The 72,089-nt window shown below is 44.4% G+C and overlaps 2 protein-coding genes across 4 annotated transcripts in view; one reads left to right on the forward strand and one right to left on the reverse strand.

Moving 5' to 3' along the window:
- Positions 1-17,218: 17,218 nt before the first annotated feature.
- Positions 17,219-53,603, reverse strand: LOC133135765 (ceramide kinase-like). Of its 2 annotated transcripts, none has more exons than XM_061253030.1 (13): positions 53,299-53,603; positions 41,228-41,362; positions 40,562-40,684; positions 38,457-38,582; positions 37,567-37,633; positions 35,781-35,926; positions 31,355-31,429; positions 30,436-30,588; positions 30,218-30,323; positions 29,739-29,821; positions 27,977-28,182; positions 25,704-25,939; positions 17,219-21,927 (listed from the first exon to the last, which is right to left on the reverse strand). In XM_061253030.1, the coding sequence occupies exons 1-13, from the start codon at positions 53,447-53,449 to the stop codon at positions 21,840-21,842; spliced, it is 1,695 nt and encodes a 564-aa protein (XP_061109014.1). In that variant the 5' UTR covers positions 53,450-53,603; the 3' UTR covers positions 17,219-21,839. The 2 variants fall into 2 exon arrangements, with proteins under 2 accessions (XP_061109014.1, XP_061109015.1); XM_061253031.1 differs by lacking the exon at positions 53,299-53,603 and adding an exon at positions 42,029-42,617.
- A 4,188-nt stretch (positions 53,604-57,791) lies between these two features.
- tbc1d22a (TBC1 domain family, member 22a) overlaps positions 57,792-72,089 on the forward strand; it is a 156,478-nt gene continuing 142,180 nt past the window's right edge. For both annotated transcript variants that reach the window (XM_061251433.1, XM_061251432.1), the window contains exons 1-4: positions 57,792-57,982; positions 59,314-59,370; positions 61,981-62,372; positions 63,850-64,029. In XM_061251433.1, coding sequence (XP_061107417.1) covers positions 57,921-57,982; positions 59,314-59,370; positions 61,981-62,372; positions 63,850-64,029 — 691 coding nt within the window. In that variant the 5' untranslated portion in view covers positions 57,792-57,920. The remainder of the gene's footprint in view (positions 57,983-59,313; positions 59,371-61,980; positions 62,373-63,849; positions 64,030-72,089) is intronic.

The following is a 72,089-nucleotide window of genomic DNA, read 5'->3' on the forward strand; positions in this document are numbered from 1 at the left end:
CACTTCACCTCCCATAAGGCCGTTCAGGGGGCCCTTCCCACAATGCTGCACAACATCCATCTGTTCAGCTCGGCCCTGCTGTTGCAGTTTACACATACAAAACACCTACATATGCGTTCCTATAGCATACATGTGTTCCTTACATGTATGCGATATTTTATGCTTTTGCTTTCTACCAACAGTACCACCTACATAGCAGTCTGGCATAAGTGCACCCCACATACATCTCTTTAAAAAGCTGAATTGTAAATTTTACTCATAAGTTGCGGGTGATTAATGAAGCGAGGCTCCCACAGGTGCAGTGTAACAAAGTTCACCCAGATAGCTCGAGTAGTGTGGGCGCAGCATCGCGGAGGAAAGGAATTTATTGCTCTGGGGGTGAACCCGCCTCAGTGCACCCTGGTGATTAGTTTACTGCAGGCAAACCAGGCCCTCCCACTAGGACACAGTAAACACAGGATGGAGAGTGAGCGGCGAGACTATCCCAGTTACTGCATTCTGGGATATCTTCTCTTCCAGGGCCTTTTACTGACTGGTGTGGAGTATCGGTGGATATTACCCTATAAGGACCTCTGAGACAGTTTTATTGCATTGTTATAGGGCATATGTTATTGTTACTCCGTACGCCAGAGGACTGACTGTGTGAAGTATATTGAGATATTTATTTGATAGTAATATCTGTTATATAGTAATATCAATAGGTCACTATTGTTTGACATAATGGGGGAGCTTGTTCCCCAGTCAGTACCTGCAAATGAGCTTTGTGGTGTAATGTGGTAAATTCCCCTGTCAGGACCTTTGAGTGAGAAATGTGGATTAGGGCAATATGTTGTCATGTAAGGACCTTGTAGTCTGGTCTTTTCCCTTGTCAGGTCCTTTGAGTGAGTAAAGTGGATTAGGGAATTATGTTACACTGTAAGGATCTGGTAGTCTGGTCTTTCCCCCTGTCAGGAGCTCTGTGTAAGTAATGTAGTTTTGGGAAACATGTTACATTCTAAGGACCTTCTAGCCTGGTCTTTTCCCCTGTAAGGACCTTTGAGTGAGTAATGTGGAGTAAGGAAATGTATTATACTGTAAGCACCTTGTAGTCTAGTCCGGTCTTTTCCCCTGTAAGGACCTTCAAGGAACAATAGTGATTAGGCAAACATGTTACGCTGTAAGCACCTTTGAGTGAGTGCACTGGGGGTCATCGCAGTGCCCTTGGAAGAGTGCAGCTGTGGGCAGATGCAGCTCAGGGGATACCTGCAGTCCCGGGGATCTCGGCCACGCTCGGATTGGCAGTCAGGCGCTCCCTGACGCCATGGCGATGGGGGCAGCGGAATGAAGATGAAAGGCTCATGGCTGCTGTAATCAGATTGTCTCCTGCAGTCTGGCTGAGTATTCATCTTCCTGGGTCACGTGACTTGGCCTCCACAGCCAACTCTCACTGTCATAAATCACAATCCAGCCCCAGTCAGCTCCCATTCCCTGGGAACAGCCAGAACCAGCACCGCCCGGCACCAGCCCGCTCCCCCCGGTCCAGGAGACGCTAACCAAGGCCCCTGCTCTTTGCTTCAAGACATGCTTTTTTAACACACAGCACACAAATGAAGATGGATTTTGGGCTAACAATATAATGATTTTGTTTATGACAAGGAAGGGGAACTCTTTTTTCTCCTCTTTCCTTTTTTTATTCTACTGGAAGATAATACTTCTCTCCCCCTCCCTCCCTCCCTCCCTCTCGCTCTTCTGTTTTGGCCGTATCCAGGCCACAGGGAGCAGCAGAATGCCTGGGCTGCCTGTCTGCCACAGTTGTCCTTCATAATTAGAGTGACTTTAGTAATTGGCCAGAAGCTAATGAGGTTGATTACTTATTCCGCCTGCAGCTATGGAGGGGACAGCTGGACTGCGGCCTCCTGTTGTCCTGAACTGTATGGCAGGAGAGTCCAGTCGCTCTAATGTGCCCAGTGAATTATTCTTCTGGGTCTTAAATATGTGATTGTAAGGGCCATTTGGCCCTGGTCCTAGAACAGGTTTTGTGTGGCACTCACCGAGACGGGCTAGAGGTCTTCCCCTGCATATCTGGAATCAGTCCCAAAAAGTCAGGACAATACTTAATGTGACCTGGATTGCAGGTAGGAAGTAAATGTTGAAAGTAAATGGATTGGTTTTTACTTCACAATCCAACTGCTTTTCATAAAGATGTTTTAAAAGAATATCCAGTTCTGGTTGGCCCAGACTCATACTCTGGCTCTTGTTCTTGGGTGAAACAGTCCTACTGTTGATTTTTGTGATTGATTAGACTTGACTCCTTTGTGCTTTCACGGTGTATTCTGGGAACCGGCTGCCTGTTGGGCAGGTGGAGCCTCCACAGTGTCTTTCATTTCCCAAGTTGGAAGGGACCATTTCCCCCCAGAAAGCACCTGCGGAGTTGAAGGGGATAAAAATGACAAGATTGTTTGATAGGAGCTACCTCAGGAGGTCTGCACTGGAAAAACTGTAAAAGGATTATTATATCACACATCAGCTGGATAGACCTCTGTGGAAACAGATGAAAGGGAGCCGGGGTTAAGGGTTCAATAGGTGGATGGGGGGCAAGAACAGTGAGCTCCCCCCTGATGTGTGGAAGACAGAGGAGGTATAAATATTTTGAGGTGTTGCTGTATTTCTCTTCTGAGTAAGTCCCTTGTGTTTTCACTACACTGCTCAGTAGGGACAGGTGGTTATATGACGCAACACAACCAGTTACTATTTCATGTGAATATTACGCAATTACGTACAGGTGTGAATATAATTGGAGATTGTGGTTGCATAACTGCGGTTTCATTCTTTTGAAAATCACCAACCTTTCTCTGTGCTTTTTCCAAGAGCTTCTATAATCAACTAAACAAATATCTTCATGAATGGTACCCAGAACTGGAAACAGCAAATATGGCATAAAATGTTGATTGTATAAAATTCTATGCTGCTTTTTTTGGACGATGTCTGGGAAATTCAGAGGTCAAATTGTCTGTTGACTTAAAAACTCTTAGCAACAGTCTAAAGACATACATGTTGGCTACTTGGGGGGAGGAGCGTTAACAGGGAGTAGCTGCAAAAGAGCATGCGCGCTCAGTCAACTTAACCTGTATGAATAAAGCTTAATAAATAAAATAAATAAACTTTTCAAGTTGCCTGAACCTTGGGGTGGAAGTGCAGTGCAATGATATGGGAACTTCGAACTTGACTTGTAATTTGGAGGTCACAGATTCGATTAGCTAGTGGGACTCTGCCAAGAACCCTTGAGTGAGGTACTTAAACCTAAATTGTTTATGTAAATATCCCGCTCCAGAGATGGAGAGTGTACAAAACAAAGGTGTGTAAGTCACTCTGGAGCAGCTGCTAAACAGCCAAATGCAAATGTCTCTGCACCTGTCTCCATGAGGCAAAAACTCAACCATCCTATCAGCTTGTCAGTGACAGGTTTCTGTAAATAAGCACACAAGGGTTCAGAAGACTGACTCTAATGCAGATTCATCCTCTTGTGCTTGTGTGTTAGAGCAAGTGTGTGTGTGTGTGTGTGTGTGAGACAGAGAGAGAGAGAGAGCGAGACCTTTGATTCCCTTCATTTTAGCACTTAAGAGAGATAATTTCTTATTCACACATCTAAAACCCACGCACATAAAAAATAAAAAAACGCCCCAAAAGAGAGAGAAAGAGAGAGAAAGTGAGAGTGGGAGAGAGTGAGTGTGTATGAGAGAGAGAGGGAGTCAGAGGTTGGCTCATAGAGAGCTACTTTTGTGTACCTCTAAGCCATTAGCAACCACAAAGATTCAAGTAGTGTTGACAGGCTCTTAATTAAGCTAGGCATTCATTGCAGGGAATAACTTTCAGAGGTCTTACTTCAAAGCGATTTATGATTATTTGCAATGCAACAGGGTTCATGTCCAGCCATTAGATTAAATCATTTTCATCCCGCGCTAAGATGTATAAAATTCCACGACTCTCTCCCTTTTCTCTGCAAACATAATCAAAATCAATCAAATGTTTAATCAAAACTAACAGGAACAACCATGCCTCCAGTGCCTTCTGTTGGCATTTCACTCTGCCTGTGATTAAACCGGGCCGGGTTTTGTTCAATTTCACCTTTTTATTTACCTCAGAGAAGACAGACCTGCAACACAACGGAGGATGAAATTGCTCCCAGCGCTCAGTTTGCATGAAAAGCCCAGCTGGTCCAGGCAAGGCCAACCCAAATGGATTCTGTGATTGTGGGCAGATACAATGGATTCATCTGTAATCCCTGAGTGTGAGAAACGACCCACAGGAGAGGCTTGTGTAACACTCCCCTTGTCCCAAAAAACAAACAGGAACCAAACAACTTATTCCCCATCGGGTGGGGACAAATGGACCTCATTACCACGGCAACCGCAGGAGGCTGGGTCACAAGTGCACTCATACAGCTTACGCTTGTGAAAATCTCACCGGAGACGTTGGCGGGTGATGGGGCCTCTTGACTGATTCGTTTCTATGTATTTAGGGTTTTTTTTCCGTTCGGTGTGGCAGAGGGAAATGCACCCACGCAGGTGTCCCAGGGCGTGTTTTGAATCAGTAAAGGAGAAAGGACGAGTAGGGTTTCTACAGCTGAAGGAGTGGGGATAGTGTCCTTCATCCAGTCTCTCTGAAGACATGGCAGCCACGCTTGGCTCCAGCTGAGGCTCTCGAGCAGGACAAGGGAGTGGGCTGCTTCTGATCACTGCCTCTGCGAGCCGCCAGAGACTGATAGTGTTCTTTTATTACACCTGTAGGTTGTGAAATATGAGATCAGTTTTATAACAACATCATGGACATCAACAACGCCCTCCTCCCTGCAAACAAACGTTTTAACTGTCAGTTTCTGAGTGCAGTTGAACATAAAACAAAGGGATCCACATTTTCTTTGTTAGGTTTCATTGTAGTGCATCATAGATTCTCCTGGCTGAGTGACTGAAAGTAAACACACACACACACACACACACACACACACAGCTGATGTCACATGTCTAGATCTCTCTTGATGAACCTGAGTGATGACATCTGCCTTTAAAACAACAAGATCAAATTTTCATGTTTTAAATGTTAATTTATAAACACATAAGAGCTGCACATCAGCTTTGGAGAGGCTGAAGATGTATTTCCATCACTTCTTTTCACAGAGCTAACATTGCTTCCATCAGCGTAAGTGATGACATTGGTATCAATCTTCTCATCTAAATATGGGCAATTTCCCTAAAGTTGGACTATTCTTTTAAGCTGAAATCCAACCATTCAAACATGAATTGAGAACCGACAATCATCAATCAGAATTAAACAAATTATCATTAATCTGACTGCCTTTAAAGGTCCCATCTCTCAGAAATGAGATTTTTTTTTTAAATTTATTGTATGATTAAAATAAATCACCAAGCTAAATTGTTTGAACATAAAGTGTAGGCCTGCTGGTTGATTTACAGGCGCCATTTTTGTTTATTTGCTTGTCCTGAGCAGGAGAATGTGGGCAGGAGATGGGAGAGACACTCGTGTCATTCCGTTAGTTAGCTAATCAACACACAGCATGTGAAAAAAGATCAGCGCCTACCCAAAATGACCTCTTCAGCTCAAAGGGTAAGACGCTCACTGGATTTATATTTCAATGCAATATTTTCCCTTAAAGCCTTATCAACTTGTTTGGTAGACCTTGCGGAATAATATAAAATTGTAAGCTATAATAGGGGACCTTTAACACCATGTAAAAAATGCCCACTTCATTAGCTTCAGTTGCAGATATAAAATTCACAGTGCAGGAGTACTCTCAGCGTCATGTGAATTTCAAGGGTTTTTATAACTACTTATGATTCTTGTGATGCCGCCATTGAAGCAACTAATGAAAACCAAGGTCAGGACATTGACCGTTCTTGAGTGGTAAGGAATTGTGAGGCTGTTGCCTTGAAACTAAACAGGCAGCATCTACGGTATTTCAGAAAGAAATTATATCATTGCAACACTTGTGAATTGAAGGGATAATGAAGAGCCTACCGTTACAGGAGATTATCACAAAGCGTGCGGCTGCTTTGATTGAATGTCCACCGCTGCAGGTGTCATCTCATGTGTAAATGTCACACGCTGAAGGGAGAAATAACAGGAGCCAGGGAAAACGGACGGGGAGGGCCCAGAGGTGCCGTTTAATCAGAAACACTCCGCTGCTAATGGCTGCTGGCCCTAGTCTCGGGAGTGCGCCTCCCAGATTGCCTGGCGCTTTGCGACTCTGGGAGGGACAGGCGGGAGAAACGTTATCTCCCAGTTTGCACAAGCCCTTCCCCGACCCCTGCGCTGGTGTGGGCGGACGGCGGGACGCGTTTGGGTTTCCTGCGGGGGGGCGGGGAAGCGGGAGAGCCCCGCGTACGGCTGGGAGCCCCTGCAGACCGCAGGCTGCTGAGCGTCTCCGAACGCAGGGTTTTAAGCATCCACACACGGGCCCATGGTTCTCCTTATGCGCTACTTATCCCACAATTATGTGAGAGAGCATTTCTATTCTGTGGCACGCATTGGTGTTTTAATGCAGAGCCATGCCTATTGGATATGGTGCACTTCTTGACACTATTGAAATATGAAAAAAATATATTATTGCTGAACATCACTACAAGATTGTGTGGCAGCAAAATAGTGAAACGGCACAGGCCACAGAGGAAACCCGCAAATTATTATTGGATATGTATATTTTTCGCCGCTGTTTGGGTATTACAATCGGACGGAGAGATTGGGTTATAGAGATATCTGACTTCTGATTGACAGGTGGAACAAAAAAGATACAGTAGAGTAGATGTGTTCTTTAATTACTTACTAGACTAATGAGTCAGTAATGAACTAATTAACGGGGATAACATGCTTTTCATTGAATGAAATATAAGAGGAGGGAGAGGGCATGTGTCTGAGAGGCAGGCCTGTGCCAGGGGATTCCGTATTAAATTGGTTTAATTCCTTATTCTGATAGAAAAACAGTGCCCTGTTGTACCTTCTGCATTATGATCTATTATTAGTGCTCAGGCTGGCTCCTTTTTTTAAACAGGTAAAAAACAGCCATGTAAGCTTGTTTGTTTATGGAGCTTTTTTATGATTATAAAAAACATATTCACAAACCCACAACGTACCAGTGTCCTCTTTATTGTGCCTACAAAAAAACAGTACTTTCTATTGATAACTGTAGATTTTATTTTATTTACACTTTCTCTGAGTTTCATAGCAAACCACTAGCTACATCAAAATGTCCATCATGCAGCATCCTAGGTTTACATCTCACTGAGCATAGTGACTGAGTCTAATCCTGTGCCAGGCAATAGAGTGGAATTGCATTGCTGCTATATGTGTGGAGTTTGGGACGGGTTGAGGAGATGAGCTTTTGATTATCTATGGGGTGAGGGGGCAGGGAAGATGGATCTTTGATGGGGATAGGGGGTGTGGGGTGCTGCACAAGGAGGGCCGTCCGTTCGGCCTTGAAGGCGCCTCACCCCGCCGGGGCCCGACATGATCAATGTGGCCATTACGGCCCCTCCTGGGCCCAGCCGAGCCGCTGCGTCGCCTCAAATTTATTGAATGAATTAGGGGGAAATGGACTATAAAGGCAGTAAGATGGTTAAGTAGCCGATGTAAATTCACCGGATGAAATATGCCACGTGCGCTTGTCCATTAGTCAGGCCCTCGAGCGCACAGACATCGGAGCTCAGGGGTGAAATATGGGCACAAACAAGGCTGGGCCTCCCAACCGCAGCTAAACATAGACACAAACCAGGGCCGCTATCAGCCCCACGCCATGCAGGCGTCAATGGACCGCCCAATTTAGCCTTTATGTAGCCAGGTAGGACACCTGAGAGCCCCATTGTCCTTCACAGCAGTAACCTGCGTGGGTACGGAAGGCGTGTGGTTCTATAGCCAGCCGTCTCGTTTCGGAGAGAGCTGTGTTTGTGGTGTCCTCTCCCTTTATCTCGGTGTGCAGCTGAACATGGACATTAGAGGCCCCAGCCGTGGCTGGTGCCTGCAGATGGCTGGACTCAGAGTCACCCACCTTAAAGCAGCTCCACACAATGCCTGACCACAGCCAACTGGCATAACGTAGCTGGCCGGTTTGAGACTTGGCTTTCCAAGCAGGACGCATTCTTGCCAATAGCTGGTTAAGGGTTTGGAGAGCTTTAGACTCACCAATTGGGTGCAGTTCTCATGTCCAGCATTATGAATGGTAAAAACTAAAATTTCGCTCAATTTTTGAATCCCAGTTTTTTTGTTGTCAGACACTTTTTTACTTACAGGAAACTTAATAATATCACATAAATGATATCTGTTTACTCCAGATTAGCTCCCAGCAGTCATGCTCAGGACACTGGACACTGTGGTACTGGAAGACTCTTCATGTGTCCTTTGTGCAGGCAGATTGCTAGTGTCACAGGGAAAGGAGGTGAACTTGATTACTGGTGCGCGATAAATTGGGGGCCTTCCACCAGAAAAAATCCCTCTCTCCCCAGGCAATGCTACAGCCAATTATCGACCACACTGAGGGGCTGCTGGCCGTTCAGATTCGACAACAGGCCATTAACACACTATAACAAGATGAACCACCCAGCATCAAGAGACTTCAGACATTTCCCCTTTGGTTTTTATAAAAGCTGGTCAGGTACAGCACCTTGATCAAAGCCGTATGCATACAAAGTGATGAAAAAAGAGTGATTCCACATTCGTTCAGGGAATACCCATCATGAATAATTATTCCTTGCAGATTCTACATTTTATGTCAGAAATGGGATCCCAAACCACAGCTCTTGCTCTATACTTTCCTCTGAATGAGGTCTTCAAGGCATGGCTGGCTGCTGGTCCTGTTAAGGCGCTGTACGAGCACATAGATAGGCCCCATTGAATCCAGACTATGCCAGTGCTGACTGTGTTTGGCAGCTCCAAAGGCAGAAGCACAACTGGCACTCGTGCCACTGAGAGACGGGAGCGTTTCAGTGGGCCAGGACCGTGGTGTCTCACTGCTCACTGCTGACTCACTGATTGGTTGATGGAGCCATAGAAAGTCTGCTTTTGAGCAGCACATAAAGTGTCTTCCTCCCGACTCGTGTTTGAGTGAGCCCAACTTGCAAACTTTGCTTTGCGTTAAGCAATGCTGTGGATATCACATGCTTCGAAGTTGAGGACAGTTTGTGCTCTCCCAAACCAATAGGGGAGGTTGCAGCAATGAATACTGATATGTGTACAACTGGTCATTCCAAACTGGGGAGACAAATGGAGAAGTATTTAAAACGCACTTCATAAAAATCACCCAACCATTGGAAACAGAAATGCAAAAAGCAGAAAGCAATTTAATTTTAAGCAATTTTTTCACATTTTTCTTTATCATTTCTTACTTTTGACTAAACAATCCTGTTCCCATTTTGCATTTGCTTTCCTGCTTTGTCTCCATTTCCATTTTATACCCCCCACCCCCTGCCATTTTCTGCTTCCCAATTTACATTGCTTATTTATTCTTTGAATAAATTACCCTCCATTTCCTGAGTATCCAGGAGAAATAAACAAACGCAGTGTGTTACTTATGTCCAGAGGGGGGCGTTGTAGGACAGAGCCAGCATCTGCCAGGTGAGACGAGCAACCAGCACACCCTGTACAGATGATTTAACAGAGGGACAGATAGCAGCCTGCAGTTGTGGACTCTCTCTCTCCTCTCCCTCTCTCTCTTTCTTTCTCTTCCTCTCTCTATCTCTCACTCACACACTCTCTCTCCCTCTCTCTATCTCTCTCACACACACACACTCTATCTCCCTCTCTCTCTCACACACACACACACTGTTTCTCTCTCTCTCACACACACTCTCTCTCCCTCTCTCACTCACACATACTCTCTCACCCTTCCTCTCTCTCTCTCACTCTCTCTTTCTCTCTGTCTCTCCCCTCCCTCTCTCCCTCTCCCTCTCTCCCTTTCTCTCTCTCCCTCTCTCTTTCTCTCTCTCCTCCCTCTCCCTCTCTCCCTCTCCCTCTCTCTCACTCTCTCACTCTCTCCCTCTCTCTCTCCCTCTCCCTCTCTCCCTCTCTCCTCCCTCTCCCTCTCCCCTCCTCGCTAGCGTAGGAGCAGTGGACGGCGGTTCACTGCGCAGTAAGAGGAATAGATTGTGGCAGCAGGCTCTGCGTGGACTCCTGAGCATCCCTGTTTGTTCTACATGTGATAAAACGTCTCTCTGCGCCACATCACTTTAGCCTCATAAGATAACGCCAATATTTATTTCTCCTTCTCCTTCGCGGCCCCGCTTCCTCATAACCGCCTGACTTTTCCGTCAGGGAAAACACGGCTGACTGTACCAATGGAGCTGGAGATGAAAACTGACTGCATTTTAAACACAGACCAATGCACATCAGTCTTCCTTCACCTTGTGTTAAAGGAAGTACGCTGATGGAAGATAAGAGCTGAACATATGTCTGTACAGATGAGGCCAAAACGCTTCAAAGATCTCACACATTCATCTGTGAAACGTGCATCTTTTAGCCTCAGCGTCACATGAGACGATGCTGAACGATGATCTTTGAGGAATGAGAAATTCATTTGATTGGCACACCTGTGCCTTTAAATTGCACTACATGAAGAGATGTTCACTTCCATTTCAAACATAGTGCTCAAACAAATACTCCACAGGCAGTGTTTTTTGCTGTGTGACATTGTGATTGTGTTTTGAGTCTCCATTATGCCAGGTTGTGTGTGATCAGTCTTGCTCAACAAACTGTGTTCTCCAAGCTAGTAATGATTGCATCTGGCCGGTGTGTATGTTCGAAAACAATTTCTGTGTGTCACTGCATGGCAAACATTTTACATGGAGGTGGAGCAGGAATGATTTATTTAGCCAATTAAAGTGAAGGATGATTGGATGGCCAGACTGAAAGAGCCAGATTGAGAATCTTTGCCCGAGCACCAGTGCTAACGGGCCTAATTTTATACAATAAGTGCCTTGGGATTGTAAACAACTGCTGTGAGTCAAGACCTCATCCAGGTCTCCATCTTGGAAACGAAGCATTGCAATGACTTGTGCCAGGGTGAAAGTACCCGTGATCCAACAACATCGTCTCCAGGAGCAGCCAAACTTCCCCTGGAGGTCTCCCATCCGAGTGCCAGCTAAGCCCAGTCTCACTCATCTTCAGCCCTTTGGCAGCGGAAAGGAAATGGGGTGTTAATACTGCCAGCTGTTGGAGCTTCCACTTGGTCTGACACATTGTGATGTAGTATATCAAATATTATTATTAATAGTGTTATTTGCATTTACCCTGCATGCACTTCAGCCAGTGGGCTCAAATGTGGGCTACTGTGATATTCATTCAAACATGACAGAAGTAGAAAATGGAGGGGGAGTGGGGGTACAATCACCCCCCCCCCCCCCCTCACCTCCCCCCTCAAGTGTTTGCCCACTGCCACTCCACCAATAGCGCTCATTAAAGCACTCGGGCTCCAGGAACAGATGGGCTGTGCGTACTCAGGTAATCAAATAATTACAGCAATTATGTAACACAGAGCTGAAGTGGGCCTGGATCTGCAGCTTGGGCTCCTCCAGGAACCCAGACCCGGCTTTGGCTCGCTCTGTTCGCACGCTTTTTTAACGATGGCGCGTGCGTCCGCGTAGCACCGCCCTTTTCGCCGTTTTCCGCCTCGGACGAGAGCCGGTGGGAGCCTGTTCTCTCGTCATGCCTCCACCTCCACCTCCGCCCAGATTAAAATCGAATAAATAAATGCAAACCCCAAACTCGTTTACAGTTGTTAGAGCTGGTTTCCAGATGCACGATTTTCAAATAAACCTTGTTTTCAGTCAATTAAACCCTCCGCGAAATGATTCTCATTTCGGTTGCCCACGAGTCAGCAAATGAGAGAGTGTTAATTGCGTCATTTAGCGGAGAATGGCACAGCGTGACCGGAACGCGAATCAGCCGCCATGGAGTCCCTTGGAGTGAGGAAACGGGGAAAAAAACGACATTACAAAGTGTAATTACTTTCAGCGTCATTAGGTGTGCAATAACACAACCGTTTAGAGGGAAACAAAGTTGTCGCTCTTTCTTTCTCAACCTGATATGGACACGGTAAACGCCTTGTGAACACCCAGGTTACTCTACCTGATATAAACACAATTCTTCGCCGAGACGTCGCCCACTTGTAATGTCGGCTGAGCGTTTCATAAAAAGCGTCAGCATCAGGTGCAGCAGTACTCTGAAGTGCATCGCCCCTGCCATTCGCTTTCAATGGAGCGAGAGAGACTCACTCAAATCCTGTCCTTCACAAGCCGTAAGCCAGATGTAAGCAGCCCCTAAATGCGACATGAAAAGGGTTAAGGGACCGTGGCGAAAGGCAGGGGCTTTTTTCAGTCTCCAGTACACAACGATTTGAAAGACCTTGATTGAACCATCTGTCTCACTGTCCTGCTGCATTATAGCCATCTGGGTGAGATCAGACATTGACATGGGCGGTGCCGGAGTCGCAGGGGAGAGTGAAACATCGAGGATAGCCGCTAAGTGCTCCTCGATGCGGCTATAGATTAGATATGGAGCCATCTGTGCAGTGGCAGGAGGGCCCTGTCCAGTGGGTTGGAGTAGAGGAAGAGATGTGGAGGAGAGGAGGAAAAGGAGGAGGAGGAGGAGGCTGGGAGCAGTGAGATGGAGTTGACAAGGGCAGCCTGCCAGTCCCGGACCAGCAATTTCAGAGACAGAGAAGATGACTGTTTTTTGGGGGAGGTGGCGGGGGTGGCAGCAGGGGGGCTAAGCGGTCCTGTTTTATCACTCTAACTCCCTCCGAATTTATTCTCACTCTTGATTTGCCTCACGCTGGCTGCGCTCTCTGCAGATACGGAAATTATGCATGCCTCTCGTTAATGGACAGTCATCATCGCCGGGGTGTCAGCCGGCGCGACTCAAATCTTTCAGCAACGGGGCTCTGAGAGGGCGGGAATCCTGCAGGTTTCTCAAGGTCTCTGAGTAATGAACTACCGCACGCGAGAGCAACCGCGTTTCATTTCGCCCGTTACGTGTGCCAGTCACATAATGGATGGTTTGGATGCCACGAGAAGCAGAAGCATCCGGACCTGGCAGAGCCTGTATTTATACATTTACTGTATCTGAGTGCATCAGAGTAAGTCAAATGGCATTGCCTTTTCCTCTATCTATCCAACTGGCACAGGTTATATTTTTACATTAATATGGAACGGAAACTTAATGACCTTCTGGTTATGAGGCACATTCCTTCATCACAATGTCAGACGGCCACCTGTGATAATTATTTCTGTGTTAAAGATCATTTGGATAGTCGCCAGGACAGTGCTGGTACATGCCCCAACACCTCATGCTCACACATAGGTGGTCGCAGTACTGTATGATACTTGTCTAGTAATGCGCAGCGTCACACTTGAAATTTGTGCAGATCTCTTTGAGTGCATTGCCATGATCAGCCAATGTTACAGTCAAAATGGCAGAGCATGCCAAGAGCTGCAGTAGGGGAATGCTATGCCGTGCTTTGAAACTTTAAATCAATTTACTATTTGCCAGAACATAGTTTTTCTCCAAAATGACACTAGGAAAATAGTTTGTCACAAAATGGTGGAAAGCGAAAGGAACATAAACATTAACATTTCATTGATTGCTATCATTACTGACTTGTAATTCCGTGCACATAATAAACAGATTTCATAATCCCACAACTGCTTTTTCCAGTTGACTTTTACAACAACACAATAGTATGACAGCCAACAGAAATATTTGTTGACAAGGCCTTTGTCTTCACCTGTCTGAGGCACGAGGGATCCTCAGTTTTTCAGCCTACAACAACAGCTAAAGTGGTGTAACGGCAGCAGTGAGTGAGTAAGTATGCGTCTCTCTCTCCCAGGGAAAGAACAAGGCACAGCGGTACCTGGTGTTTACCCCGCTCACTTCCTGTTGGGAAGAGGAGCAGGTGTGAGCTCTTAACAGCAGATGATACGTTTCTATCGATCCCCTCCAAGGACTTGTGCGGCTGTAGTGGGATGAAGTGCCCGTAGTGATCTGTTGCCATGGTGCAGCTGTCACACACAGGTAAGAGTGTGAGGATGATTTCCCTCTGAAGCTTCACCCCCAACCCCCCGTCTCTCTTGGCCAAACTCCCAGATTCAGGTGAGTTTATGACAAAAGCTGATTTTCTACAAAAGCTGTGATAATTGGCTAAGGTGAGTATGTTTACGCACCTGGAAGATTTGCCCAAAGGATGATGGAAATTGATGAAGGAAACAGAAATATTTTCAATGTTTTACTATATTTTAATACCCTGTTCTTCTATATGCTATCCAATTGAAATAGTATTGAGTACTGTATATGTTTTTTTTTAATGGAACTTAAGAAGGTCAAGGTTTTGTTTCCCCAATTCCTTTACTCTTGCAAGTAGAGTATTCGCACTCCCGACTAGCTATTTGTTGTAAATTCCTTTGGGTTTGAGAAAAGTGCTATATAGAAAAGGCAGCAGTATCATTATTGACTGCATGCTCTTTGCTGCTTGGATAAGTGACACCCGTGCTCCTCGGCTGTGAGATCTGAGACCACAGAGGATCAGATGGAACCTAATCTCCTGTTCCAGTCGCCCAGTGTACCCGAACTCCGGCTCATCCCACGCTCCTAAACGCAGCGCCATCGCTTCGCTGTCAGAATGAGCGGTAAGTAAGAGCCGTCCTGGGACCGTCTGGAACCAGCTGAAGCAGGATGACATCGTCAGTGCGAGACACAGCTGTAATTATGCTCGGAATTTATTGCGTCTCAGATCAAGCATTTGAAGGCTGGTAGCAGGTGTTTGTTAGTTTCGTTTTTTTTTGGGGGGGGGGGGGGTTTGTTTTATTTTTTATTTTACTAATGTCCCCCGGGACGTGGGTGAAAATGAGACGGTGGCCCTCGGCAAGATTCTACCTGCGAGCCGCTGAATAAATCAATAAACAAACGGAGGAGTGTGCGCGAGAGGGAGGAAATGGAATTTACTTCGCGGACGGGGAGATTGGAGAATTACCGGGCTTCATTGTCATGCCAGCCCAGATAGCAGCATAATGTATGGCCCGTATCACAACAGTGAGCGAAAACGCTGGCCAACACGGAGCAAAATATCTCTCCATTGTACCGGGGAGGGGAGAAAAGGGGGCTGGGTGGAATTTATTTTTCTCCTGTAGTCATTTTTATGTAATAAACCCATTAAACCGTGTGGCATCTCATTCCTCTGTTTTCCAGCCACGTAGATTCGTCAACAAAATGGCTTCTCCGTGTGCATTCTGTATTATTGCAGGTCCTTAAAGATAACAAGATAACGTATATTGGCTCTATGTAGTGTTTTTATATTTACGCCCCTGTAAGGATCACTTGGAGCAGACGGGCTGTTCCCTGCTCGCTCGGGATTGCCCTGCGCTATATTAGCTCTCTGTGCACCCAACCTTCTGCATTTTGCTACGCCACACAGCATTTACACAAAATAATGGTTTTGCGGGCGAGGCCACAGTACATCACGGAGCAGGTTGGAATGCTTGCGCGCAAACACAAACACCAACCGCTACTAAGAGAACTAGGACACACAGCAGTTTTTTCACCGTCCCAACGCAGACTGACGACTAATTTTGCTGACCGAGGCTTATGCTATATGTATTACCAAAATATTAAATCTCATTCCTATTGCTGTTAGCAACATTTTTTGTGGTTTACAGGCTAGAGTAGCTACTCTCACTCAGCGTTGGGGAAATGCAGGCTCTCCTTAATCCATCAACCACTCTCAAAGCTGGGGAGGGAAGATAAATTGATTCAATGCAGACAATAATTGTTTGAATTGGGTGGTTAAAAGTGCCTTATTCGCTTCAGCGACCTGACATCGCAGTCCCCAAAAAGCACGGTTGAGGAGTGGTGAGGCATGACTGGTCTTTAGGACCGGGATTTTCTCAAGCCAGTAAGGGGAATCCAGGACAGTACATTAGCTGATTTGTTTTATCGAGAGTTCCCGAGGTTATCGGACCCAGAGCACCTCCCCCTTGCCTGGACTTTTTTTTTTTTCTCAGTCCGAACCCCAAGGGAGAAACGGCGGCAGAGCCGATTGCAGCTCAAAGGCCCGGAAGGTTCTGAACCCTTTCAGGCAAAATTTGCCCTGATTGGCAGACTGGGTGGTTTTGATGGAGGGCAGTTTGTGAACTCCTAACTCCATTTCCCAGGGGCTGATGTCGGGACCCTCTGACCACCCCCACCTCCCACCAAACTTTATCAGGTTAGATGCTCATTTCATTCAAGTCTCCGCTGTTCACCAAGGTCTTCCACTGTTCCCTTACCTGTCCCAGGCACTTTCTGCACTCACCTTGTCAGTCACCTCAAAGTTAATCAAGTCCAACCACATCCACTTTGGCCTGAGGGCTTTTCCAGACACAAAAAAAAGGGAATTGCTGTCAAACAGCCACATTTCATATAAAAGCCGATGGAGAGATGAACAGTTCTCGTACAGAGGGGACCGTGCCCCTCCCGCGATACTTTCTAGTTGTTTATATCCACATAACAAAATGGATATAGGGCTTTCCTGTTGGGATTGAAAGGTTGTTTGCAATTGAAATGTCTCGCCCCATTCCGCAGGCCAAATGGATTTTGGTTTCATTGCTGGGAACATTTCAGCTCCATCACCGTTCCTATTTCTACTTCTATTCCATCAGGATTTTGTGTTCAGCAAAGAGTCAGAACAGTATTTTCAGATGGAAGGAATTTGATGTGGGAATCACTCAGATTTAGTATAGTATCTCTGTGTGTGTGTGTGTATACATTTCTCTCAGAATCTGTCAGATTTTACAGCCAGACCGACTATGGCAGCCATTTCCTGTCATTCTGCGGTTTCTCATAACTTTGTTGGGCTGACAAGCGCAGCTCATCCGGCGAGCCACGGAGCACAGATGTTGGACACGCAAACAGGAGTCTCTGCGTGTGGGAGGCAGCTAGGGCCAGCGACGCAGCAAGACAGGGCCCTCCGGGGCCGTTTTGGGCCGAGGCTCCTTGTCCGTCCGACTCTTTAATGGCGGCCAGCAGGGCTGGAAATGACCGAACCCGGGAGCCTCGCTGCGCTCTGTCACTCAGCCCTCCAGCTCTGTGTAATAACCGCTTCCTCCCTTAACGACCCGGCTCACCCCTGCGGCTCGAACCCGCATCCAGGGCCCCGGTCTGGGACGGGAGAGCAAAGATCGAGAGGGTCAAAAATCAACAAGCGCTAATGTTACGTTTCAAATGTCCTTTATTATTCACTACCAAATATTCATACCCACAATCATAAACCAGAGGTTACACTTTCACTGTCTTGAAACCTGCAAGATCAAGAATTTCTTGCTTTTCTGGTTTTTTTTAATTGTGTCACATTATGAATACTAATTGTTTTACATTTTCATTCATCGTTGATTAAAATGACTCTCTCCAATGGTGATTGATGTTCCTGTCACTGCTGACTGAGGCAGCACAGTGGTATCGGTCTGCTAGCATACACAGCTGCTGCGACTAGATTTTGAACAAGAAAAAAGAAACTTTTCAGGTGACTCAACTATTGCATTTACGCAGCAACGTACAGTACTGTCAGTAAGCTCCAATCCCATGAGCCCACAAATGAGACCCTCATAACATACAACTGGTCCTCTGGGCGTTTGACGGGATAAAGTCAGCAGACGCTCATGTTATCACAGTGCAGATTAGTGCTACAGCTCCCTCTAGCCTTCAGAGTGTGAGTTAAAACAAAACGGAGAAAACCCCCCCCCCACCATATCCTGAATATTTCAAACGAGCTTCTAATGGGCCTGGACAGAAATCAAATATCCAACTGTGACGCCATGGTTCAAGAGTTTAGGTCGGCCATGCGAAGAGCGGTTGTCAGGATGGCTGATGTATAGCCGCAATTTTGCCGAGCAACAGGATCTTGGCCGTGGAGAGGAGCAGCTGTCGGATGGCCGCCTGGTGTACCATTCAGAACAACCGCACAAGCAGGCGAGGTTCCCGACGAACCAGACCACCCCTGCCCCTTCTAAACGGAGGCGTCGCAATCCCCCGGCCTGTTTTACACCGTGTCCTTGCGCCCCCGTGCCCCCTCTTTCGCTCGGAGGGCTAGTTTCTGCCTCTCTCTCGCTACACAGGCGGTGGCTGATGCAATTCCCTCCCCATACCTTTCACTGCACGGCGCTTCGAGATCCGAGCCGCTGTATAAATGTAATCAGTTTTATTACTGCTCGCCCATCCTCTCAGCCTCTCTGTGTGACACTTGTCCATCTAGTGACCTTGTGGTGGTGCGACATCCGGAGGCTCGGTCTGGATTCGCTTTCGCACTGCAAGCCTGCACATTTTCACAAAAGCAAATGGATGAGATATCTAAAAAGCCTCTTCTGAAAATGGCAAATCATAAAAGTGTATCGGAGTGCTTTAACACATTAAGTACGTGTTGGCTCACATACAACCTCTGCGCTGTACTAGTGATCTGATTTGGGCGAATTCCCACCTGCTTAAAAACCAAAAATACTTTGTCACAAACTGTAGTCTCTAAAAACAATGCAGGCCAAAGAATGCCAAAGAATAGGATTTAGTTATTTGATAAACAATACTCCTTAAAGCCTAAAATGAGTGAGGAAAACTAATTTTCTGAGAAACTGAATTAGTCACACAAATTAACCTACAATTACCACATTGTTCAGTTACTGTAACTGTTACTGTTAAAGACTTCATAGACAATGTAGAGGTGAGTCCAAAATACAACATGAAAGCAAACTAAAATATTCAGTGTGAATATGTACACCTAAAAGCCTACTCAATATTCACACACAGACTACTCATGCACTCAAAGCCAGCTAAATGCTCATGAACTATTCAGTGCTGGTACACATAGATCATTCTAGACTCATACCCACAGTTAACTCAGCAGTCATACAAACAGCCTACTCAAGGCTCTAACTCAAACCCACATCGACACTTGTACAGAAGCCATACTCAATATTCAGGGCTACCTGGCCCAGGTGCTGGAAGGTCACAGTCCAGCAGGTTTTCCAGATCCCTTTAAATCAGTTAAAACCTCACAGCCAAGAAGACCCCTTCAATAACTTACAGATCTTTAGCCCGATGGCAGGGCTAAGGATACAGACCAACCTGACCCGATCAGAGCACATTACAGCATATATTTGGATTTGATAATGCTGGATATCAATTACAAATAATGAGGTGTCTTGTATTAACTGAGAAATGAAATTGGTTATGAGGCAGCACATTTGCAGAATATCCATAGAAGCACAAGAATGATAAGACATGATTATGCCTTGCTGTATGGAATTTCAGCATCCAAAGCTAGTATCCACATACTCAAATGGTTACATCATTTTAACACATTTGTGAGAAAACAAACTCTGAATACACATTATCCCTCTGGATAGTAGTCACATAAAACATTTTGTTTGAATTTGAGATGTTTTCTTTTAAAACTGATGATGTGAAAAACAAATGTTGGTTTATGCACAAAACTTTAATGTTGCATCTGTACACTGCTACCACTGGCAAAGCCCCTCTTCAAAAGAACTCAAGTGTTGGAAAGGCAATAATACTCCATCACTTAGGTTTAGGAGAGTGGAACAGCTACAGTTCTCTCTACAGCACTTCAGCTCACTTCATCTCCACAGTGAAATGCTACAATATTTTCGACCGTTAACAGCAAAAACATAATTAACATCTATCACAAATTTATTTCTAAACACATTTCTGCTGTAGCAGCAGTAAGCTACATCCTTAAAAGAGCAATAGGTATTCTCTCCACAAAAAAAAGTAAAAGAAAAAAAAAAAAAAATCAGGTGAATTCATGAATTTACATGATTTTAATGAGTTTGTTTAGCCAGTGTCTAGACACTGGTTAAACACACTGACAGAAAAGGTCCAGACCGAGGCCTGCTCTACCGGAGCTCTACTGTACGCCTCTGGGGTGGAAGGAGATTTAACATAACAGTTTAAAAGTGCTAAGGTGCGTCGCACTGCTAGTGCCGCACCGCATCAACATTACCTGGGGCTGCTCCTGAGAAGGAAACACCTCTGTCCAGTTAAAAACGCGATCTCTTCTGCCATATACAGCATGAAGATTCATCATCTAAAATACATTACGACTGGTTCAAGTATGAAGCAGGTAGACAGCATGCAATAATCACTGTACATTTTGGTCAATGCATATGTCCTTGGTCTCCTTTCCATTTCCTAATACAGGGCACTACGCTAACATCTTCCCAGGATGTTTCCCCCCCCCAAGATTTAGAGGTTTAGGAACTTTAGCGGCACATTAATGCCTCCCAATTAGTAGAGTATAGTGCTCCTAAACTATTTTTCAACAGACTTCCCGCAAGTATGTAATTGTGCCTAAAATGGGAGCACTGTACAGCCCTGTACAGTCAGAGGACTTAGGAGTTTAAAAAGCCAATTTGTTATATGTTTGAGTATCATGAAAGACTGTAGTTACAGTATATTCTCATTCTCAGGACCACCCCATGGTATACTTTACAGAATGAACCCCCCACTCCCTCCCTACCCTTGACATCACCCTAAAACCAGTGCTGACTTCCCTTAGCCATGGCAAGACTACAGGAAGATACAGACATCACAAAAGTATTGTCTGTACAAAGGATAATACCAGATAAGATTTTAAGACAAGCAGTGCAACACTAAAACATTAACTTCATAATTCTTGATTACCCTCCCTGGGCGTTTTTTAAATAACCTTTCAAACTGGTGCTACAGTTGAATTACATTGACATCTAGCAGACTCACTATTAAGATCATATCTAATTTTTCAGAGCAGGAAAAATAAATGTACGTATCAACACTGCACTGCTAGAGCTACAAACTGCTACAATGCCAGTTAGAAAACTGGCTCCGCTGTTAACTGCTAGCTGGGTGTTGGGTTTTGTCAAAGCATTAACAATACACAGGCATGGCATGTTTCCACACAGTGGTGACAGTTTAAAATATGTTATGTGTCAGGTACACTGCATTGAGAGATGTAAAACCCACTAAAAACCTACGTACAATGAATGGAGATGGAATGTATGCAAGGCCAATTAAATAAGTTGTGCATTCAACATGGTATTATAAGATAACAGCATGCAGAATTATTGCTTTTCTGGTAGTTTTGGACCATTTCCCCCGAGCACATCATTGGCTCTGAATAATTTGCAGCAAGTTTGTAGTATGAATAATTCACATTTTCTATAGTGCGGGGCAAGGCAGCGGTGCTTAAATAAATGTTTTTAAATAAACCGATAAATGCTTGTTTTCTGAATCAGAAAGGCTTACATAATACAAACACAACCAAGATTACATTAAATTACTTGATATTGTAACAGTCAAGCAAATAAAGTGGCCAGTCTAGCAGGGGGAAAGGGAATACTACGACAGAATACAGAGTGGCTTTGCCGAAGATACTTATGTCCAGTAACCCTGACCTGACTCTGTCTCAGTCACTGTACTTCAGACCAGGGGACCTGCAACTCGGTGTGAGGGGGTTAATGAAAGAGGCAACAGCTAAATGTGCTCGGCCAACAGTTTTCAGAGCTTCCTCTGCAGAACGACCTGATGCCTCTAAACCCAAACAACCAATCACAGCCACTGAAACAACGGGGGAATATGGGTAATGCAGGAGTGTCATGTGTGGAGGAATGTAACATCATGAAAGCCGTGCAGCTACCACTAGTGTGACCTCTATGGTATGTCTGAGCCCTGCACACCAGTGTGACCTCTATGGTATCTCTGAGCCCTGCACAGCAGTGTGACCTCTATGGTATCCCTGAGCCCTGTGCAGTCCAGCAGGGCTCTGCTTCGGATGTCTCCTTGGAAGACTATACTACGGAGGGGGCGCAGAAGTCCTCGAACAGGGGCTGGTCCTCGATCCCTCTTGCAAAAAGGCGAATGAGCTGGCAATGCACCCTGGGAAAACAAAAGGGGGTTCCATTTCAGTTTAGTGTTCTGGAATTCATATTGTGAAACAATACTGCATGCCTCACAATGCAACATAATGATGTTCTAACTGTAATCAGTTTGTTATCTGTTCTACATCTTTCACTCACTTACTGTGATTACATAGCTTAACTATGAATGCTGCTGTGCCATTTTTCAATGAAGTGGTCTCTGGACGCAAATTGATATTTAAAATTAATACTGTAACAAAAATGCAACTACACTCAGATGTTACTACCATTTTAATATACTCCCAGCACACTTAATCTGAATATGGAATCAGTCATGGTCTATGAATAATACGTAGAAAGATCGCGGCATGAATAATTCACGTTTTCGATAACGTGCGGCAAGAGAACATGGTCTCCTCCCCACGTGCTCTTCCCCACGTGCACTCCTCTTCTGCGCTCCCTCCACGTGCTTTCCACACACTGTAACCGGAGAACAGGGTTGTACAGTGTCACCGACGGCAGCTACCAGCCTGCGGGTGGATGGCACGTCATTGAGAGAAGAGAATCCAGTGGTAACCGGAGAAAGCCTGGCAGGCTGATATCCACCCTTTTGCTGGCAGACTCATGTCTGCCCTCCTCTTGGCAGGCTAATATCCAGCCTACTCCTGGGCAGGTTAGTGGTAATGCTATCCCACTACAGTGGAGACCTGATAAAGTGCATAGCCAGGCTGAGACCTGCAGTGTCATTGCTACAGTGACCTTCAGTACAGAGAGTAGTCATAGTGAGTGCCTTTCCTCACACCTACGACTATCTTTATTATTTAAGACCATCCAACTGTAGCTAAATTCCCACCACCCCTGTTATCATCAGAAAAACTGGGTGTTCACTTATGGCAGGGGTGTCCAATTTTATCCGGCGTGGGTGCAGGTCTGTGTGTTAGCCCCTTCCTGTGACACCCAATTCAACTAATTACCTAACTCATGGTCTTCAAACGAGAACCTGATAAGTAGAATCGAGTGTTGCAGCGCTGGGCTGAAACAAAACGAGCACCCCCATCGGCCCGTTTCAGATAAGATTGGATACGCCTGATTTCTGCCGCATTCAATTTCACAGATTCATCATGGATTTAATAAAAATGTAAGAAAGCAGATCATCTTGTGCAAGTCTGAAGTTGAAGCCACTCTTCCTGGTAAAAGCATGTGCATTATGTAGTGAACCATAGGCAGCACAGCCTTAACGTGTTGAAGACACTGCCGACGGTGTGGTAACTGTGGCAGAAGGCTCAGGGGATTCTCTGAGATACCCCTGAACCCTCCTCACCCCCCCCATCACGCGTGCTGCCCGTTTCGGTCCTCTTGACCACCAGGTCCTCATCGGTTATCTGCACAACCAGGTTCATTCACTGACTCGTTCAAGAACAATTACCGGAGAGGAAAAATGCGATGAGTGAATGGATTTCAATTTAATTAAAAGGGAGTGCGCTTTTAACGGAGGGAAGGCTATTAAATTAAGGACATTACACAGTCATGCATCATTGGCAGAGTACAATTCGCTGATTGGTTACAACGGTGCATTAAACGAGTGATGAATTCGGGAGCGAGCAGTCATGCTACTAGGAGAGATTTCTTCTCTGATTCTGGGCTAAATCTCTGTTGTTACCACGGCCTCGCCTCCAGGTAAGACCTCGTGGTGCGGGGAATGGGGGGGAAGTCACAGCGTACCGTGTGGTGAAGACTACCAGCCAATCAGCCAAGCTCTGTGGGTGAAAGGTCAAGGGTCATTGCAGCAGCGATGGATCTGGATTTGTGCACGGGGCAAATTGCTGGCCGTGGCAAGAGGTTGTGTGCATCTGTGACCACCTGCCACCACCCAACCCTCGCACACCAACTCGTCATCTGAATGAGGCCACTCCTATGTTGCCCTGCTGGGGTGCTGCATGTTAAATCTAATGGAGACAAATATGCAGCCCACTTGGCAATGTTACATCCTGTTCCAAATGGGGAGTGTCCCATTTCAGAATGGTGTTTCCCCTTTATTGGACTAGAACGTATTGCTTGGGAGCATATTGTCCCATCTGGGAACGAGTAGTATATTGTGAGCTTTCCTGAGTACACTTTTAAATGGCTGTATCAGACTCACACTCATAATTTCTTGCTATGCTTTATATTGGATCTGTTGCATTAAGGGATTTAGGCTTTATGTGAGTATGATGGCTTTGTTGGCTCAGTGGTGGTCATATACTCTGAGCTGTGTTGTGCCTGCCTATTTTGTTTTGCGCTTGTAGAATGCTCTGTCATTCATCCAACGCAAGGACAAGAGCCAAATAAAAACAGCAGCCAAAATATGGCAGTGTTCCATTATCTTGACTGCATTTGTTGAAAATAACTGTCACAGTCTGGACGCTATCCATTCTGCGAGGGCAATACAAGCGCAACACCCTGGGTTGGGATCAATGATAATGGGTAATGGACTGGAGTTATACGCCGCCTTTATCATCTGAAAATGGCAGCGCAGTGAAGGGGGAGCTCTACTTAACTGGCAGCATTGTGTAACACCTACACGGGTGTACAGTCATCAACACCTGCTTCCACTCCAGTCCTGAGGCCAAGGCTGAATGATGCTAACCGCCAACGCGCTATTAATCCACACGCACCGTGTGTTTATCCTCCATCGCGTGCTGCTGCTCTCAAGCCAAGTGGAGATTGATGTGTTCTTCACATGAGATGTTTGTTTAATTATTCATTAACTTTGAACTCATATTTCCGATTGTGCGCCGTTCACGTTATCGTTAAGGCGAGATTAAAACATTCCTAGCAAATGGTGTTTATTTAATTGGTCGTTCATTAACTTTTTTTGGAAAAAACCTGACCCCTGAAAAGTGCTCAACTACATTTAACTAAAGTGTCACCGGTCAGAGTAGTGTACAACCTTCCGGAATTCATTTGAACTTTGAGTATGAATTAAACTGGATCTCTTGGATCACATTAGCTGCTGAAGATTACTTTTCACTTTTGTGTTTGCGCGCGGGACATTTCTGGCATTGCTTTCCGGTAATAAGGCTAATGTAAGAATCTAAAGCAGCCTTATCTGCAGCTGTGCCCCAGTGAGGCCGTCTCACCTGGAACAATTACAGGACCCGGCGCCGCGGAACACTTCACAAATCAGCCCCGCTGTCCCAGGTGCGCTCCCCTCCGACGGCGGAAATGAACAATGTCGTCGTGATTAGAAAACAAATCGTGGCTTAAAGCACCGGAGACCGCTAAAAGCGCTGGAAATTAGGGGGATTAGACCGTGTACAAGTCTCAATGCGCCGGCACGCTCGCTCGAGGCCCGCTGTGGCAGAATGCACCGTCACCGCACTAATGCATTCTAAGTGCCTCTCTGTCTCAGATCATCCATTAGAGCCTGTACACAAACGTGATTGACAACACACACACACACACACACCTGTACACCCACACACACACACACACACACACACAAATACAAACACAAAGGTAGGCCTGCACACACAGACACACACATACCTGTACAAACAAACACAAACAACCAAACAAACACACACACACACACACACAAACAAACAAGCAAGCACACCCACCCAAACACTCCCACAGACTGTCACTCCCAGACTCCAGATGAAAGCAACACATTGGCTGAGAGGTTGCCAGCAGTTGGCAGGATTGTGGCAGCAACGCTCATTAACAGCGCCCGAAAGCTGGGCTGAAACTCAGTGGCTCACTCACACGTGCACACAGGTGAGTAAAAGGCTAAGCGCTTTAGCGCAGGCGTACCCCACTTCGATGGCGGCGTGGGGGAGGATCTCCCCGTCGCAGTTCCAGCTGCTGTTGACGGGGGTGCAGCCGCAGGCGGGGTGGTCTCTGCAGATCTGGCGGAAGAGCCTCTTCCCCCCCTCCGCCACGCCGCCCGCTCCGCGCTCTCTCAGGTCCAGCTCCAGGTCGCTCTCGCACTGCTTGGGCGTGAAGCGGAACTTGCGCACTCGATGCACCTCCACGAAGGCCAGGTCGAACTGCGGGGGAGGAGAAGGTCGAGTTTAGGATGATGAGTATCGCAAAGGTGGCCCCAGCACACGCAACATAACCCCACAATTTATTCACAATCTCTTTATAAACCAGCTTCTCAGTATTCATGCAAGTCGTTGAAGGTCTTTTCTTAAAGAGTTGTGGCAACGTTTATACGATTTATTTACTGGCCTGGTAGACCTACAGTGCGGGCGGCTGCAGTCATTATTGCCCGCTGATAGCCTGCCTCATTTCCCCTCTCGTTCTCAGCCGTTTGGAAACGACATTCTCCGCGAGAGGCCCTGAGGAAACAATGACCCGGCGCTTTTAGCGGGACACAGATATTGATGAGAATTGCACGGGCAGCACGCGGGACCTGAGCTGAACCCAGATTAGGCAAGGCCAAATGGCGGCCGCAGCATAATTCCTTCTCCTCCGCTCTCTTTCCCCCTACCGCCCACTCTTTACAATTCCCTTTCCCTCTATCGCGGTCAACACACCGTCCCAGAACCTTCCACACTGACCTCACACTGTCCTCCACACTGCAGTGCCCGGAACCTTCCGCACTGGCCTCAGAACAGTCAGGAATAGCAAGTCCAACTTTCCCTGTACTCCAGACATTAATCCTTAACGTCTCATTTACAGTTTAGAGGGAACTATCGACTCTCCGGTAAGGACCACGCTCAGGGATGCAATGAAGCTTGAGAATGTGTGGGCCATTTTCCTCTGTCTGTCTGCCTGTTAGTCCGTCAGGCAGCCAGCCAGCCAGTCAATCAGTACTACTCTACATCCTGCCATTAACATTCAGGTCTTCACACTGTGCTACACAATGGACATCTTGCCCAGCGGGACTCCAGAAGTATAACAACCCCTGTAAAAGGCAATCAAGCTGACCTCCTGGAAAACGGTGGGACGCACAGAAGAGTGGTGAATGAAGACACTGAACAGAAATAGAGAGGGAAACTGGGTCAACGATTTTAAGAGCGATGGTACAGTACAGCTCACGTCCCGTAATATATAGAGTTCAGATGGAACGCTGATCCTTTGCTTAGGGGAATGGCACATCTGGACACTTCTGCAGGAGACACTGAAGTCTGCGGAGCCCAGTTATCTTTACAAGACATTGAGAAGCCATTAAGAACATTTGCCGCCTGTTTAATGGCCGACACGTATGAGATTATATCACACCTGGATACACAGGAGGGAGAGCGGACGTTCAGTGCCAGGAAGACCGTGACACACCAAGGCGGGACTCCAGAGGGGACGGCTAATGAAGCCTGATGAGCCAATGTAAAAGGGTAATTGGAGCCAATGGGAAATCAAGGGACTCGTCTGCCAAGATTTTACATGTACAATCCCAAAGATTCATCTGAAGCCTTACTGAAAACGGAAAGCCTTTCTGAGTAAAATGAATATTCATGGCACCGATGATGCAGTTCCTGGGGATGGAGGGCTACCAGGGTAATCTCTTTTCTGGGAGATAAACAGGGCACAACACAATGGTGTAATCAACTGTAGTCATGCATTCACTAAAATTAAGTGATTAGTTTGTGAAAGAAGGAAACATTTGAATGGATGACAAGAAAGAAGAGTTCGGCACTGGTGCTTAGCTGGCAATAGTTAGTGTTTACCTAATTGCTTTTGTCCCTGCATCCTATTAAAACCAGATGATAAACAGGCTGTGTCAACGGGTGTCACTGTCCTCACATTTTTGTGGCTAACTGTACTCATATCTCTGCTGATTTAGCACAGGGAGTCTATGCATTCAGAGTGACCATACTAGGACTTCTTTGATGGTACACACACTCTTTGATAGTGGAGACTGTATGATTGACCGTACCTGGTCCTCTTTGATAGTGGAGACCATATGATTGACCGTACCTGGTCCTGTTTGATAGTGGAGACCGTATGATTGACCGTACCTGGTCCTGTTTGATAGTGGAGACTGTATGAGTGACCATACGTGGTCCGGTTTGATAGTGGAGACTGTATGAGTGACCATACGTGGTCCGGTTTGATAGTGGAGACCGTATGATTGACCGTACCTGGTCGTCCTTGTTGGTGTGGCGCAGGAGGTGCCGTAGGAAGCTGACTCTGGAGCACTTGCGGATGAGGATGAGGTCGGAGGTGCCGTCGGCCAGGTGAGCGGCGGGGGACAGGCCCTTTGGGCTCCGGGGGCAGGCACAGCTCATGCACGCAGCATTTATGGCCAGGAACTTCCCACGGACCACCCGCCAATCACCCTCCATCTCTGCAGCACCCAATCAGACGGGAAACCATCAACTCAACTCAACACTCAACTCCACTCATACTGTTACTCAACACTCAGCTCCTCTCATACTGTTACTCAACACTCACCTCCTCTCATACCGTTACTCAACACACAACACGCCCATGAGGAAGATATACAATGCAACCTCTTACAGCACATTTCAGCATAAGCAAGAATTTCCACAGCAAAGTAAACTACTCAAACTTCCAAGACCTTCAAGAGATTAATACAGCATTTTATATCAACAAAGACTGATGTTAACACCAGCTCCTGAGAACAAAGATTGAAATAGTGTCTGAAGACTTTACAAAAATCTCACCCCTACCACAACATCTATTTTTTTGAAAGGTTTCAGTCATAATATGCACTTATTTTCACATTTAGTAATCATAAAATCTTCTCAAAGTCTCAAGAGAGCAAGAGCACAATAATGGAGTTAAAAGCAGCGAACTGGGGAACAGAATGTGCCAGCTATGTTTAGCATTTTCTCCTTAATGGAACACTACTTTAAAATGACATTTCAAAGGAACGAAAACAGAATCTGGACCCACTGCCTGCACCACCGCTCTGCCTTTCAAGTGTCACCGTTGCATTCTGGGAATCTCATTTGCAGGCAGCCTGCATTCGTCCCACGCCGCCATGGTTTTTTGTAGTGGCGGCGATATTTCCACTCCAAAAGGAGCGGTAATGATGTGGCTGCTCACTCAGACGGAGAGACTGCAGTGGGGTTTGGCAGGGGACGCTATCGCTCTGATTAAGAGGGTAGCCCCTCACTCCCACATCCCCGCACGGCCCCATGGGAGCCCCTTCCCCCCCCCCCCCCCCCGCCCCCCGACCGGCACCGAGGAAACGCTCCGGAGATCAACATGCAAAAACTGCCAATTAGGGAGCGGGAGCGCGGTGTGTTGTTTTCCAGTAAACACAGCTTATCTGTCGCTCCGCATAAGCAAACACAAATCATGTTTACCGCGCGCGGGCCACACTTTCCCAGAAGTCCCTGCCGGGCGCGCGCCGAACGCTGAGCGACAGAGATAATGTGTGGCGGGTGATGAAAGTACGCTCTCCCCCGGCGCTGATCTACCCGGCTCGCTCTCGCCATTTGGCTCGGTGCTGTGATAGATGGGAAGGCCAGACTCCGGGACGGATCTGCAGGGGAGGACTGCAGTCTTGCTTGGAAGACGTGCGGCTTTGCTGGGAGACGCAGTAACAGGGATACCCACAGGCCGGCTGGATGCTAACGCTATTGTTTTTCCCCTTTGATTCACACACTGGAGATGCCGTGATCTATCTCTCTCTCTTTCTCACTCTCGCACTCTCTATCTCACACACACGCACACGCACACACACACACACACACACACACACAGATGGACACTCACTCACACACACTCACACTCACACACACACACACACACACACACACACACAGACGGACACACACACAGACACACACCCACACTCACGCACAGTCACACACACACAGACACACACACACACACACACAGAAGAGGAATGGGTGCGTGCCAGCTCCTCACCGCTGCAGGACAGCTCCTCCTCCATCTTGTAGAGCAGTGGGTCCTCTGAGAGGAGCTTGCCGTTATGCTGGCAGATGTAGCACCTGCAGGGGACCCAGGAGAGACGGGCTGTCACTGAACACGGCACACATGCAGTATGTGGGTCTTCCTGAGGACCACATAGGACTGAGTGCATTTCCTAGGTGCAATGACCATACTATTTTAACCAGAACAAAGGTCAGCCTTTATTTTTTGAGGTGCCACAATCATGTGACCTGAAAGTTCAAAATCCCAAGTGCAAAAATACCACTGTAACCTTCAGCAAGATGCGTACTGTAAACCAAACGGCTTCAATTCTGCCTGCATTAATGGATAACATTAAAAAAACATGTAAGCAAGGCCATTTGTACTTCAACTAAATCATTTAATATAACACAGCAATATACAGTATGTGAACAGTGTAACTGCAGGTAAAGCTAATTGACTCATGGCTTATTTACCCAGCTCTGCACTTGCTCTTGTCCCTAGGAGTCCCCAAGATGTCTGTAGCTGGTAGAAACGATACGGTTCCTTCATAGTAATGATGTGTCAGAAACGTCTTCAAACCTGCAGTGTGAAAACATCATGAGACTCGTGACTGCAGAGATCCCACATCAGATGGAGGCACGTGACCATAATAGACTGTGTGGCGTCTCCTTCATTAATGCAAGTCACTCACCTGAGAAGTCGTACCTGGCCGGGCCCATCCAGCGTTTCCGCTCGCTGTCGGCGAGCACGTCCCCGTAGAAACCGTACCCCAGCAGGGAGACCGAGTACCTGAGGAACGTGTTGTTGTGGTGGACCGAGCAGACGTCCAGAGGCTGGGAGTCCCCTGTGGAGGACAGCCCCAGAACCACACCCTGTGAGTGAGGAGCTGTGAGCAGCCTTACCCCCCCCCCTCTTCAATCCAAAATGGAGCCTATTCTTTCAGTTAGCCCAGTAAGTAAGTAGGGCAGGGCTTCTCTACGGGCTAGCGGTGTGGCACTAGAGTTAATGACATTGGCTTTCTACCAGGGGGATATAGGCTACAGTCCCCAGTGGGGCGACAGCTGCACCTGTGATCTTGACTACTAAATGGATGTGTGGCTTAGTGGTTAACAGACTGCGATGGTGACCAGAACTTTGCAAGCTCTATTCCCAGTGGGGTAAACAGTGCTGTACCCTTCAGCAAAATAAGCTGACTTGCTTCAGTGAAATATCCATCTAGATAAAAGTGTAAATGAAGCTATACATCTTATCCTGCAAAGGACTTCTAAGATTTATAAGCCAAGCTAAATAATATATATATGTATGTACTGTATGTATGCATGTACGTACGCATGTATTATTGTTTTTGTTATTATTACTACTACTACCAGTTCTACTAACTACTAATAGCAATAATGATTATAAATATTAAATTAACACTGTTCTAGTCTTTCTAGATGTCTGCCAATCTAATATAGTAGCAGGAGAAAGATTGAAAGGATGGTTGGCAGGAAATATCCTTCTCCCTGACCCACTTGTTCATAGACAGCACGGCAGGGAGACCCTGAACACAGATAACACGCATATATCTGTCTATCGCAGACCTTGTTCACGGAGAGATATCTACTCACCCACGATGATGTGTAAGGCCGAGGTCACGGGGTCATTCGCGCCCACCGTCGCATAGCAGATGCAGTCGGTTGAACCTGGATCAAAAAGAGATTCAGCGCTGGTGCTTGGGCGGCACACTGAGTCTAACATGAAAGTGACACACGGTTCAGAAAGTGGTTTACTCTCAAGGTTAAAGAGAGCCATTAATATCTGCTAATGGCTCAGGCACAGCGCCTCAAAGTGCTACGACAGAAAATAAAAGAACCCGCTAAAAATCAAAAGCGTCAGCGAGGATTACGGAAAGCACTTTATACTGCGAACATGAGTCATCAAAGGCTAACAACACTGACGTGAGTCTTACAAATGTACCTACTGCACCTCCTAAAAGCCAATCTGCCATTCTGCTCAAAATGGAGGGAGGAGGGGGAAAGTATCTAAACAGCACTCAGCGTACAGATCAGCACGTTTATCACCGGAGCCTGATATTCGCTCGATCAGCAAGAGATTAGCGTGTACAGGGAGCGGTGTCAATCCCGTCGATTAGACTTATGATAAAATAAATACATAAATAAGGAATAACGCTAAATTACACCGAGGACTCCTTGTACTGTTTGAATAATAAACAGGCATATAATTAGCCATATAATTACAGCGGGTGGGGGAGTTATGGAGTTCAGAGTTGAGTTTGGCTAAGGTAAACAATGCGCCGGCTACGCTGCTGCCAGTTAAAGCTTTATTGAGCTCACAGGAGACTACAGTGCAATGACCACTTGGCACCCTTTCCTCTTCTTTACAATGATCACTCTGTGATCACATCGCAGTATACTAGTAATATACTTTTATTTGCCCAAGATAAAGGCAGCTTTCTATCTGATCCAAACACGCATAGTTCACATTTAATTTTCCATCATTTTGACAGGTAGAAATAAAGTAAGTGAAATTACCCACGTAGTTTTTTTAAATCAATGTTATGGGATTTATTGATTTTGTTACATTGCTAATAAATGAAAAAAAGAAACGACAGAATGTTTGCTGTCGATCATGTCTTTTGGCATCAAATAATCGTGTGATTTCAAACAAAAGGGCAGGAAAGTAGCTAATGTGGGTCTTTCAGTAAAATTAGAAGGGTAATCACTATGTGTGCATGTACACAGTATCCTGAATAATGGTACTTATCCTGGTCAAATTCCAAAGAAGTTTTGCATAATTCAAAACCGCCGCTGATATTCCTGTATATAGTATATGCTAATCAGAGTATTCCGTGTGAACCTTAGCGGATATGCATGATTTACCCCCTGTAATGTGTATTATTTGGGAAAAATGTCTGCTTCTGCTCCACCTTGCAAAAAAGCATATTTCCATGATAATTCTCATCAATACCCAGAACAATTTTCTCAGCAATATTTTTAAAAGCATCACATTTTGCGTTCGCTCATCCAGATACTGAATTATGTTCATGTGCTTAGGGACACAAATTTGCTTGCAGAAGTTTGGAGATGTGAGATATTTGGCTGCAAACTTGATGGTAAGCTAGGGAGTGAATTAAGAAAGATTCCTTTTGCAAATGTAGGCTTATTTCCAGGTAGGAGGTATATTTCAAATAGTATGATTACCCAACTCAATATTCAGTTTTCACTTCAGTCAAGATATCTGAATATTCATGTTGAATAAGTGTTCGTCGGTGAACTTCATCGGCATAATCAGTTACTAAGAAATAAATATTATGGGATGTTGAGGTTCCATAAGTACAGAATGCAGATAAAGATGATGCTCTGGTATGGATATTTCTACAGGGGTTAGGAAGATAAAAACATCCATCAACGCTTTAGAGGTTTACGGAGTGACATGGCCTGAACCACACAGGCCCAGGCCCCAAGGTGGGCAGCCCGTTCATGGCCAGTGTAAAAATACAGTTTAAAGACAAACACCTGTCACTCGCTGAATATTTCATGCGGAGGGAGACGTTATTCTTCACTCAGGATTATGCATTTACGTTAATCATTCTGGACAGCCCAAGGCCCTGGGGAGGCTCCTGCTAACAGAAGACATAATGGAAGCGTTTTATACGTACAGCAGATTATCCACAGCACTTAGGCCCGAGACAAAGCCATGGGGGAAGACCTGTGCTAGACTGACAAAGGGGTCTGGCATTAAAACTTGTCTGTTTGGTCTTAGCAGAGTATGAGCTTTCACAGTGTACAGCCTTTGTCATAAACCGGGATGTGGTTTTATGTTTGGGTCATGTTTGAGAGTGGGAAAGGAGAGGACCGGAACACACACGCACAGGCACACACAGACACACACACATGCACACGCACACACAGACACACAAGAAAGGGAATAAAGACTCAGAGATACTGCATACTACTCCAGCAGCATTCAGAATATTGGACAAGTGGGCACAACCACTCCCTCTTCCTGAAAACGAAAACCCAGCAAAGCAAAAGCGAGTGTTTGGTAATATCCCTGAGGGTCCGGAGCAGAGCGGTGGCAGGGGTGCTGACCCTAGAACCGCTTTAATGCCCAGCTTTGATTCTCAGGTGGAAGACCGCTATTTATCCATGGCAACTGAATAATACTATAGCAAAACACAATACAAATATGATTTATAGCAATCACAACAAAGATTACAGCTTTACATGATTTACAATGGGAAAGAATAAAGTAACACTGATGTGTGGGTACTCAAGATCTAGAGAACAATGAAAGCAAAATAACTCCGGGAAAAACCACAAGGAATTAGCAGCAGGACTTAAAAAGCAAGTTTTCAATTCAAACTTAAAGCGGAAGCCTGAGGGAGCACAGCTAATTGGATGAGTCAGTTCATTCCATAATCAAAGGCTGCAGAAACTCAAGGTGGGAAAATACATAAGTGAATTTTGTGTTGTTATTATTATTATTGCCAGCGTGGTCTAGTGATGGGAATAAATCAGACGTTATCCAGAGAGCGATGGGCGAAGTTTCGTAATTTACACCCACTTTCATCAATTTAAAAGGCTGGCATGGACCCTGTAATAGACTTTTGAAAGATGGACCTATGCCTTTCCCCCCCAAATACATTACCGCTGTGGTGCCGAGCGGTTGCTATGCAACTCTCCGCTGTCCCTTAGCAACATGATATTCATTCAAAATTCTGAAGGTGACTCACACAGCTGTTGTCGCACTGCCGCCTCACCCAGCGTACAGCGGCGCCGCGGCCCCTGAATGAGCAATCACTTCAGAGCCCCCACCGCACGCGACCACACGCCTGCTCGTGCGTGAAGTCAGACGCAATAACACGCACACACCGGCCGCGCACAGCGCTAACTCGGACACGGGATAGGATGGTTTTTAGTAGCATTCACGTCAAGTCACGCTATCCTCCGGCGCAAGCGGTCACGTCCACAACAAACTTCAAATACTGAGCAAACAAATATGGGAACATAAGTTACACATCAGCATGACTGAATATCGACTGAAGCAAAATACTGCAGATCATAACCTAGAAACTATTAATCAGGTTCCTGGTCATGACTTTATATTCCTAATAAATACATCAACAGCACCAATTTATGGTGAACGATACTGGTAATATTACGATTTGTAACATAATAAGTTCCAGAACATTCCACTGTCTGCAGCACAGTCCAAGATTCAATATCCAGTAACTGTAATGTGACTTGTCCCTGGCTTTGAGCCACACACAGGCCTTTTCCCTTCTGGTCTCGGGAATTCAGTGGAATTCATTAAAACTGATAAGGGAAATTTGAAAAAAAAAAAAAAAAAAAAAAAAAAGGAAAAAATCTCTGCTGAAACTTTGCACTTAAAAAGTTTGAAACACTACGTGGCGTGGTGGGGCTGAATGTGGTGTTGTGGTCAGTGAAGCAGGAAGTGAAGCAAGACCCAGCTCTGTGAATAATAGCCAGGCTCCCAACGGATCCTGATATTGGCTCATACAGCCAGGAACCCAATACTGTAACACGTGCTCACTGCTCACACTGTTGCCAGGTAACCCTCTCTAAATGCCAAATGGATTGGCTTCAGCTGCGATACAAGAATGTTCCCAACAACTTAAATGTGTTGTTAATTCAGTATGGCAGGGTTCTTGCTCTCCAAAGCCCTAATTAATCCGAACCAGGGATTGGGGGAAACCATTTTATTGTACTATCATATTATTTACAACCACAGTACCCACATTGCATCTCAACGTTTTTTCGAAAAACAGGTGCTGGTTTTTGCTCCATCCAGTTTATAACTACACAAATGGATTAATTTTAATTAATCAGGTTTAATTTAAAGGCACTCAGTGATTCACCATTAAGAATATTCAGGCTCAGACCTTTAATCCATCAATAATTGTGTGAACCTCGGATGGAACAAAAACCAGAAACGTCACTGGCACTCCAGGACCAGGGTTGCCTGCCCTGGTTTCGGTTTTAAACTGAAAATGAGAAATGAGTGGAGTACCTGCTGGAATGATGCCGATCCGGATTGTGCAGGGCACGAGCTTCTCTTCTGCGCAGTCCTGGTCCACCCCGCAGTCCGCCTGCGTCCGCGAGACCAGCCCGTGAACGATCTCGCTGAACATGCCATCGCCCCCGACGCAGACCACCCTGCCGACAACAAAACAATACGTTCAGATTTACCCTTACATTAGCACAATGTAAACCTTACATTACACTGTGTTAGCACTAATGCCTATAGCACCCCACTCCCTCTCATTACACTGTGTTAGCGCTAACGCCTATAGCACCCCACTCCCTCTCATTACACTGTGTTAGCGCTAATGCCTATAGCACCCCACTCCCTCTCATTACACTGTGTTAGCGCTAACGCCTATAGCACCCCACTCCCTCTCATTACACTGTGTTAGCGCTAACGCCTATAGCACCCCACTCCCTCTCATTACACTGTGTTAGCGCTAACGCCCATAGCACCCCACTCCCTCTCATTACACTGTGTTAGCGCTAACGCCTATAGCACCCCACTCCCTCTCATTACACTGTGTTAACGCTAACGCCTATAGTACCCCACTCCCTCTCATTACACTGTGTTAGTGCTAACGCCTATAGCACTCCACTCCCTCTCATTACACTGTATTAGTGCTAACGCCTATAGCACCCCACTCCCTCTCCCATTACAACACACTGACTCCACTTGTGACTTCTGAAATAACATTGAAACTTTGTAGTAAATACAGCCCTTTAAAATCCCCTTGATTTGGGATTTTATATTGTGGCGATATAGTATTTGTTACTAACAAAAGCTATACTGTTATTAAAACAAGACAAAAAGGTATGCAAACCACAAAAAAATGCAGGCAATGGGAATAATCTGTTTAATCCCTTTAGCTTCAGGGGCATGATAAATAAGCTGTTATCTGACCCTCAGAGCTGATGAATACTGTGGGTCAGCTGCCAGGTCCGTTTAGCCGAACAGCGGTTAAGATCTTCCCCCTTGAGACGGACAGGGTGTGACTCTGCTCAACAGGAGCACATGAGTCACAGGGGCCCGTTTTAGACCGGTTCTGTTTAAGGTCACAGCTGATACCACAGTGCACCCCACAGCTCTCCCTTTCAAACACTTAGCTCAGAGGAAAGTGTCGCTTCAGGAAAAATAAGAAACAGAGCTTTGCCATGATAGCCCTGCAAGTGACAGTGGATGAGAACACGTCACGGCCAGGATTTGGCATTTTGGTATTTTTAGCATTTCTTCCTTATCATTTTCAGTGATGGCAGTTCCCAGCCAAGTGCTCTTTCCTGTCAGTTGCGGCTCCAGTCTCAAACTATCAGCATAGTCTTCTTGGCAGCTGTGGTCATTTTTGCTGAATAACACAGCAAATATGCACTGGGTGAGCACTTTAGTAGGTAGACCTGTACACCAGCTTGTTGATGCAAATATTTAATCAGCCAAACATGTGACAGCAACTAAATGCATAAAAGCAGCAAGAGAAGAGGAAGAAATGTGATCTAAGTGACTTTGACCGTGGAATGATTCTTGGTGTCAGACAGTGTGGTTTGACTATCTCAGAAACTACTGATTTCCTGGGATTTTCACGCACAACAATCTCTAGATTTTGCAGAGAATGGTATAATAAGTAATGGTATAATATACAGTAAAGAACAGCTACTTTTCTACCACATTTGTGCTCTAAAACAGGGGTCAACTCTTGGTGGCCACACAAAGAGAACAGGAACATGCTGACCATTCTAATATAAGGCATTTTACTGTCATGCATAGCAGTTTCACTTACCCATCATATTTCTTTAGGTCTGCATCCATCTTCAAGTGGTCCCTGGCATGATTCGCATATTCAGTAACTACAAAATCAATAGACAACCATTAATTTAAATAATGAACTAATTCCACCACAGACACACACAAACACAGACAGACATAAACCCCCACACACAATACAATATGAAACATAATCCATTTTTTCCTCCACCAATGAGGCTGTTGTGAAAGTGTGAAAGGGACTATGGCTCTGTGTAACTGAAGCTATGGTTTATTTTCGATCAAGGCAAATAGATTTTTACCAGTTGCTATGGTCATTTACTCAGACGTGACATTTAGAGGGCAGGACCCAGACAGAAAGAAGTCACAATAGCCTTTATATCGAAGATAAAAACAAACAAACAAAATCCCCAGAGGGCCTGGTTCATTTTCAACAGGCTGTGGCCCATTTACTGAAAGACGGGGCCCAATAAGGCTGTTTGGCTGGGGGTGCTGTGGGCCGTCTGTATCGACGGGGTCATTAGATCAGACATTACTTCTGCGTCCGCTGTGAGGACACGCGCCTTCTCGTTTGTGAAATACAAACACGACCGTAAAATTCACTCACGCTGTTGCAGAATAGTCCATCGGTCACGTGGCGGTTATATACGGTTGTGAGGTGCCAATATCTAGTATGGACCACAGCCTCCTTAAAGACTCCGATAAATAATTGATGCCTTTGGATTCCCATGTTTATCGACCATCAGAGCTTCCATTATAGTATTTTAGTGATGGATGGGGCAATAAATAAAATCATATTCCGAGCCATGTTCAGAACCTGGCTATTTGCCTGCAGAGATCAATTTGCCGGCCACAGAGGCTCGCTTTTTATTTAAATGTTAATGCTGGCTGCTGACAGCTACTCACCAATCACGTCGGTGGATATTGAGGCACGCGAAAAGAGTGGGGCCACTTTTTCCTCGTAGATCAGTTTCCCCTGTTGTTTCCCTCCATAGGGATTAATGTACACCAGCAAATGCTTTGGTCTGCTGGCTGCAAAACAACAAGAGTCGTGTTCATTAAAATGGAAGTCAGGTAATTTGCCTAGCCACAGCAACACGGCTGACAATAACACCATCATTTTCAGCAGCCGAAAAACTCTCCAGGAACGATGCGAGAAGTGCGCGGTGCATTACCCCCAACTCCAGAAACAAAAGTGAAGAGCCTCCTGTCATTACCCTACAGATCAATTTCATCTATTCTTTCAAGATGGGAGCCTGGGATTACACAAATAAACAATATAGAAGAATTCATTATGAAACCAAGTTATACACAAACTGATTTCTGAACAAAACAGTAGGGAACAGAACACAGAAGTATTGAATGCAAAGTTGAATGCAATTTTTCTGGGAGAGAAAAACATTTATAATAAAGTTTTCCTTCATGAAACATAAAGGCCTGGACTCAATCACCATCATAAAATAAACTCATGACATTGACTTGACTTTAAATGCTTTAAATGATTGTGGTCTTGTGGTGCTGACTGTAGCGTAGTGGTTAAGATAAATGACTGGGACACACAAGGTCACACAAGGTCAGTGGTTCTAATCCCGGAGTAGCCACAATAAGATCAGCACAGCCGTTGGGCCCTTGAGCAAGGCCCTTAACCCTGCATTGCTCCAGGGGAGGATTGTCTCCTGCTTAGTCTAATCAACTGTACGTTGCTCTGGATAAGAGCGTCTGCCAAATGCCAATAATGTAATGACTGTAGTGTTGATGGTGCGGTATTGATTGTGTGGTGTTGATGGTGCGGTGTTGATGGTGTAGTGTTGATTGTGTGGTGTTGATTGTGTGGTGTTGTGTGGTGTTGATTGTGTGGTGCTGAGTGTGTGGTGTTGATTGTGGGGTGTCGATTGTGTGGTGTTGATGGTGTGGTGTTGATGGTGTGGTGTTGATGGCGTTCATTGTGCGGTGTTGATTGTGCGGTGTTGATGGTGTGGTGTTGATGGTGTGGTATTGATTGTGCGGTGTTGATCATGCAGTATTGATTGTGTGGTGTTGATTGTGCCGTGTTGACTGTGTAGGGTGTTGATTGTGCGTGTTGACTGTGCAGGGCGTTGATTGTGTGGTGTTGACTGTGTAGGGCGTTGACTGTGTAGGGAGTTGATTATGTGGTGTTGATTGTGTAGGGTGTTGATTGTGCGGTGTTGATTGTGTGGTGTTGACTGTGTAGGGTGCTGATTGTGCGGTGTTGATTCTGTGGTGTTGACTGTGTAGGGTGTTGATTGTGTGGTGTTGACTGTAGGGTGTTGACCTTGTAGCGGTGGCCTGTAGTGTAGTGGTTAAGGTCACGCAAGGTCGGCGGTTCTAATCCCGGGGTAGCCACTATAAGATCTGCACAGCGGTTGAGCCCTTGAGCAAGGCCCTTAACCCTGCATTGCTCCAGGAGAGGATTGTCTCCTGCTTAGTCTAATCAACTGTACGTTGCTCTGGATAAGAGCGTCTGCCAAATGCCAATAATGTAATGTAATGTAATGTGTAGGGTGTTGATTGTGTGGTGTTGACTGTGTAGGGAGTTGACTGTGCAGTGTTGATTGTGCGGTGTTGTTTGTGCGGTGTTTGTTTGTGTGGTGTTGATTGTGCAGTGTTGATTGTGTGGTGTTGATTGTGTAGGGCAGGGGTGGCCAACCTGGTCCTGGTGAGCCACAGGGACTGCTGGTTTTTGTTGTTTCCCAGCACTAATCGATCCGTTAAAGCAGTCCATTGCACAGTTAACTCGGCTCACCTGGTTTCTTGGGGCTAAAGTGTTTTTTGTTGTTCAGGTGAAAACAAAAACCAGCAGCCCCTGCGGCTCCCCAGGACCAGTGTTGGCCACCTCTGGTGTAGGGTGTTGATTGTGTGGTGTTGATTGTGTAGGGTGTTGATTGTGTGGTTTTGATTGTGTGGTGTTGATTGTGTAGGGTGTTGATTGTGTGGTGTTGATTGTGTGGGGTGCTGCAGACGCCGATGTAAAGGTAACAGAGGGGACATACTCTGCAGTAGCAGCTGCTCCCTGATGCTCTGGGCCCACTGCTGACACAGCGTCCAATCAGAGCAGTGGAAGGTGACATCACTACACCGCCAGCGGTGCTGCCTGCCCCTCTCCACGTAGGACACTGAGAGAGGGAGGAGAGAGAGCAAAACAGAGGAGGATAACACATTAGAGAAAGGAAATACAAAGAGAGGAGCAAGATACAGAGAGAAAAAGCAAGGAGAGATAAGGATAGAGAGGCATACAGAAAGACAAAACAGAAACACAGCGAGCAAGAAATAAAGAGAGAGACAGAGAGTGAGAGAGACAGAAAAAGAGATAGAGACAGAGAGCGAGAGATGGGGGGGGGGGGTACAAAGACCAGTGGCTTACATAAAGGCAGAAGAACCGTGAGAAATAGCAGGGTGATTACGATCTTGCAGCTGCCTGTGGAATTCTCATCTGGATAACTACAACACGCTCTCTCAGATGGAGGCATATGGGCATGACTGATGCAATACCTGTGAAAGAGGCAACAGGCCCCCTCCCTGTGAAAGAGCACACAGGTCCCCCTACCTGTGAAAGACAACACAGGTCACCCTACCTGTGAAAGAGAACACAGGTCCCCCTACCTGTGAAAGAGAACACAGGTCCCCCTATCTGTGAAAGAGAACACAGGTCCCCCTACCTGTGAAAGCATATGGACACCCTTCAGTAGGCTTCTGCGACATTTTCTGCCACCTTCCTTCGTCTTTGGTCCGACTGTCCACCTCCGTCTCCCGAACAGCTACGATTTCAGCCACAGGAACACAGTAGCTGCCTGCTGAAATATACAATACACATCCACCACATTTTAGAGACCCATCAAATTTTATAGAAATGTAAGGATCTGTAAATCTAAGCTGTACACTATTGTAATGCTGTTGACTACAGACTACCTGTATATACCAGAGCTGGGTCAATTATGTACTTGTTTTTGACTCAAATACTTTTATGTGCTCCACTGATCTTGTCAGGTGGAGCAAATAAACCAAGAGGAACACAAGGCAGGGTTTGCACTTTTTGATATTTGATTACATATGATTACATATTTGATCCAGGTCTGAAAAGCAGCATGCATCTATATGCATAGATACTAATGACATCAAATGTGAGTGTCTGAATTCCTGTGGAAACAAAACCGTTGACCATTTCATAATGCGCTTAAAAGTATTTGGATCCAAAACAATTATGTAATTCATCCAGGTCTGGTATATACTGCACTGTGTGCATAAACTAATAGGTGGTCTGAGATAAAACTCATTCAGAAACCTAAGATATAACTACACAGGAAGGGAAAGCATGGGGGTGGACATTACTGCTTAAAATGTTTGTCTATAATGATACAGAGACTGCTTATATAACATAAAGGCAATGATTTACTGTGCATAGCAAAAAACTAAAACAGTGCTCAAACAGCAATATACAAAAGGATGAATAATGCACAAACCACGGCTTCAGTGTCTAAGATCCATATGCGTAGCGCAGACGCGTGTCTTCTGAGGGCACTTTTCATCGTTTGTCAGTTCATACAGGAGGCTACTTTCAGACTGCATGCTAATGAGATCCTCGGTATCTGGAGCACAATTTGTCTTTGCTGCATAGCCCTTGCTTTCCCATATCCTAATGCACTTGTACATATGTGGCATTCTAAGGACAACCAATACACTGAAAAAAGAAAGTTCTAAGATCATCCGTGCATCTTTCTGAAGATGGGTACAGTGAAATTCGGTGAAGATGAAGATTATTCGTCCAGTGAAACTAGTGCCACATGTGAAACTAGCCCATTACGGCTCCCCCGGGCCGGACAAACTGAGCTCTTTGTATCAATTAGGGCTCAGATTACTTCATGCCAATAAAGTTTAATGTGGGGAGATGTGAGTATAAAGGGGTAATTAGGGCTGGGTTCCAGGCTCAGGGTGGGCTGGCTCGGCTCTCACCGCCGATTCGGGGAGGTGAGACGCCGTCGGGCTAATTACGGGCCTGGAGACCGCTCTGTGAAACACTGACGGAGATAAGAACTGGAGGTAAAATCACGACATTCCCGTGACCAGCGACCCCCTTGCCCCAATAGCCACTGTGCATACTTACGCTGGTCTCTGATCTGACACGAGCCCCTGTGGACATCGACCTTTCCCATTAGTAGCTCACACGACCCTGAATCGCACTTTCCGTATCGATCCACTTTATATAGTCGCTGTGGGGGAAACCCGAATACTCTATAACAGGAGGGAGAGGACGCTCTTCATTTCGGTTAAAGGCGAGGGACTGCCCAGCGCCACTGCAGGACACAGACAAGGTGAGGACAGGTAGTGCACAGTTCTCAGTGCAGGTATCTGTCTATCTATACAGGATCTTAGTGGTCCTACCAGTCCATGGAATCCTGCGTTTTCAAACACGGGACATTTCAAAATCTACCTTTCTATGAATTCACTTGGGTGCTGATAAAAAATAATGAAAAGAATTCCATAATATGCCAGCTCACAATAACACAACAAATATATAAATAATTTTATTATGAAAAACAAAACAAAATGTGTTGTGGTTCAAGTCTGGGTCGTCACCCACTGTAGACCTCAGATTATTTGCCGTTAGAGAATGTACTTTTTGGCTTTTTTTTCTGCGGAAAAAGAAATGCTGAATCCTGCATTAATGCAACCACTGAATCAGTATGAGTCAGTATGAACAAACAGGGAGACAAGTTCAATGGGTTTGTGTGCAGCTCACATTTAATCTCATGACAGTATCCATTACCTCTGCTCGCTCAGACGCATACACTAGTGTGGCTTTATGCACTGTTATGATGTTAGTGTTTGGCAAACAGAGCTCAGAGAAAGAGAACAGCTGCAACTGGGGAATGAAATGAGGGCCGTGGGGAGAGAGGGAGAGAGAGAGAGAGAAAGGGAGAGAGAGAGCAGGAGAGAGAGAGAAAGAGGGGGAGAGAGAGAGAGATGCTGAGAGTGTTGATGAGATGAAACTGAGTCGGTAGATCACTCATCAACAGGCAATGCCTAATGCCGTACAATCCCTATAGTATAACTGACAAACCGTCATCAGTGGTGCTAGACTTTTTAATAATCAAACAGCTTATTCAATAGGTGTTGAACAAAAATAAAGACTTGATTTGTCATATCAAGCAGTCATTGAATTAATCTGTAAACGCCACTTATTCTGGTTGGAGAGCTTGCTCTGGGTACGCAACCCAACAGACTGGAACACTAAGGGACACATGAGATCACATCTCACTGTGCTGAAAGCTCCAGACCACCGGTGCAGTAGCCTAGCCCACTAATGAAGTCAGTAAAAAATGTAAATCCCAGGATGGCTTGTGCTGCAATTAGATGAGGATTAAAGTGGAGAGAACCTGACTTCCCCCCTCTTCCCATTTCACATGCCGGCCTTGTTGCGGAGCCGCATTGCACTGCAGTAATCCGCTCAGCACAGACACAGAGGCTGAGCCTCGCGCTTCGCCATGTGAGGGGTCCACACAGAACCGCTCCGCAGGGCTACAGGGACCAAGGGCCGGAGGTCAGGGTCCACCAGAGAAGCCCCAGGCCTCAGCCCGCGCCCACGGACCGGAGGCATCGGTCACGCACAAGGTGAGAGTGCCGCGTCCGGAGACAACGGCATGGACCCTACCTGAATAAAAACAACATAACATTGTGGCGTGCCGTGGTGGTGCACGCATGGCATCAGTTCCGTGCAGTTGAACACCCAGGAGTTTCGCCAGCACACGAGGGAGTGGCATAATTGGCTCGCCGCTCTGAGGGTGGGGGGAGGTACTCAGAAGGGTCTGTAGGATCGCTGCAACAGCGCCCTGATCGCCTCGGAGCCACGGTCGTGGGACTATGAGACGATGCGGCTTGTAGAAGGAGCAATATCTCTCACTAGATCTCTCCTGGGCTGCTGGGGGATGGGGTCGTAGCGGTGTATCCTTAGATAACATGGGCAACTGGCATAGATAGGGGCTACCAATTTGAGAGAAGAAATGGGAAAACAAATTAAAAACAAAAAAAAACATTAAATGCAGTGAGGAACCGTGGGCACAAAAGGACCTGAGCATGCAGGTCACAGCACCGTTGTTCCACAGTCGGGGTGGGGTGCGGAGTCAGCATTCTGCATCCCATAATGCACAGGAGGATGCAGATAAAAGGATAGCCTTTGCTCCGTATTACTGGATAAACATCAACCCTATTTCTCAAAAGCACGCTGCTGGACCGTAGTCTTGCCAACGTACTTTCAGGCTGAAGATAATGCTAGCTTACTGTAGATGTTTTAAATGATAGCTTAAATCAGCAATACCCTGGTGCAGTATAGGGGAATATCTGGCAAACATTCAGTGTGCAGCACTGCTCAAGCCTACACCCACAGAGGACCTTAAACTCATAACCCCTTTATTGCCAGAGTGGAACCAGGTTCCATCCCTGGACAACAGTATCCATTCATGGCTTTCCAGGTATGCATCACCAGGGAAACCATTTTCTCTGCAGTTACTCTCCACTTATTAGCTATTAGAGATATTAGCTAGATTTTATTTTATTTTTTCAATTAAAGTGGCAGCAGAATGGTCAAGCGGTTTAGAAAAACCTCCTGACCACAACCTAGGTTCAAAACCTGGTTGGGAACGCAGTCATTGTATTATTCATCAACGTGCACCACGAAAACGGCTTCAAACATCACATACCCCATGGAGGGACTGTTGGGTGACCTGCACACGACCTCAATCGAAGGAGAGTGACGTGCCCTGTGCTTTAAAATGGAGTCCTGAGGCTCCAGTGTCTGGTAGCCGGAACGTACAAGGAAGGAGGGTTGTAGTCAGCATGGACATTCCCACCTCATTGAACAAAAACAGCTGCTCTGACCAATCAGGCGTCTGTTGCTTCCCAGACCAATGACTGTGCAGCTCAGACAGTGGACGACACAGTGGTGACTATCCTTCCCCAGTGCTTTCTGGCAATATTTCAGAATTCCAGAATATCTTTGGGTGTTTGGCCTCACGGTTTCTAATTTCAAAATGAGGGGATATCTGGTAGCGCATCCCACTGTAACGGTGTACTGACCTGTCCCACAGGTAGGCACCACAGGCTGGCCGAAGGTTCTCTGAGAGATGAGTCTTCCACTCAAACTGAGGATTGTGCTTTGAAGGGAACATCTTAGATACTCTCATTTTAGAATGGAAATGTAAAGTGTAAGACATGGGGGTAAAATCCAAATGTGAACAGCTAAGTAAACAGGGTCCAGTAATGATCTTTAAAAAAAAACCCAATTGCAAACAGCACCAGCCTTGGGGATAAAGCAGTGGGCATCGACTAAATGTGCAGTATATTTTAAACCCAAAATGCACTCACACAGGCGCTGCCAGACCAGGCCCATAATGAAAAGGCACTTCCAGTGTAAAAACATTTATTTTGCTATGCATGAAGCGGTACTAATATTGATCAGTGGACCGATGGTGAAAAATAGAGTAGTAGAATAGTGTAGAGGACAGTGCAGGGTAGGGGCACTCAAATCTGGCCCCCGGGGGCCAACAGGACAGGTTTTCATTCCTCCACTATTAGGTGAGTAATGTCTGACCAATCAGTGACATTAATGGACAATCAGGTATAAGAGAAAACCAGCAGTAATACTACCCATAGATATATAGAAAAATATCGAAAATACGATATCATATTATTTCAAAAATATAATTTAAGAAATCTTAGATATTATATATTTAAACCCATTTCTTCAGATGAAGGAATGGGAAGTGTGATAAAAATAAATTATGTTTAAAAAAAAAGGACCATTTCTTGAAATACAACATTAAATATTGAAATACCTTCATAATGGATATTATTTTCCACAAATGGAACATTTTATTTCACCAAGATATTCATCATTTTTTTGTACATGTTCAAACATAAATGGGCAATGGCATCTAGGTGGAAAGCACTAAAGTATGGCAGAGTGAAGCTTACACTACTGTGAAGTGAAGCTTGCTGTCGGATGCCATCACGCTAAGCACAAGAGGGGGGATGGAGAGACGCCAACAGCACTGTATTTGATGAGAGGATGGACACCACACCACATTCTCATTTTTCAAGTTATCTATATATCATGACAGGAATTCTACCTATTGGTATGGTCTCAGTGGTTCTGGTTTCAAAATGAGGGGCTATCAGGCTATCAGGGGCTATCAGGTAGCAGGCCCTGCTGTGAGGTATCCGATCCTGAGTGCACCAGCGCTGGCTGAGGCCAGTCGCCTCACAGGGCAAGCCATGACTTCAGTCAACAGGGCTGTCTGAAGTGTCCTCGGACACCATGGCTTCTCTGCTAATGGAAGCAGAGTGGCTCGTATGAGCTTCAGAGGAGAGCACAATATGCGTCTCTGTTTTTACAAAGTGATTGAAGATGTTCCTGTGACAGGAAACACCTACTATAACAACTGGCCTTCCAAACTGGGACAAAAAGCAAGAAATGTGGAGAACTTGAACTCGAAAATGTGAAAATGAGAACCCCATCAAATACAGGGCACACAGGCACACTGCAAAAAAACAAAAAATAAATCTCAACAGGTACTTTTATCTTATATTGAGACTTAAAATCTTACTTTTTTGCTAAATAAGACAAATATATTGCCAATGAGGTAAGGCAGTTTCATTTGTCAAGAACACAGAAACTTAAAAAAGTGAATATTTTCTACTTGAGAGAACATAAATAAGATCTTAAGTCTTGTTACAAGCTTAAATGGCTTGTTAAGATTATTTTTTGCAATGCACTTCAAACTACTCTCCCTGTCACACCGGCAAAACTCCTTCCATAGTGTGGAGAGAGCAGCCTACCTGACTCTCCTTTGGGCCTGCTGAGAACTTTAGAGAGGCAGAATCCTGGAGAGAAACAGCAGGGTTACTGTTGTACTGTCAGTGTAAAACCAGTACCACACACACACACACACACGAGGCATGTCAGTTATCTTTCAAATTTATCAACTGCCGACATTAATGGAACACTAACAATCAACTCCAGAAAACAAACAAAACTGCACACTCCATTCCTAGCTGGAGTAGTTTTCTACAACTTGTGTGTTTGTTTGTGTGTGTGTGTTCACTGTAGGTGGTGCTAGGGGTGGTGGGGAGTCTGTATCTATGTCTGGTGGCTGCTTTGCTGCTTTGATAGGGTCTTGCATCATTTGATTTCAGAAAGATATATACTCCAGGAGAAGAATAACCTTCTAGATGATGTGCTGAAACTCATTTACCCTTTGAGCTGATTGATAAGGTTATATCAAAGGCTCCATTCATCTTTCATTGGCTGAGATGGGAATTTTGGTAATACGCACAGCGACTGCTCAGAGTTCACTGGCCTCACGCCCGTGTACTGGAACAGACAGAGATCTCCTAGCTGATTGCGCTTTTCTAAATCTGAAAGGAATAAGCTTGATACCAAAGGCCAAAGCCCTATATTTATTTCTTTTGGAGAAAGACAATATCTACTTGGAGTGATAGGAGGGAGACACTGTAGCAGTACACAGAATGGAAAAACAAGATGTACGGCGTATAGGCTCAGTAAGTGTCCTTCCTCAGAGAGAAATGTTATCAGAGGAGTTTCATAAAATAAAAATGACTGGGTTGTATGATTGAGGTTGTGAAAGGAATCAGACCTGAAGTCCATTGGTAAATTAATAGATATATATATAGATGAGCAATATAACCACATACAAGAGTATGCGCTTAGTCACACATTAGTCCACTTAAGTACACCTTCAAAATCACCTGTCATTGCCTAAATACTCAACTCTTTATTGAAGAAATATACAGGAGACGTACTGTTCAAATTTGATTACAACATAAATAAATAAATTAAAAAAACTCAGCTATTAGCTACATGTTATGTAAAAAACCAAGTGGGCTCAGATTAACAATATTTATTTTTCCCCAGATAGCTTGCCATACACCTCTATATAGTTTTTTTCCTAAAAGCGCAGGTCAGTATTCCACCCATACAGAAAATGTGCATACTGCATGAACAATAGTTATTTTAAAAGACTATTGTACAACTTCTTTCACAATTAACAGTAGGGGACTAACAACATCCTTTCTTGCTCAGAGTTGTTGTATGCCAGGGATTTATGGATAACATACACCTTTGTCCAGCTAGATCAACAATGGGTTTATGACTTATAACAATCTAAACCCCACCAGGAGGCATCGGTTTAACGATCTGTAATTACTATAAAAAGAAAATATGTTTCTATTTTTTCATCAGCAGATGGTCAGGATGAATGCCATGGTTTTTTTTGGTTTTTCTTTTTTGAATGGCCTGATTCTTACAAGAATAAATGTAATTTGCCAATTGTTAGATTTCGGTGTTTTTCAAGATGTAACAGCTAAAAAGTTGACACGCAAGTTCTGCTCCTATTCAAATGCATATCCCCACAATCACCCTGTTTTTCCCCCACTCTATTTACATTTCCTTTCCAGGCGTTGATTTGAGGTCTAGGTGCCGACAACCATTTGTCTGCACAACCATTTGGCCTAACCAGGAAACCTGTCAATAGACATTATCATATCTAAAGGAGTGTTTTGTCACAATGGATGAAGCACTTCCTTTCAGATACTGATATAAACTGTGTCATTCCCAGTAATGATTGTGTAAGATTGGTGAAAGCTCAGGAGAACGTGCACACTACCTGGAACCACAAATAAAGAGCTGAACTTGTCTTACACCCTCAAATTTCGAGTAACGACTTTCTTTCCTGAAACGCGATTTGTACCAGCAGCGAAACAGTTATAGTATTGAAGAAGATACAAGAAGTTCTTCACAATTCAGCCTTTCCGACACTTGAACAAGACGAATGGAAAAGGCATAAAATGCATGCACTGTCTGGTCTACTTTCTTGGGTTACATAAAGCCGGTCTACTTTCTGGTCTACTTCCTCAGGTTCCATAAAGCTGGTCTACTTCCTCAGGTTCCATAAAGCTGGTCTACTTTCTGGGGTTACATAAAGTTGGTCTACTTTCTGGGGTTACATAAATCTGTGGAGCACAGAAGAGAAAAGGGAACACAACCTGGAAATAGTTTAGTTCAGGGGACTTCAAACTTTTCACAACAAGGGCCCAAATGCCAGCTTCTACAATTTACCCAGTATCAATCCCCATATAGCCCACCCCAACAAATTATCCAGTATCAATCACCATACAGCCCACCTCAACAAATTATCCAGTATCAATCCCCATACAACCCACCTCAACAATTTAGCCAGTATCAATCCCATATAGCCGACCCCAACAAATTATCCAGTATCAATAACCATACAGCCCACCCCAACAACTTATCCAGTATCAATCCCCATACAGCCCACCTCAACAATGTATCCACTATCAATCCCCATACAGCCAACCTCAACAATGTATCCACTATCAACCCCCATACATCCCACCTCAACAACTTATCCACTATCAATCCCCATACAGCCAACCCCAACAATTTAGCCAGTATCAATCCCCATATAGCCCACCCCAACAACTTATCCACTATCAATCCCCATACAGTCCATCTCAACAATTTATCCACTATCAATCCCCATACAGTCCATCTCAACAACTTATCCACTATCAATCCCCATATAGCCCACCTCAACAACTTATCCAGCATCAATCCAAATCCACATACAGCCCACCTTGCAGTCAATCATTAGCCAAAGAGACATACAGTTGATGTAGCAGGGGACAATCCCGCCTGGAACAATGTGGGGTTAAAGGCCTTGCTCAAGGGCCCAAAAGCTGCACTGATCTTATTGTGGTTACACTGGGGCTTCAACCACAAACCTTCCAGGTCCCAGTCAAGCAACTTAGCAAGTAGACTATAGGCTTCCCACACTGCTGGCCTTATTGGCAGGTCCAGGATAATGCCCTTTGGGAAGGAATGCGGCAGGCAGTGTGGTTAGAGAAACTGTTACTTTCAGTCTTTAATTGCATGTTTTCATTGCTATTACTTAACTGCTGTTTTCATCACTTTGTTTAATTACTGGACATGACCTGTGTTGTTGGTGCTTGCCCTGAGAAAGATGGGATGTCCAAAATTGCTTCAGGATGGAAAGTATGCCACATGCAAGTCAATGTCAATCTCACCTTGACCAGGTTACCCTGAGTTAATCAGTAGTAGAGACAGACAACTTGAGTACACACATTCCCATGTCCATGGGGATCTTAAAACTACATTAGAAGAATAGAAAAAAGTGTTTTAACTATTGTATTTGTAAGGTTGTTTTGTTTTATTTTTGTTTTGATCTACACAAAATCAGCAATGATAATAATTAAAACAAATTGGTCACAAGCCTGGGTTGCGTCAGCCTCTCAACCCGACGCACCCCTCTCCCTCATCATGCAGTGTAACCGCTCAGCTCAGGTCAATCTGGAAAATACCAGTCAGCCTTACTCCCACACCCTGAACCGACCTCTGCTGATCATGCAACATGAATACTGGCTCAACCACTTCCACCTCTATCAGTGAGAGAGAGGACTCTGTCTGCTGAGGAGTTAGCCAGCCATGCAGGCCTAAACTACTGCTAATCCAAACAGCCACAGGAGGACCTACGGAAATACCCTATGGTCAAAATGAACAGGAACATCCATGCAATTGTGCTCCCCTCTGCCTCATGTAGTGATAGTAGTGTGTTAAAAACAGGAAACGGTAAAATACAAATGAAACTTGCAGGCTCTGGTTTTTCCCTTTCTTAGAAACTATCTTGAAACATCAGGCCCCATGTGACCAATGCTCATGTCTACGTCTTTAAAACATATTGAAACAGAAAGGAATTAAATTAAAAGTGCATCAATTATTCATAAATGCATCAAATATTATTTTTGAGTGCACACCTTGGATAATTTTTATTCATTGAACAATGTTGTAGGTCAAGCCCCTTATAAAATATTTTTTAGTCATTTCAAACTATTCACAACCAGCTGTCAGGGCTGTGACACAACAGTGTTTCGAAATGAAAAATCTACAATGAGAGACCAGAAGAGAGGTATTCCAATTTACACAAACACACCTCAGAATCCATACCTCTGTGCACACCAAGGAACCGCATTTCAATAACTATGAGTACAACAGGCATGGCACTGTTTAACAGACTGGCATGAGAGTAAATATGGGTTTACCTTTAGCACTAGCAAACAATTACACTGATGTGTTTTAGTGTGTGTACTGTGGTGATGTCACGGTGCTACGATGGGCCATTAATCGACAATCCCTCCTCAAATGTAGAGGACACTGACAAAGAATCTGTTGAGTCGAACCTGGCCTCAGACAAAGGGGATTATTCTAAAAACTTAATTAAAATCAATAAACACATCGCTGGAGAAAACTGGACTCGCTTTCTGGATATTGTTGGTATGAACACGACACACTACCCAATTTGTGACAGAGGGCCATTTCAATGTGAATATGAATTTACACCAGCAATCTAGTTTAATGATTGCCTAATATATTGCTGACTCACCTCTCCCTGCATATTAGGCTTTTAGTTAGCTCCACAGTCTTGCCACAATTATTTATTTTACAACTGATCTACACAAAAGGTGTTTAACTGAAGTGTGGGTAGCAATCAACAATTCCACACAGCAAACTGTGACGATATGCCTGCTGCTTTTCTCTCAAAGTGTTTTTTTTTGTTAGTTTTATTTAGTAAACATTGTCAATCATTAACAAAACATTTACATTTTCTAAAAATAGGACTTCAGAATTCTTGGATGCAATAGATATATAAGGCTTTAGTCATGATAGGTTCCCTTAACATTTCGAAATGTCAAAATAGTAACCATATAACAATAATCTGCTATGAGATTGGTTGAAACGCCGGGCAAGTCACGAGTCTTACACGCGTGGGCTATGTTGGTCCTCCCATAAACCCAGGCCAGAAACAGCCCGTCCCGTCTATGAGAGTTTCCACTGTACTCGTTTCATGTTCATTACTACTTACAACCAGTCAAGTAATAGAAGACTACGGACACAGATGTACTGTATGCCTACAGTTGTAGTTTAATGCTGTCACTGTATTCAACAGTACATATGCAACGAGAGAATAGGGTAGTACGTAGGCAAAGTTGAAAGGGAAATGGCAAAGCTACAGTAGCAACGTTTCGTGGGTTCACAGAATCGGGTTACTGCGCGTTCACCACAAACCTAGCAGGATGGCGTGACCGCGTCCTCGGCCCAGCTGTCAACCAACAAGGGCAGCACAGAAGGGCTTTCACGTGCTTCCAAAAAGGCCATTATACAGCTGTGCCGTTCACTGTTATTGAACAAATATAAACGTAGCTAACGATGCACGTTTTTACATAATCTAAATTCTCGAGATAAATTGTTATTTTAACTAAAGAGCAGCGTACCACTGAATGACCCCCCTAATTATTCAAACCGTACATTTAGGGCTACAAAATGTCTGCATATGGACACATGCATGAAAAATCGCGTATATTCTACTGATACATTGTACCAAGTCAACGGGTTTCAGACAATGGGGGAAATTCCGTTTCCAAAGAACAATCATATCCAGACATTTCCAACCATACAGGGAGAATGCTGCCGTGCGTCACTTGTTTATGTGTCGCTCGCAAATGCAGACATAGCTGGCAATCTAGTTTTTGCCTGATGTGCAACATAATACACTTCAGGCACAATAGATACACTGCGAACAGCATTGACGTTTTGCATCTAATTTCCCGATTCATAACTTACCAACTTTGAATGTACTGTGTATGCTCCCAGAGACGCGTTTTTTCTTGGTCTGTATCTCCTTCCATGTTAGTAACGCACGGGTTAAGGTGACTTCAAAAACCCTGTTTTTCAGTAAGAGCTGAGATGACAATAACCTTGGCTGTTTTTCCATGACTTCGCCAGTAAGTCACAGCGATTGGGAAACTGAAGAATAAAACATATGCTATCTGATACCTCGCATAGCTACATTAACTGTCCTATCAAGCAGTTGAGGCCGGACGTCCACATTTGCAAACAAAGCAGCTGGCGGTAGATTCTCTGTTGTGTAGCGGTTTCTTAATTTGCAAAGGAGGACAGTTTGAGCTGTACGTGTGTCGTCATCGCGTATGCTAATCTCGTTATGGGGATTTGTTCGTGAGGAGGCACGTCTCTGACAGAATATCCTCGTGTTTGTAGCTAATCGTTTTGTTGCTAGTACAATCTGCACTGTAATGTATCTGAATTCAAATATCGTTTTAAGTATTTTCAAATTCGTTTTTACAGATATTAAATATTAATACTTAAACAAGCTCAAACCCTGTACTGCCAATGACACTTAAATAACCAGTATTGTAAGAGCAAAACAAGTATGGAACATTAAGTAATAGCTACAGCAGATGAACACTTCACGGAATTGTCTGTTCTGCTAATTCTCTCAGGGGGAGGTCCACTTGGGTGCCTTCAAAACCAATTATAGAGAACTAAAATACAACTCAAATCTCAGCATTAGGACGTAACTTCAAATTGGTAATTTTCATATTTTAATAAATATATTAGACTAAAGATTCCATAAAATATTCCATGGCACTCACTAACACATTTCAGTTTTGCTGAAACTTCAAATACCAACATTCTTCAAAAAGGAATATTATTTAAAAATCATGTGTAACCAGTCTTTTTTTTATTTTTTATCTTTCATGAGATCATTATGAAATTACATCACATGAAATCAGTTCAATTTGGTAAATCATTAAAAAGAAAATAACTGCATAATTTCAGCAGAATTCTCAGTCATAATAATTGCTGATGACTGTTTATGAAGTGCTCTCAGAATCAGGAAATGATGGGTAAATACTTTCAACTGTGAAATGTAAAGTAACAAACTGAGTAGATAATTGGACTGACTGAGCAGTTAGGAGCAAGGCTGTCTGTCTAGTATGCCACAAATCCTGAAAAGCATTGATTCCTGATTGTGCCAGTTCCGAGGGTGCCTGACTCTCCTTCAACACAGTACATAATTAGTGTGTAGTGTTACCTGGGGAGCAAGGATTTCAGTCTTAAGGTTGTGCTTGTCTCAATGCAAAATAATTACTTATGTGCACGATTGGGTGTCTGTAGTCTGTCCGTGCTAGCTGAGCATTGTGTTGATTTGATGATTTGACTGCACAGCTTGATTATTAGACTGCAGAATGAAAAAAAAGCAGTGTCTGGCAAAGAGGTGGCATGTCTTTGTCTGCTCTTCTAAATAGTCAGAGGATAATCTTCAGACTGATTCTAAGTAAAATGAATTAATAAAGTTTGATAGTTCATATCGCATAAGATTGATAGTTCATATCACATTCTCACATTGAAAAATGTATTCATAACAGTAAGCAATGACTTGTTGCGCAATAAATCAAACTGAAGTGTTCTGCTGCAGAGAGATTTTAACATTTGATACTTATTTATCAGCATGAAAATTGTACTTAGAGAAGAGTACATGACAGAAATTGACATTTTGTCTATAAATATTCTGTGTTGTGTTTACCCTAAAATGACTTGCTAGTCTAAAATTTGTTTGATTAAAGAAGAGTTGCTGGAAAAGAAGACATTCAAAATATCAGTGGGTTGGTTAATCATATTTTTAGTGAGACTTAATGTGTCCATGAATCCTTTATGAATTGAATTGATACTTCATGTAGACAAGACCATGATATACCTGAGTGTATTGTCAAGAGTTCTGCCAGGACTATGGATTCAACCCCACACAAAATATCAGTTACTGTGACACTTGAGACTGATGCTAATCACTCAGCTAAGGTTGCTGCTGATGTTTATACAGAGAGTGTAGCAGAGCAACGAAAAATGTCTGGCTGTAGAGTTCAAGGGTTTTTCCCCCAGTTACACATTTTCGTGACAGCTTAAATGACTTCCTGTTTACGAATGCAAAGATAAGTTAAGTATGTAGTTCCCTGTATATGTTCTTCAAGAATTGGGCTATTCTCTTTGTAAATAAATAAATCCAGTGATTGGCTTCCATTCTTCATAAAATCAAAAAAAAAATTGTTTATGAATATTAAGAATATTAAAATATAACCCCTGATTGCATGTTTGAACATTGAGTTGTATCATTTGGTACTTAGCTTTTGTAAATGTCAAGAGTAAAGGGAGACATGGTTCTGTTTTTACTCAGATTTCCTATCTATACTATCATAGTGCAGTATTACAAACATTTTTGTGCTTTTGTTATAGATAAAGAAATCTTGGCCTTTTTAACATTTGGGTTTGGGTGTTCTCTGATCTGAGTGTGTACCCATTGCACTGTCGTTATGTCATCAGACACTAAATACGGCAAAGGAGATACGTTTTCAGACCCAGGGTGACTTTTTTTTTTAGAATTGTGTAACTGAATCACCTTTGAATTCAGCCCCTTGCTGTGAACCTTACAAAGAAAATACCATTGTCACAATTTCCTCTACTGCATTCTTTATTCTCCAGAGTAATGCTGTCATTGCATTTCATAGAGCTGCTATTACAGGTCAAGTCCAGAGGAGCTCAACAAAATGGCCTCATTCTTTTTATGATTAATTTGTTAATCTAAACTTAGACAAATGTCTATTTTTTTCCCCATAAAGTGCAATTATTTTGAACACCCATTTTATGGTTATAGTATAAATATATTTTTATGCATATTATCATTATATCATTATCACTGAGCTTGAAATTAATGGTATAGTTTCAAAAGAAATTTTAGGCTATAAAAGTCTAGTAAGTGTACAGAATGTCTGGCAATTCACCTTGAATGTGGGAACAGTGTAACAAAGTCCCTTAAGTGTATCATTAATTCATCAATCAAACTGAGGCTTTTAACATGCAATTAAAATCAAATTGAGTTATACTTGAATTTTATGATACTGTACACTGCATAAATGCACAATAGAGCCATACATTCCTTTCTGATGCTTAGAATGTTTTATTACTTTACAGTGCTTACAGTCCCTGTAAAAGACAATGCACTGAAATGCATTTGCCTCCTTTTTTGGATTCACTGGACTACTATTGCAAGGACCGATTCTCCTTTCAGACTGAAACAGACGGTACAGACCATATGCTCTCACAGACAAAAGTATTCACATTTTCAGCACTGTATTGATGTCTTTGAGCTGCTTTTGATCTTTGAAACTAACTTTGATTAAATTCAAAATGTGGTCTTTTCATTTTGACCCTTTTGCCCTTCACTCTCTCCCTTTGATCAAGTGTAGACTAATGGCATTTACACCACATCCCTCTCTTTTGGAAGTTGCATGCCTCCTCATCCTTTGATCATGTCTCCATCAAAGATTAATGGGTTTACTCTCGAGAATTTGAAGTGTGACACTTAATCTCAAGACACTGAAAGAAACTGAAATATCCAAATATAAAACATTGTTCATTAAGATCTTTACAGGTTTTCATTAAACTGTGTCTATCTCTCATTGTATTATGCAATATATATATTTTACCATAAACATTGATAATGTTCACCATTCAATAGCAACACATTCACTTGAAACATATCACCATATCACATTGTTGAAAAGAATGTAGAATTCCACAAGTACTGATAATAGAAAAGTGCTGAATTTCAAACTAAACTAACTACTGAACAAATTAAATATATTTTAAATGGGTAAAGATAGTTTGAGATACTCATGCTAAGGACATAATATTGTCTCCCCACAAATTGTGTACCTGGTCCTGATAAGTTGAATGAAAAAAGCTTTCTTGAAAGCATGTAACTACTGGCTAGGTAATGGCTTATGTTAGCTAGATCCATTACTGGCTATTCAGCTTTCCTGAAAATAAAACACCTTTGTAAAAATGATTCATTGTCATTACTCTCTAGAAAATATCGAGATTATTAGGCATATTTTAGATTTGTTTGTATAGTGTAACACGTTTAACACGTAAAAGCTGAATATACACTTAATAATCAGTAACTATTCTTACATGTAGTCGCCAATGAAGTGCACTTACATTTTGTTTTGTAATGCAAAATGAAAAAGCGCACATTTTTCAATAATATAAAATGAGCTCGGCCTTGCATAGTTTCGACAGGAAACTACGGAGGTGCTCTTTGTCGGTGTACACATCACGCATATTCTTTCTGCCTACGTACATAATCTATCACGTAATGTACGTTTTGGTGACTTACTGTAACAGTTACTTCTGATTGGGGCAAAGTCAAGTTCTCCAAAAAGAACCAATCACGGCATCGCTTGCTCGGTGAAGGCTGAGTCAACATGGCGGCTCTCTGAGTTTAGCAGGAAGAGGCTATGTGTAAATAAACACCCTGGAGGCAGTAGGCATCATCTCTACACATTTGTCATTCCGTGATTCATGAAATACTGTACAGCAGACAGAAAATGTCAAACGACGGCAACAAAAAACAATTCTGGAAAAGAAACACTGCTAAGGTCCCTGGAAGGTATGTGCTATGTTTAGCCAGCTAACTGGGCAGTAGCAGTAGCTTCAGTATATTAGCTAACTAACTAGCCAGTTTGCTAAGCCAGTAAATTAGTTTGTTAGCTAGATAGCCTACATTAATCTCAACGTCAACAGTACATTCATTCGTTGAAAATGAACTTGTCACAGTTAATCAGAGCCATACATTATTTACCGTGTCGGTCAATGGCCTTACTGTATGAGCTAGCTAGATCCATTACTGGCTCGATGGCTAGCTAAATAGCCCATTAACTCTGGCGAACATGCAGGCATCTCAAGATAGCTAACTGTGTACTGTAGTTGAGATTGACAGCGCGTAACCGATCAGTGTAACATTAGCTAACGTCAGTTGTCATTACTTTGGATTGTCACTTTCATTCTGTTGTCAGATTCGCATAGCTTGTTACAGCTTGTGTCTATTAAGAAGCTAGCTTCATTGAGACGTGTTACCTGCGAGATCGCGAATCGCTAGTTTACTAGAAGCTTCAAGTTCAGGTGCATTTTTACTAGCTAGCTAACTTAAGTTAACTGTATATCCATGGTAATTATAGCTAACGTTAGTTGCAATAAGCAGCACTCATTGCTCAGCTAACGTTAAACAGCTAGCTAGCATTTCGAGCTACATGGCTACGATGTAGAATGGCAGCTCATTTCAGCTTGATTGTATTTGTAACTAGTTATAATTTCTATATCGTGTATATTGTGGACACAAATTTAGTTGTAAAAGGTGACGAGAGTTAGGGCTGCGTTCAGGCTACTTTCATAGAGGCTACCGTAGATCTCAACCAATCAGCTGAACTTGGACTGTTTTGGTGCCACATCTGCACGGAATTCCTGGCCTGAACACAGCAGCTGTTGTCACCGGGTCTCAGAGGCTGTGCTGTAACGATAAACGTGGACGTTAGGGTGCAGTTTTACACAGGTCTTGCGCAAATTCTGATATAATGAAGCAATATTTTTGCGCTGTGTGATAACTCGAAAAGGCCAAGCAACTCACGAAACATTATTAGGTCCCTGGAAAACGGTGTTTGTGTAAATTTACCTGACTGTTTTGCAGTTGCTTTCAGAATGAAAACTGGAATTACATGCATGCGTGTATGTTTACATATTTGACAAATACGTTTATCAAGGTAACCTGCATAGCATTAATACATTACTGTGAATAATGCAAATGGTGAAAATGAATAAAATTATGCCAATAGCATGCAAGCACGTGAACAAAAAAGTAAACATATTCAGGTGTGCAATTTCAAATCAAATTAACCCAGGTAATAAATAAGTGACACAACTACTTTTTCTTTCTTCTCCTCCCAGCATACAACATGTGTATGGAGCTCAGCACCCACCGTTTGACCCCCTCCTCCATGCCAAGTATGTTTAATTAGAGAGAGAGAGAGAGAGAGAGAGAGATAATGTATTTATGTATGTGAGAGAGAGGGAGTGAAAGTTGTGATAAATGGTGTAAATGTGTTTTTTTCCTGTTATCTTCATGCCATGGTCAATCAGAAACATGATACATGTGCATGCACTCCTTCAAGGATGTTGCCCGTCATGCATTAGAGGAGGATTTAGAGCAGTGGTTCCCAACCTTTTTTGGCTCGTGACCCCATTTTGACATGACATAAATTTCTGGCGACCCCAGAGACTTTTTTTTTCTAGAATTAGTTCTTGATCATGTTTGTTATACTGTGTTGCAAATACAGAGTAGCCAGATTAGTGCACAAAGTGAAATTTTATTTTCCCTGATCAGGAAATACATGTACAGTTAGGTAAGCTACAAGGCTTGATAATTTTTTTTTTTTTTAAATCAATTACGACACATTTCAGGCAAACGTGGGGTCGCAACCCCGAGGTTGAAAAACACTGATTTAGAGCATAGAGTGGAGTCAGAGGAAGACCTTTCATATACAGCTTTGACTGCAATCTGCAACTGCCTGATCAACCAGTGGGGGTTGCTAGATAGCGATGAACACAGAACTATCCGACTGAACCATCTCAGTCCCTGGCCAACACAAAATGGTTGTCGCCCTATGGACCTACTGGACACAGTAGGCACCGGCACAATTTCCCACATACCTAGCAACCGGATAACCATTCTTTCCTTCCCTTTCATGGAGTGATTTGCACCTTGGATTCATTCTAGTTTGCATAAATCAGGACAGAGTGTAGTTTTGATTGCATATTATGTATCATTATGCAACCCCACAAGGAATGACCTAATGCTTGAGCTAGAATGAACAACTGAGCGATCACTGATCTGGTGACTCATTCATAATTCATGGATAACTAAGCTTATTACCTGTCTGTGTCTTTTTGCACACTCAGTTAAAAATATAAAAAGATTAATGCTGATTTTGTTGAATTCCCTTTTTGGAAAAGAGCCCTCTTTTATGAGGATTAAGAGCTGACATAGGTCATAGTTTCTGCTGGTGATTAATAAGGCGATTTAATAAGTTTGGTTGCTGTCGATGAGGCGGTACCAAGTCCTTTCAACTAAACTTCGCTTGGAGTGATCATTATGCGTGATGATGCCACACCGCAGAAATGTTGAATGCACACCCAACACCACAGTAGACTGCTCTAGCCATTTTCAGTATGTGGAAGCATGGTGGCACGGATGGTGCAGTGGGTAGCACTGCCGCCTCACAGCAAGGAGGTCCTGGGTTCGAATCCCCGTCGGCCGGGGCCTCTCTGTGCGGAGTTTGCATGTTCTCCCCGTGTTTGCGTGGGTTTCCTCCGGGTACTCCGGTTTCCTCCCACAGTCCAAAGACATGCATGTTAGGCCGTTTGGAGAGTCTAAATTGCCCGTAGGTATGAGTGTGTGAGTGAATGGTGTGTGTGCCCTGCGATGGACTGGCGACCTGTCCAGGGTGTATTCCTGCCTTTCGCCCAATGTATGCTGGGATAGGCTCCAGCCCCCCTGCGACCCTGTTCAGGATAAGCGGGTTCAGATAATGGATGGATGGATGGATGGATGTGGAAGCATGTCATTCTATCATCAGCCTACATAAGACACGTCACTATTTAGTAAAGTTATATTTAATATCTTGTGACTCACAAAACCGCTTTTGATTTTAAATATACATATATTGCTAAAATTTGCCACTCACAAAGTAGTCCCCACTTTGACGCAGGGAACTCTAAACACTTTAGACATCAGTGAGTGTAATTGCTTGTTCTGAAGTATTCTTATTGAGATATTTATTTATTTATTTTGGTATATGCTATGTCTTTTACGATACACATGATTTTACAATTTTATTCATATAAAACAAACATTATCAAAACATCAAAGAGTTGCATGGAGCATTAGACTTTATAGAGTTTATGTACAGTACTGCCAAGTTGCTACCTGTGATCACTCTCTTTTTCAGAGTAATATATGTAAACCTTTTTTCACATATTATTATGGTAATGGTGGTTATGAAAGGATTATGGAACAAAAAAGAAAAGGAAAGTAAAACATAATTGCTTTCCAGTCTCCTGGAGTACAGCAGTGCACAGAAGACCTGTGGGGAAAAAAGCTGAATTTCATTTGCTTTATTTTTTACTTTAAGATCTATCTTTCATTTACCAAGCAAAAAGAAATTATTCTCTAATTGACTTTTTTCATAATTAACTTCACTCGTATCTTCAAAAGAAAGAAAAAGTATTTTCAAATACTGGGAGTTGTATCCTTAGACCTTGTGGAATGTTTTAAAATGTATTTCCAGTGCTAAACTAATTAAAATAAATTTTCATTATGACAACAATTTGTTTACAATCTTTTTGAAGGATTATCATATTTGAAAAAAGAAGAAACGATACCAATTTAACCTGTAATGTGCATCATTTTGGCTGGAGTACATTATAAATATCCAACCATTTTTCTTGCCTTGACTCTGTCTTTCATAACTTGTAGATAGTGTTACATAATATGTATAATATGCATATTCATTGGCAGCCCTTATGAAGTTATGTCCGCTGTTTTCTGCGTCTCAGCCTAATGAAAGCAGGAAACAAGCCGCATTCGCTGACGCCGGGGAAGCCAAAGAAAGCCACCACCTTCCAGGAGTTCGAGAGCATCACCAGCGACGCCTGGGACGTGGGCGATGACGACGACGAACTCCTCGCCACGGCCGCCCAGAACCTCAACATCGAGGTCGTCATGGAGACGGCCAACAAGGTGATCGAGAACCACAGCAAGCTGCAGGAGCAGCAGCAGAAGCAGCCGGAGGCCGGGCTCGAGAAGGACGAGGAAGAGGAGGAGCAGGAGGAGGAGGAAGGGGAGGAGCCTGCCCCGGAGCTGACGTTCAGCTCGGAGCCCCGCCCACCCTTCGCCGAAAGCCGGATGGTGAAATCTCTGAGCGAGGCCCACATCGAGTCTTCGAAAGGTCAGAGACGGTCTCCAAAAATCTTCTGTCTCTCTGTCAGTGCAGGGAAATGCAGTTACTGTAGTGCTCCATAGGATTGTTTTCTTTCCCACTCAGAAATAGAGAAAGAGAAGAGAAGCACCATTTGTATGAGAAAGTACAACGTGCTATCGCCTCGTTGATAAGACGGAATCTCGACACGTAGGCATCCAGCCATCGCTCAACATGCTGAGGCTTGGGCCTATCTCTCAGGAGGAGATTGCTCTGTGATAGGTGTCTCACTGTTTTATGCATTGCCTGGTGCAGCCGTGTCTTCATCCAAGTAATATGTCCATGTTTGTGTTTACCAAAATCGCCAAGAGACAGGGAAATGAAATCGATCTGCCCAAACACTAATAGCCTGCTTTCCATCAAGGTATATCAGCACAGAGCTTTGACAACTGCTTCAGCCCTGTATATGTCTACTGTACTTCAAACAGCATGGAGGCTATTTACCACTGGGCAGGTTGCTTAAGATACAAACCTTCTCTCAAAGAGGCTACGTTTGGTGTGCCTATGTATGCCAGGCCATTGTTCTCATGTTTGTTTGGAATGATGAAATTATTCAGACTTTGTGAAGCCAGCCTGATTTACGGTAGAATTTTGTCTGTCCCATGTTAAGTCTATGGACAATTCATCATCAGTTTGAGAATTTCATAAAAATTGTCTCTTTAAAAAAGTCTAATTAAAAATGAATTAAGTCTATAGCCTTGGAAATATAAAAAGCATGCATGTCTCAAAATGACCTACAATGAGAGGTATTGTATTGGGATCCGTTCAACTTTATGCTCTCATTTTAATGTTATCCACAACATAGTAATGGCCTTATGTAACTATATCATAGTCAGTATTTGGCAACCCCAATGGCCATTGTAGTCCACCTATGAAATGGCTTTGAGATATTGTGTTTCAAAAATCGCTATTTTATATTGGTGAGCTGACCAGTGCAAAGTGCCCTGTGAGTCCTGTGTAATTAACACTTAAGGTGTGTTCATTGCACGGGGGAAGCACAATTCTAGTGCACAGCTCTTTTTCGCTGACTAAATTGCTGGTTGGGAAGGCTGTGTATATTGACTGTAAAGGGCCTTTTTTTTTTTTTTTTTTCTTTCTTTTTTCCCCCCAAAACCATTTCAGTGCTTTTTCTGGTTCCTCTGGTGTTCCGGCGTCCCTGCCTTTAATATGGAGGGGCACCAGGACACAGAAGATAATGGCAGATGGCAAGGCTTTCATTACAGCGCCTCAAATTGCTCCCGGTAATGGGCTGAGCCGTATGGGCAGCGGCGTTCAAATGCCAGACTATTTCCTCTGTGGCGGGAGCTGGAGCGCTCCGTAATTGCGCGCTGCAGAGTTCAGGGGAACAGAAATATCCGCGGTGCTTTTTGTCGAGGCTTAATTCTCTCCTGCTCTTCTTCTTCTTCTTCTTTGTGTGTGTGTTCCTCCGCGTTCTGCACGCGCTCAGACGGGGCAGCCGAGCGGGTGGCCCTGCAGCGGCAGCAGTCCCTCCCCCACCGGCCCCTCATCCCGCTGGTGGCCCGAATGGCCGACCAGAACACGTCCGGGGCGCTCGTCATGACCGAGAGGGAGGCGTCACGCCTGGACAAGTTCCGGCAGGTTCTAGCCGGGCCCAACACCGACCTCGGTAAGCCTGCCTCGCCATCACACCGTCACGCCATCCGAAATGACTTCCGCTCTATCTAAGTCATGTTTGTGGTACCAGACAAAATGGCAGTGGGCATCTGCCAATGCCATCTGTGCCTGCAGTAGGCCAAAGCTGGCATTATCTTCATCTATAAACTGTGGAACACGTTTAGAGGAAATGGTATTATGCCATTGGGTAGTCAGGCCAGGATTCCTCCTGTCCTAAGCTTTGGCCAGAGAAAATGTGGCACCTATCTTGTCTGAGGATCCTTGAGAAGCATTTCTAGTGTTGTCATCAAAGCTTTCTAATTTCCTGAAACTGAGTATTGAGAAGGCCAGCTTCTTAAAACCCAAAGTCTACTCACCTGCAGTTTACCTCGGGAAGATTTTGCCTGGATCTATACATTTGCCTCCATTTAGTTACTTATTACATTTAATTCCGAGCACCAATTATACAGGCATATTCATTGATTGTGAGGTACCATAATAATTCTTTTAGCAAACTGCTCTTTGTGCCCTCTAATTGTTGACTCAAGCATGATACTTATGCGTATTTTTGAAACCCTCAAGTCAGCATTTATGCCTCTTTTCCCTTTGAGATTTTGAGGTGTCTAAATAGCATCCCGTTCTATCACCACTGTGCTACTTTCAATGTCCCTGCTCTTGGAGCACTGTAGCAGAAGTAGCACATTTATCAGTTACTGTGATAATTTTACTCTCGGCTGACCAGCCAATAGTGGCTAGCAAGTGCAGGTTAGAGAACATGCATATCTCTGGCTCTGGACAACTGGTCACCCAGGGGAACTTGGTAGATTATATGGAGGAACTGCTGCCGGAGTTACTTGAGGAACTCTGGTTGAATTAAACCCACCATACCCTGGCAGGATGAGGCTTGTGGTGCTCCGTGGTGGCTAACTCCAGCTCGTTGTTGGTTAATGATACAGGCCTGGCTCTAACCTGCCAGCACAGGGCCTAGAATGCTCACAGTGAGCGTCTTTACCACCTGAGCCCCTCAGGAACCCTGAACGGTCTGATTTATAAGCAGCTAAGTGCAGGCATCGTCACCGCTGAGAGCTTATTCAAACACGATCATTCACATGCGTCCTCCCCCTGGAGACTGTAGACCTGGTTTGGCCTGGAACTGTCTGGAACAAATCATGCCTCAGCCCCCTCCACTCACCTGATTGGCCGTTTTGTCTGTGACGCCCATTTGTCCCGCCTCCATGTGTGAGAAAAGTTCTGAGTGTGGTGCTTCTTTGTGAGAACCCTCTTCTGCGGCACCTGTCAGTCAGCCTCTCGCTTCCTCAGGATAACAAGGCAGAAACGGTCTTGAGTCCCGGTGTCTTACCCCTCGCTCGCATTGTTATCGCTTCGAAGGTTGCCTGTGGCCCCTCCCCGCAGTTCCTTTGTCCCCAGTGCCAAGGTGGAAGGAGGTCAGGAAGTAAAAGCGCTGCCCGGTGTTTCTTCATCTCAGCCAGCTGATTTCACTGATTAGTTCTACCTCCTGGCTGAGGAATTAGGGCTAATTAGCAAATCCAGGTGATTGGAGCAAAATACGTTGATTTTCCACCTCTGTGTCCACCTTCCACACATTCTGCAAACCCTCCGAAGTGTTCTCCCTTAGAGTATGCTCCCGGCTCCACCTGGGCGGGCTGTTCCGGCCACAGCCGCGTTAAGCACCGGCGAGTGAGCGCAGGGTGTTGGATCCCACAGGATCCGGGCGGTTCGGCCGGGAACGTCTCCTCTCCTCCTGTCCCTGTTCAGCCACATGGATTAAGCAGTCCCAGGGCTGGGGCTGGAACGCTTTAACTGCGCGTGGAGCTTCACCCTCACGTCTCGCCCTTAACAGGGCTGTGAATGATGGTGTTTTAAAGACCCTGTGCACTTCTTTCCCTGCATTTAAAGTGCTCATCGAGGCTCGACATGATTAAGATGCTCCTTTCTCATTTTTAAACCTCAAAATATTTGTACGTCTTTTCCCCTCAATTTGGAAATGCACAGTCGTGTGTGGTGTGGGTGTGTGTGTGTTTGCAGGCGTGTTTGTGTGTGTGTTCGTGTGTGCTTATGTATGCGTATTGCTGCAGCCTCTGCCATTGATACAGGAGAGCGCAGTCAGTCCCATAGAGAGACAGAGGAAGACTGAAGTCGGTGGACGTGCAGTCGTAGGACCAGCCAGCCAGTCAGTGAGTGTGCTCCCAGCAGCCGGAGCCTGCCCTCCTCTGGGAGGCGTCAGGGCCAATCGGGTGTCACCCTCCTGGCTTGTAGTTTATTTGCTTACATCGCTAGTTAGCCTGCGCTCCTATTGGAGGCCAGCTGCTGTTGGGGACGGTTGCCTCTCGGTGTTTGTCATGCAGGCAGCCCAAGCACACCTCTTTCTAAAATTAGGCTACTGGTATTGTAACTGTCACTGGCCTGTGTAGCCAAGGTTTTCACACTCCTGCAAGCTTTTAAATTGCTTGCACATTATTATACAATTCTGGCAGAAAGTGTATTTAAAGTATATTATTTGCTTAGGGGGAATGTATTTTTACATACTGGTAGCATCATTATGAAGCAGCATTGAGCTCTCCATCTTATCCGTTTGTTGTTGTGGGTATATATTCATAACTTACTTGCTTGGGGTCTGCTCTAAAGCACATCAATGCTGCTCCTCTATCATTTTTAAAATAAGCAGTTAATTGATAGTGTCTTGTTTAAGTCTAATATCTCCGGTATTGTCTTGGGTGCTACCACACCAGGAGTGCCGGTAAGGTGGGTAGTTACCACACGTTAAACTACACTGCTATGGGACATTGAAGAACTGCTGCCCTGTTACCACGTTGATGTATTTTGGCTGTTAATATGTATTTATCCTGTTATTGAAAGAGACTCGTGTTAGACACTTGGCCTCTAATGAACGTTTTACAGTGATAATAAAAATAAGCTTATAATGTTGTCACCTTTTGTTTTATTAGTTTTTTTTATGTATAATATGGCCAATTATGCTTAAATTATGATTTTGATTGTAGAGGCTCTTGAAAAAATGTTAAGGGATATTAACAATATGTTTCTTTTCTGTACAGTGAATGGAATTTGTAGTAAAATATGGGGCAGTGAACAGATTGAAATTCATTTTACAGATCTATTCTAACCAGACAATTTTCCTACGCCTATTTAACAGGGGGAAACAAAAATCAATTAGCAGTCGTCAAAAGCAATACGACCCACAATTGCAATGTTTGACACGGATTGCCTTTGTTCCTGTTGTTTATTGTTAATCCTAAGAAGCGGAAAAAGGAAAATCTTATCTTAATTTCAGCTCTGTGAAGAAATGTTCTTCAGCTGGTTCTACTGACGCCAGGCTCAGGGACAGCAGTTGGAAACGAGCTGTTTGGCTAACTCTGGCACGCGTACAGTAATGCTGATTAATGTGCACTGTCCCTGTAAAAGATACAAACTGAGGAATAAAGTGCATTAAGCGGATGATGAGAGCGCTCCTACGTGACGGTCTTGCAGCTGCCGTTCTGTGTAAAGGCGAACAGCTTCATTTAGTGTTTGTGACACAGCTCGGTCTCCTGTCTCGTGCTTTGAAGGCCGATGCAGAAAGTTGTGGCCAGCTGCGGCTGGAGGTAAACGGCACACAAACCCGGCTCATCTCCATTACCCATACAAGAGCGGAGCTGTGCAGCCGCTGCGGTGGCTTTCTGAGAGTCGCCACGGTGACACGTGTCGGCGTCGTGCGGCTCTGCCAGTCTGTCGGAGATGAGATTGGCAGCAGGCGCAGGATCCGTTCCGCGGGCGCAGATGTTCAGGGGACGCGGGGATTCCACATCACTCTTTCCTGTTCCATGTATTTTTATTTTGTTTTATTTTAACTCGCGTCCGTTGAGTTTGCGCTAATCCGGTAGGCCGTGCTCCAGCCGTAGACCGCCCTCTGCAGTCGTGTCGACCTTAAGGTTTGACCGTGTTCTGACCATAAAGCAGAACATGACCCTCTAAAGACGATGCAGCAGAGCAGGTTTACCTTGCTACTCACACACAGCGTGTTTATATAGTTTGTAGAGAAGTTGCGAAAAACATCCATCTATTAGCAGTTCTGCAGGCAAAAACAGGTTAATGAGGCCAGTGGAGAAGGGCCAGACTGGTCAAAGCTGACAGGAATGTGACACTAATGCAAATAACCACATATTACAACAGCGGTATGCAGAGGAGCATCTTTGAACACACAACGCGTCAAACCAATTTAAGTGGATAGGCTACAGCAGCAGAAGACCAATAAGTCTAATAAACAAGTCGAATAAATACGTAATAATGTTATATATCAGTGTATATTATTTCCGCTGTTCCTTTCTCCTCTGGAGGAGCTAAGCACTGTGGGTCTCCCACCACACATTGTCACTGGCTGTGGTGTATCTCCAGAACGAGTGGGATGAGGGGGTTGACTATCAGCTGGTCATTTTAAGGCTCATCTCCACCACAGAATCAGGCGAGCAGCGCACGTACCACGCCTCTCAGTGAAGCGTGGCCAAAGTCCTCTTATTAAAGCGGCCGTGGATGAGTACTGCAGTCCAGCCAGGGCACCTGGTGCCACCCAGACTTTACACCCTAACTCTGGCCCGTTTTTACAGCTCGCTGTATATATCCGCTGTGGAAATGCTGTGCTTGCGTGATCTGATTGAAATTGAGTTGTTATGTCACAGAGAGTGCATTCCTGTTTCCTTTTCACGCTACTGGATAAAAGCATATATGCTAATAAGCGGCAAAAACATTGCCGGGTAATCTGTTTCAGTTTTGTACTGTCCTGGCGGAAAGTAAACAACACTCAAATTCTTGGAAAATGCAAATTTATGTCTTTCCTCCTTTGTTTATCCCCAATACTCAGACACCCCTTATGTTGACTATTTGATATGATTATAGAAAACAAGTTTGATAACAATGCATTTCCAGTAGTTTGAGAACTATGCGTCACAAAGTTGGAAAACACAATCAGAATTTGTGCACTTTTTGGAAATAATAAGCAATGTCCATGAAATTACTGCTTATTTCAGAATTTATTTACACAAATTATTCATGACTGAATAGAAATGCAGCTGAGAAGCAAGTGCAGCCTATTACAAAACACTAAAGAAAGAGAGTTGCTGTTCTGTTTCTATGTGCTGCTGTGTGTGGCGTGGATTCAGAGTTTCAGTCATCTTGGAATGTCAACCCCCCCCCTCCCAAGAAGAGTGGACAGTCTGTTCCCTTTTTTATTTATTTATTTATTTATTTATTTTTTTTGCTGCTTGCTTTAGTTTTTTTTTTCGATTTTTGCTTTATTCGCACGGAGACAGCAGAGAGGGTAACAGACTCTATAACAAACCAAACCAAAATGTCGTTTTATAGAGCATTTCACCAACAATTTTCACAACACGTTAAACATAAATATCTGGCCTAAACCCCCACCAGAGAAAGCCTACGGCAGCAGTGGCCCAAAAAAACTCATACGGGAGGGGTCAGAGGTCAGAAGATGCGGTAGCGGGGGACTGGACCCCCGGGGGACACGGAGATTTGGTCATATGTCTTATCCGGCTGGAGAGTCTGCCGCCCTACCGACTGCCCCACGCCTCTCTTTCCTGCCGCCTTTTCTCACTGCGTTTATTGTAATCATTATAATTAAGTATTAATTCTAAAGACCATCTGTATTAATCATTGTGCTCGTTAAGGTTAAGTCATTAAGACTCATCCTTAATTTGGTTAACCATTTAATCACTGACACCCTCGGCATTAAAGTTTAATGACATAATGAGCCAGTGAATTTCGCTATATCCATGAAGAGTTGGTCAAGTTGCATTGAGATAAGTCAGAATTTTGTCTTTTTCCTGGTTTTATGACATTCACTGGGAACATGATGGTTTGCTTCTGAGTGAAGGCGTCTGGTGGCTTATATGTATGATGTGCAGATAATAGTGTGGTCCTTTATAGGGTTGTGTAACGGTCTTGTTTGAGTGAGGTACAGAAGGTTGCGCAATGGTCTTGTTTGAGTGGTATGTAGATGATTGTGTAATGTTCTGCATACCACTCAGAGGATTGTGTAATGGTCTTATTTGAGTAGTGTACAGAGGATTGTGTAATGGTCTTGTTTGAGTGGTGTGCAGAGGACTGTGTTTGATCACCTCCCTGTAGGTGGTGGTCCCGGTGAACTCTAGAGACCTGACTGCACTCCCATGTTTCCTGTTGAGTTATGGAGCCATCAGGAATGAGGGGGGGGATTGGCATTAATTCCAAAAACTGTCAGCTCGCATTACAACAGTGCAGCCATCACGGCCCCTCTAAATTTAGTTGTCAACGCTTTATTAAATATACAAACTGACTAGCTGGATGTGGTGTGCCAGGATAAAATATGAACTTAATTACATGTACATAATTAAGCAAGGCTGAGAGGGCAGGGTGGAGATAAATCTGCCTTTTGTGGGGGAGAGGGGAGGTCCACATCCCTCATTTCTACCGCAGGACCACCAACCACACCAGAACAACAACTCCCATAGCGCTGCGTACATGCTGAGGGAACGCTTTCCTTCATCTGGTCATGACACTGCCCTCTAGTGTGCGGATTCTCCTCCCGGGTGGCCTTGAAAATGAATAATTTTGTTCTTTTGAAGTGACGGAACGGTGCCAGGTTTGTGGACGTCCGTTGGTATTATCGAAACCACATGTGAAGATTTTACTGTGCAGCTGGGGCACTGTGGATCTACTGTCCTGTAAAAAACAAAATGGCCGACAGTTGCCATGTCCCAAGCTGGTGATCAACAGCTGTGTTCCAAACACACCTGTTCATGATAAAAACAGTGTTGCTGATTAGATGTCCACCAATTATGTCCATAACTGCACTTGATAAAAGTTCAGGAGTTAAGAAGAGTGGATCAGAAGAACAGGTCTGATGATGATTTTAGAAAACCTGTAATGGGTTTTAGGCAGTAATATGAATGCTATGCTCCCTTCGTACTTGCATCATTGAACGCTTAAATGCTTGTGAAAGAATTTATTGAGCCAGAAATATTGGGGGAGGCACTGAGGACTCTAATAATGATAGGTAGGGATTCACAGATGGATTTGAGATTTGCATAGCTGTATGCGAGGTGTCGTAGACAGGTCAGAGGATAAATGAGTGACTTGCGTTTTGCTGTTCAGCGTAGAGGCATGTTCGAGCATGCACACATGTAGTCATGTACAGTTACACCTACACAGAAGCACAGTATGTCTATAAAGTGTGTTGAGTCATTACGGAGAGCCATGTTTCTCCTCTCAATGGCAGTAGTTCTCCATTGTGTGGAAAAAGGACTGTGTGCTGCTTGGGTATGCGTTGCTTTGGAGGCCTTGAGATAAGAAATGTGTCATTCCAAAATTTGGGAAAAGGCAAAATTTGGCCTATTGGATTCAGTATTTCTTGGAAGCTTTTTTCCTGTCGACAGTAGGCAGCAGTTTTCACTGTATTGGGGTTTCACCTGCTCTTGGATTGGGTCTGGGGTAGGTCCCCTCAGCTTGACGGATGAGCTGAATTTGGAGATGACAGCTATGCTCTCGCGGCTGTGGAGTCAGCACGTGGTCCGGTTGCCATGGTGCCTGGGCAACGCTGTAACATCTATCCTAGCAACAGCTGCCTGTCACTCAGGCTTCCGAGCTGGTATGGAAACACGCGTGCGGGATCCGCTCAATATTGCACTGTGTCATGGTGTCACGGTGTCATGGTGATGTGTCATTGTGTGGTGGCGCTGTGTTGTAGCGCTGTGTCACTGCACTGTGTCGTGGGGCTCCGCCTCTTTTCCGGAAGAGACGCCCGTCCGGGTGTGGCCACGAGGCTCGACAGACAGACAGACAGACAGACAGACAGACAGACAGACAGCTTTCGCACGGCAGGTAATTGCCGGTGTGGTGTAATTCAGAGGGGCGAAATGCAAAATCGAAATTACAGTTATTTCACCCACAGTAAAAATAATGCTCAGGCACTTCTTTTCTTCTTCAGAGACATGCAGAGATGTTGTTAAATGTATCCTTTGTCCTGAGGTAACTCCCTGCTTTCAGTCAGGCTGACACAGATCACAGATT

Source organism: Conger conger, chromosome 8 (genome assembly GCF_963514075.1).
Source record: "Conger conger chromosome 8, fConCon1.1, whole genome shotgun sequence".
Taxonomy (NCBI): Eukaryota; Metazoa; Chordata; class Actinopteri; order Anguilliformes; family Congridae; genus Conger; species Conger conger.

Bases quoted from the DNA above. Each gene is read 5' to 3' on its own strand.
- LOC133135765 (XM_061253030.1), bottom strand. From the start codon at position 53,449: ATGGAAAAACAGCCAAGGTTATTGTCATCTCAGCTCTTACTGAAAAAC. The intron at 38,583-40,561 runs GTATGTCCCCTC...GTTGTTTTGCAG, and splicing joins GGAGCAGCTGCTACTGCAGA to CCAGCAGACCAAAGCATTTG. The intron at 35,927-37,566 runs GTAAGTGAAACT...TGTTGTCGGCAG, and splicing joins GACCTAAAGAAATATGATGG to GGTGGTCTGCGTCGGGGGCG.